Source organism: Ovis canadensis, chromosome 1, assembly GCF_042477335.2.
Source record: "Ovis canadensis isolate MfBH-ARS-UI-01 breed Bighorn chromosome 1, ARS-UI_OviCan_v2, whole genome shotgun sequence".
NCBI lineage: Eukaryota > Metazoa > Chordata > Mammalia > Artiodactyla > Bovidae > Ovis > Ovis canadensis.
Window position 1 is genome coordinate 254,986,136 of NC_091245.1, and position 72,089 is coordinate 255,058,224.

Genomic DNA, 72,089 nt, shown 5'->3' on the forward strand with positions numbered 1-72,089 from the left:
ACTTTACAACATCATAACTTGACTATATATGCCTTAAGGGATATAACCTAAGAACAACAGTAACACAAACAAAAAAAATAGGAAAAAATACTAGGAAAAAACACTAAAAATGGTTTTTAGTAAACAAATTGTTGTAATGCCAGTAATGCTAATATTGTTAATACGAGATAGTTGTATTATGGAATAAATAAAATGAATGATTTTTACTAGTATTTATCAAAACTGACATGTTAAGCATTGTGTACAGGAAACACAAATGCAAGATGACTGGAGTAACAACCCTACAGGCCTGAAGATTCTGAATTTGACTAGGAGGGCTGCATATAAACTTAATGATGGAGTCTATCTTTAAGAGAAATATGTACAGACTAACTCCAACTTTGAAAAAGCTTCAAAATTATGATCAACTCTGTAGCAATGAACACCACTAGCACCTAGATTATGGTTTCAAAAAGTCATTTCCCACTAAAAGGAATCAAGTCTCCTCAGAGAAATGGTTGATTCCAAGTCTGGAGCAGGAAATGGACAAGATGAGTTTAAAACATTTTGTCAAGACAGACAGCAAGGAAACTATCAAAATTTATCAGGACTATGGTAAAGGATCTCCAGAGTCAAACTGAAGAGACTACCGCAGTCCAAAATTGGATCAATAACTCTAACTCACTGTATCAATTGCTTATTCATATTTCATTTACATTTATAATAAAACAAAAATTCTTATGTAGGATGCTAGGAAGGCAACTGGTTATATTAAAAACTGTAAATAAACTTTTCTTTAAAGCAGATATTTAACCTAATTTGCTAAATAACCCAGGCTTCAAGGTAAGAAAATATTTGAAGGGAAGTTTCTTTTCATAGACATTCTAGCTTAAAAAAAAACAAGAAGAAATGGCACAATTAAACTGTCACAGTTGTGTAACTCCTCATGCATTGATGTATTTGTAGCATGTGATCATCAAAGCCATGAACCAGAAGTTATGATGAAAGAACATACCACTGCCTACAAAGCAGACTTGCCAAAAATAAATAAATAATAAAATTTTTAAAGGAAAATGAATTTCAATAACAGGAAAATCAAAAGTTAGAGGATGGGAATCTCTGTGGGACAAATGACTTCTTTTTTTTTAACATATTATAAAAGAAAAATATATCTTTGTTCTATCCTAAATAAAAACAACAATCTTTAAAATTTGGGGAGGTAGAAAAACAAGCATGGCTGCACTTCTACATGTTTTGGTGCTTCTTTGTGTTTTCATTCCATGTTGAGTGCTCAGAGATTGGGAATCTAAGTGAAAGAAAATAGCAACTATTTCCATGAGCTAATGGTATTTCACTTGTGATGGTGAGACAGACATTCATTCATCCAACAATTATTGTGTGGGTTAGTCACTCGGTGTGTCTAACTCTTTTGTGACCCCATAAACTGCAGCCCACCAGGCTTCTCTGTCCATGGGGTTTCCCAAGCAAGAAAACGAGTTGGTAGCCATTTCCTTCTCCAGGGGATCTTCCTGACCCAGGGATCAAATCCAGGTCTCCCACATTGTGGGGAGATTCTTTACCCTCTGAGCCACTAGGGAAGCCCCTGCATGTTATGCCTCAAGTATCAGGCTCACTAATATGGTGATACAGAGATGAGAGAGAGTCTTGCCCTCCAGGAGCTCATGGTCTTGGATGCAGGGGACAGGATAAATCGGCAAAGACCCCATAAGCACAGCACAGCTTGGATTCCTACAATGCAGACCACTGGAGGTGCAATAGCTGATTTTTGGCAACACAAAGATGATTACTTTTTATTTTAAATATCCATTAACACCCTCAACAATTTATTTATGCATTTATTTTAATATGTGAGAAAATATATAACAAGCATATTTGAACCATAAGTCCATGGATAATACTCTGCGTGATAAAGCTAAAGTGAGTGATTTAAAGAAAAATAGTAGTGGAAGTGTTAGGCAGATAAGCAAAAAAACTGTGATGGTTCTTTCTAGACATGTTTTGGTAGATAAATGATGCAGAAACATGAGCAGTTTGGGGAAATGGCTGAAAAGGAACACTTCGGAGGCCAAAATAGCCAAAGTAATCACTATACTATATTCTTTTCTATTAATCTAGTACATATTCTCTCCTGTGAGAACAATAATTATTTCATATTTTTATTACTTTTATCAATTAGTCACTGTCAACTTAAAACATAGTCACAACCTAAAAGGCAAGAGTTCTGTTTTATTCAGTGGGAATTTTTTAGACTTCAAGCCGGGGAGACAGTGTCTCAAGTAACCCTGAAAGAAGTGCTCCCAGGAGTGATGGGGAGGAGTCAGGTTATATAGAAGTTTGCAACAAATGGCAAATAGTCTGAACAACAAAAGACTAGTGCTAATTAAAGAAAACCAGATATCTCAAGGTAAGGAATTTAGCACTTTTCTATACGTGGGAAGATGCAAGAGTCCAGACTCACTGAAATCAAGCCTTTCATATGCATTTCAGCTATTTGGGGCCAGTATCCTGTGTTTTTCACATTTCCCCCTCCAGCTGCCCCTCCCCCCCCCACCCCCCACTTCCCAGCTCCCCAGTGCTCACTGTAGGGAGTGGCTGAAGCCTTCTGGCTTCCAGATAGCAGATACTGTTTTCCTTCCTGGGCATCCTCTTGGCTCAGAAATTCACATATGGAGCGCCAGAATGGCTGATGACTGTGGCTTTCTTGCTTATTGATATGGTAGGAAATACTCCATTTCTCATCACATAACATCAAAAACTTTATCAAGAAAGACAATTGGAGGGAACTCCCTGGTGGCTCAATGGTAGAATAATCTGCTTACCAATGCAAGAGGTGGGGGTTCAATCCCTGGATCAGGGAGATCCCCCGGAGAAGGAAATGGCAACCCACTCTAGTACCCTTTCCTGGGAAATCCTATGGACAGAGAGCCTGGTGGGCTATGGTCTATGGAGGTACAGAGTCAGACCCAACTTAGCAACTGAATAACCAGTGGTTAGGGCTCCATGCTTCCACTGCAGGGCAAGTGGGTTTGATCCCTGGTCAGGAAACTAAGAAAGAGCCCAAGGATGGCAGTAAACATCCTACAACACACAGGACAGCCTCCCATAACAATTATCCAGCCCTAAATGTCAGAGGTATTGAAACTGAGAAATCCTTCTATGCCCACTCACCTTAGGGAAACACATTCTGCAAGAATAAGTAAATGCTTTTTCACGTCAGTTTTACATTAATTGTTTTAATCATTTTCAGTCACTGGACACACAAATCAAGTATTCTAACAGATCCATTTTACATAAACACTGGAACATCTTATAGTAAATATCTCATCCATATTAACATTTTCTGGGTGTACCCCATAGCCTATGGGATCTTAGTTTCCTGACCAGGGATTGAACTTGGACCCTCAGCACTGAAAGTATGGATTCCTAACCACTAGACTGCCAAGGAATTCCATAGCATATTTTATCTTGGTGCTTCCCAGGTGGCTCAGTGTGTAAAGAACCTGCCTGCAATACAGGAGATGCAGGAGACACAGGTTTGATCCCAGAGTTGGGACAATCCCCTAGAGGAGGGCATGGAAAACCACTCTAGTATGCTTGACTGAAGAATCCCATGAACAGAGGAGACTGGGGGGCTACAGTCTATAGGGTTGCAAAGAGTCAGACACAACTGAAGAGACTCAGCACACACCTGTTTTATTTTTAGAGACAAAATTAAAATGTGGTATGCTGCTGCTAAGCCACTTCAGTCGTGTCTGACTCTGTGTGACCCCAGAGACGGCAGCCCACCAGGCTCCCCCGTCCCTGGGATTCTCCAGGCAAGAACACTGGAATGGGTTGCCATTTCGTTCTCCAATGCATGAAAGTGAAAAGTGAAAGTGAAGCCATTCAGTCGTGTATGACTCTTCACGACCCCATGGACTGCAGCCTACCAGGCTCCTCCGCCCATGGGATTTTCCAGGCAAGAGTATTGGAGTGGGGTGCCATTGCCTTCTCCAAAATGTGGTATAGAAGAGTGGTTAAGGAGATAACATCCACTCAGTTTGAATTCAATTTAAACACAATGTATCCCAGCCCTGCTCTTACTAACTGTAAGTGCATGTTATGTGTTTTTACCACAATTAAAAAAGAAATAGTTTACACTGCCTCCAGAGAAAGCACCATAGTAGCGTGCAATAATGAAGAAACCTGTATAATGGTATATGAGAAAACAGCAACTTCTTGCCAAATAAAAATATATCAGTAGTTACATAAAGTCCTGCTATGGACTGAACTGTGTCCTCCCCAAACCCTAGTTCATATATTAAAGCCCTAACCCTCAATGTGACTGTATTTGGAGATAGGACCCGAGAGGAGGTGATAAAAGATAAATGAGGTTATAAGGGTGAGATACTAATCCCATAGGAGTGGTGCCCTTATAAGAAGAGAAGGAGACACCAGAACCCTGTCTCTTTGCCATGTGAGGACATATCAAGAAGATGGCCATCTGTGAGCCAGGAAGAGAGTCCTTCCTAGGAACCAAATTGGCCAGCACTTTGATCTCAAACTCCCGGACTCCAACACTGTTAAAAATAAATTTCTGTTGTTTAAGTCACCCAGTCTGCAGTATTTTGGTATAGCAGCCCACGCAAACAAAGTCAATTACTATAAAATGTAGTTCATGACAGAGAAACTTGAAAAGAAAATTTGGATGACACTTTGGTGTGGCTAGAAAGAGGATGGTGAGATTTTGAGGGGAGAAGAATGAATAAAAAAGAAATTGGAGAGAGAAACCAAGATAGGAAATATATCAGAGATGAAGGACAGATAAGAAACACTGAAGGAAAAATATTAAATTGAAAAGAAAAAGTCAGATAAGAAAAATGTTGTACAGAAAGATGGGAAAATAAAATAAAATAAGGTCTTGAGAAAAATAACTCTTCCCCCTGTCAAGGTGCTATATAGCATGAAAAATTTAGAGGGTAGGAAAAACTCTGAAAAAGTTACCACAGTTGTAAAAGGAAGACCAACGTGGGAAAGCAGTCAGTATAGAGTGGTAAAGGAGAAGGACAAATGCTGTAGTGCCTGTAGAAGCCACAAGTTTTAATTATTGGAAATGTTTCCACTGTGGCTAGAAACTTTCCAAATATATATATAAGATCACTTATGATCTTCTAGGGGCTTCTTTACCTTTATTTCATTTTGTGTTTATTATTACCATATCTTCATAGATAAGTTGAAAATCCACCATCTGGCCAAAGCCTGATTGAACAGTAATGCATTTACCAGTAATTCAACCTTGTACCCTTCTTTCAAATCCCTTTGCAGTGAGGTTGAAACATACACACACATATACACACAGCTGCTTATGAACAGAATCGCCAAATTGTGTCTAGACAAAGAAATCGAAGCAGTGCATTAGAGCAATTTTCTTGAAATTGAGAGAACTATTTCACTTCTAGGATCACTATGGCTGTGTACAAAACCAAAAAGAAACAATAAGAACAAAGCCAGAAGATGTCATTTTCATGTATAAAAGAGATAGATTCAATCTGCAGCCTCCAAAATATGTCTAAAGTGAAAGTGTTAATCGTTCAGTCATGTCCGACTCTTTGTGACCCCATGGACTGCAGCCTGCCAGGCTCCTCTGTCTATGGAATTCTCTAGGCAAGAATACTGGAGTGGGTTGTGGGTTGCCATTCCTTTCTCCAGGGGATCTTCCCAACCCAGGGATCAAACCTGGGTCTCCTGCATTGCAGGCAGGTTCTTTACCATCTGAGCCATCAGGGAAGCCCTAAAATATGTCTAAGGGTTGCCCCAAAGTGTCATAAAAACAAGAGAAGTGTGAAGAGTAGCAGAAAGGTCCAGGGGCAGCAGATCTCAGAAAATGCCACCAAAAGTACATTTCCGGGAAGAGAGGGCTTAGGCTGAAGTGCAATATCTACATGCTTTGTTTGCAAGCAATCAGTACAGAAACAAAGGTGGGTGGAACAAGAGGGCAAAGTAGCCTCAATCCAATTTGTTTCAGTGACCTATTACAAGTCACACAGACAAACCATATCTTCAGGAAGCAGCTTGTCTCTATGGCAGTAAAGAAAGAAGAGGCTCACATGTGTTGAAAAAGGCAGAAATTGACTTTGGCCCTTCCTTACTCTCCACTTGCAAAACACAGCTAGCCCAGGACAATCTGACTTTTTCAATGGTAGCAATAAAAAAAAAAAAAAAAAGGAAATTGATAGAGCATTCAGAGAAAGATAGTAGAAGAATAAATATGGAAAAGAAAAGCAAAACTTTGCAACATGTGATGAATGCTCATGAGGAAATTGTTCTCCAGGGCAGAAGAAAACTGAAAATTTCAGTTTATCCACTACTCAGTTACAAACTCCCCTTCATGGATCACAGCCTTGTTGTGGCAAAGGGGCTTGTGTAACTCATTGAAGTATGAGCCATGCATGCAGGGTTACCCAAGATGGATGGGTCACAGTGCAGAGTTCTGATGAAACGTGGTCCCCTGGAGAAGGAAATGGCAACCCACTCCAGAATTCTTGCCAAGAGAACCCCATGAACAGTATAAAAAGGCAAAAAGATATGATACAAGAATATGAGCCCTCCAGGTAAGAAAATATCCAATATGCTACTGGGAAAGAACAGAGGGCAATTACTGATAACTCCAAAAAGAATGAAGCAGCTGGGCCAAAGCAGAAACTATGCTCAGTTGTGTCTGTTGGTGAAAGTCAAGTTCAGTGCTGTAAAGAACAGTACTGCATAGGAACCTGGAATGTTAGGTCCATGAATCAAGGTTAACTGGACATGACTAAGCAGAAGATGGCAAGAGTGAACATCGACATCATAGGAATCACTGAACTAAAATGGACGGAAATGGGTGAATTTATTTCAGATGACCATTATGTTTACTCCTGTGGGCAAGAATCCCTTAGAAAAAATGGAATAGCCCTCAGAGTCAACAAAAGACTCTAAAATACAATACTTGGGTGTAACTTCAAAAATGGAGGATGATCTTGGTTCATTTCCAAGGCAAACCATTCAACATCACAGTAATCCAAGTCTATGCCCCAACAATGCCAAAGAAGCTGAAGCTGACTGATTCTATGAAGACCTACAAAACCTTCTAGAACTAATGGCCAAAAAGGATGTCCTTTTCCTCAAAGAGGATTGGAATGCAAAACCAGGCAGTCAAGAGATACCCAGAATAACAGGCAAGTTTGGCCTTGGAGTACAAAATGAAACAGGGGGCTAATAGAATTTTGTCAAGAGAACATGCTGGTCATAGCAAATAGCCTTTTCCAACAACCCAAGATGACTACACACAGACATCAACAAATGGTCAATACCCAAATCAGATTGATTATGCTTTTTATAGCCAAAGATGGAGACGCTCAACACAATTAGCAAAAACAAAACCTGGAGCTGACTGAGGCTCAGATTATCAGCAACTTATTGCAAAATTCAGGCTTAAATTGAAGAAAGTAGGGGAACCAGTAGGCCATATGGGTATGACCTAGAGCAAATCCCTTATGATTATACAGTGGAGGTGATAGATAGATTCGAGGGATTATATCTGGTAGAAAGAGTTCCTGAAGAGTTATGGATGGAGATTTGTAATACTATACAGGGACAAGTGACCAAAACCATCCCAAAGAAAAATGCAAGAAGGCAAAGCATTTGTCTGAGGAGGCCTTAAAAATAGCTGAGGAAAGAAGAGAAACAAAAGGCAAGGGGGAAGGGAAGATATACTCAACTGAATGCAGAGTTCCAGAGAATAGCAAGGAAAGATAAGAAGGTCTTCGTAAATGAACAATGCAAAGAAATAGAGGAAAACAATTGAATGGGAAAGACTAGTGACCTCTTAAATAAAACTAGAGATGTCAAGGCAACATTTCATGCAATGATGGGCATGATAAAGGACAGAAATGGTAGGGGCCTAACAGAAGCAGAAGAGAGATTAAGAAGAAGTGGCAAAAATATGCAGAAGAACTAAACAAAAAAAGGTCTTAATGACCCGGATAACCAGGATGGTGTGGTCACTCAACCTAGAGCCAGATATCCTGGAGTGGGAACTTAGGAAGCAATACTACAAACAAAGCTAGTAGAAGTGACAGAATTTCAGCTGAGCTGTTTAAAGTCCTGGGCTTCCCTGATAGCTCAGTTTGTAAAGAATCTGCCTGCAATGCAGGAGACCTCAGTTCAATATCTGGGTTGGGAAGATCCACTGGAGAAGGGATAGGCTACTCACTCTAGTATTCTTGGGCTTCCCTTGTGCCTCAACTGGTAGAGAATCCACCTGCAATATGGAAGACCTGGATTTGATCCCTGGGTTAGGATGATCCCCTGGAGAAGGGAAACGCTAACCACTCCAGCATTCTGGCCTAGAGAATTCCATGGACTCTATAGCCCAGGGGTCACAAAGAGTCGGACCCAACTGAGTGACTTTCACTTTCATTTAAAGTCATAAAAAATGATGCTGTTAAAGTGTTGCACTCAAAATGCCCACAAATTTGGAAAAAACAGTAGTGGCCACAGGACTGGAAAAGGTCAGTTTTTATCCCAATTCCACAAAAAGGCAATGCCAAAGAATGTTCAAACTATGACACAATTGCACTCATTTCACATGCTAGCAAGGCTAAGCCCAAAATTCTTCAAGCTAGGTTTCAATAATACGTGAACTGAGAACTTCCAGATGTACAAGATGGGTTTAGAAAAGGAAGAACCAGAGATCAAATTGTCAATATTCACTGAATCATGGAGAAAGCAAGGGAATTTCAGAAAAACATTTACTTCTGGTTCATTACTAAGCAAAAGCTATTGACTGTGTGTATCACAACAAACTGAAAAATTCTTCAAGAGATGGGAGTACCATATCACCTTACCTGTGTCCTGAGAAACCTGTATGCAGGTCTAGAAGCAACAGTTAGAACTGGATGTGAACTGGTTCCAAATTGGGAAAGGAGTATGTCAGGCTGTATATTGTCACTCTATTTATTTAACTTATATGCAGAGTGAATCATGTGAAATGCCAGGCTGGATGACTCACAAGCTGGAATCAAGAGTGCCAGGATAAATATTAACCTCAGTTATGAAGATGATACCACTCTAATGGCAGAAATTGAAGAGGAACTAAAGAGCCTCTTGATGAGGGTGAAAGTAGAGAGTGAAAAACTCTCTCTGGCTTCAAACTCAACATTCATAAAACTAAGATTGTGACATCCAGTTCCATCACTTTATGGCATAGTAGGGGAAAAAGTAGAAGCAGTGACAGATTTTCTTTTCTTAGGCTCCAAAATCACTGCTGACAATGACTGCAGGCATGAAATTAAAAGATGTGTGCTTCTCGTGAGGAAAGTTATGACAAACGTAGAAAGCGTATTAAAAAACAAAGACATCATGTTGCTAAACAAGGTCCTAGAGTCAAAGCTATGTTTTTTCCAGTAATCATATACAGATACGAGAGTTGGACAATAAACAAGGCTGAGCACCAAAGAACTGATGCTTTTGAATTCTGCTGCTAGAGAAGATTCTTGAGAGTCCCTTGGACTGCATGGAGATCAAACCTGTCAATCCTAAAGGAAATCCACCCTGAAATTCATTGAAAAGTCTGATGCTGAAGCTGAAGGTCTAATACTTTGGCCACATGATACAAAGAGCTGACTTACTGGAAAAGACCATGATGCTGGAAAAGATTGAAGGCAAAAGAAGAAGGGGGCAGCAGAGGACAAGATGGTCAGATAGGATCACTGACTCAAAGGCATGACTGAGCAAACTCCAAGATGTAGTAGAGGACAGAAGAGCCTGTCATGCTGCAGTCTATAGGGCTGCAAAGAGTCAGACATGACTTAGTGACTGAACAACAACAATGGCTATAACAAACTACCTAAAACTTGGTGGCTTCAAACAACAACCATGGGCTTCCCTGATAGCTCAGTTGGTAAAGAATCCACCTGCAATGCAGGAGACCCTTGTTCAATTCCTGGGTTGGTAAGATCTGCTGGAGAAGGGATAGGCTACCCACACAAGTATTCTGGCCTAGAGAATTCCATGGACTATACAGTCCATGGGGTTACAAAGAGTCAAACACGACTGAGTGACTTTCACTTTCACTTTGAAATAACAACCACTTATTATAACATATTTTTCTGAGCCAGGAATTCAGGAAATACTCCACAGGGTGATTTTTCTGTTCCATATGGTTTCAACTGGGGTCAATAACCTCAGATATGCAGATGATACCACCCTTACGGCAGAAAGCAAAGTACAACTAAAGAGCTTCTTCATGAAAGTGAAAGAAGAGAGTGAAAACATTGCCTTAAAACTCAACACTCAGAAAACTAAGATCATGGCATCTGGTCCCATCATTTCATGGCAAATAGATGGGGAAACAATGGAAACAGTGAGGGACTTTATCTTGGGGGCCTCCAAAATCACTGCAGATGGCGACTGAAGCCATGAAATTAAAAGACATTTATTCCTTAGAAGAAAAGTTATGACCAACCTAGACAGCTTATTAAAAAGTAGAGAAATTGCTTTGCCAAGAAAGGTCCATCTTGTCAAAGCTATGGTTTTTCCAGTAGTCATGTATGGATCTGAGTATTGGACCATAAAGAAAGCTGAGAGCCAAAGAATTGATGTTTTTGAACTGTGGTGTTGGAGAAGACTCTTGAGAGTCTCTTGGACTGCAAGGAGATCCAACCAGTCTATCCTAAAGGAAATCAGTCCTAAATATTCAATGGAAGGACTGATGTTGAAGCTGAAACTCCAATACTTTTACCACCTGATGTGAAAAACTGACTCTTTGGAAAAGACCCTGATGCTAAGAAGGATTGGAACCAGGAGGAGAAGGGCACGACAGAGGATGAAATGGTTGGATGGCATCACCAACTCGAAGGACATGAGTTTGAGTAAACTCTGGGAGTTGGTGATGGACAGGGAAGACTGGCATGCTGCAGTCCATGGAGTTGCAAAGAGTCAGAAACGACTGACTGAAAACTGAACTGGGGTCACTTGGTAGTGTTCAACTTGTGACTTGGTTGGTCTGGAGGTTCAAGAAGGCTTCAATAACATGATGATGTCTGGGCTCAGCTAAACTACTTTCCCACCCAGGTAATCTCAAAGTTCGTTCATATACCCTCTCTAACATGGTGGTCTCGGCTGTCATACATGGTGCATTCAAGAGAAAAAAGTAGAAGTTACCCAGATTTTAGGCAAGGGGACATAGATCCTACCTCTGAGAGGACAGTCGAGGAATCTGTAGCCATTTTAATCCACCATTGTGATCAAGCATTTCACCACAAACTATAAATAAGTCAATAGCCTCCATGAAGGAATACTACAAGAAAAACATGACAGACATAACACCAAGAACATCTACATAGCCATTAATGTAATAAGCTTTACTCACTGATTTTAAAAACTCTTTAACTCTAGACTCTGTACAGGAAGCACTCTGGAAACAAAGTAATTCAAGAAGTTTGAAAACAAAGGAACAGATGAAGGTGTACAAGCCAAACAAACAAAACAAGACTTACAAGACTTGATCTTATTATCAGATAAGGTAGAATTCAGACTGCAATGTGATAAACATGCAAAAAGGGCACTTTATAATGCTAAAAGGATCAATTCACAATGAAGATAAAACATCATTTAATATCAAGGTAGCAGGAGGGCGGTCCTAAGATGGCGGAGGAATAGGATGGGGAGACCACTTTCTCCCCCACAAATTCATCAAAAGAACATTTAAATGCTGAGTAAATTCCACAAAACAACTTCTGAATGCTGGCAGAGGACATCAGGCACCCAGAAAAGCAGCCCATTGTCTTCGAAAGGAGGTACAGAAAAATATAAAAGACAAAAAAAGAGACAAAAGAGGTAGGGATGGAGCTGCGTCCTGGGAAGAGAGTCTTAAAAAGAGAGAAGTTTCCAAACACCAGGAAACACTCTCACCGCTGAGTCTATGGTGAGCCTTGGAAGCTCAGAGGGCAACACAACAGGGAAGGAAAATAAATAAATAATTAAAACCCACAAATTATGAGCCCAACAGTAACTCCCCCAGTGGAGAAGCAGCACAGATGCCTGCACCCACCACTAGCAAGTGGGGGCTGGGCAGGGAGGCACGGGCTTCATTGCTTAGAGTAGGATCTGGCCTGAATGCCCAAAGGTCAATCTGAGCAAACTAACTTGGGCTAACAAGCCAGACTGTGGGATAGCTAACATGCGAAAAGCCCTAAGACACTGCCAGGTCTGCGCACAGAACAAAGGACTGAACAGAACTAGCCAGCTGAAGACCATCCCCCTCCAGTGACAGGCAGCCAGAGCCAGAAGGTGGCCATCACAGCCCCAGAGAGACATTATCTATCAAACTGCAAGCAAGCTTCTTTGCTAACTAAGACTTCTTGGGTTCTGGACAGTCAGTATCCGCCTCAGAAGGTGCACTGGTTGTACACCCAGAAAACCAAGCGGCAGGGATGGGGGAGACGATAAGTCACAGCGACCGCGCTCACCAAACACCTCATCACCTGAGCTTCTCGGACCTGGAAAGGGCACAAAACACAGGCCCAACTGAGTCTGTGCCTCTGAGGACTACCCGAGTGCCTGAACCTGAGCGGCTTAGACCTGGGAGGTGCAAGCAGCCCAGAGCCCGCCTCGGACGGTTCCAGGTGGAGCAACCTAGAACCTGAGTAGTATGGGCAGGGAGGGCATGCGCACCATGAACAGGGGCAGGCCCAATGTGGCTGAGGCACTGCGAGCACATGCCAGTGTTGTTTGTTTGCAGCACCCCTCCCTCCCCACAGCACAACTGAAAAAGTGAGCCTAAAAAAGTGTCCACCACCGCCCCCTTTATGTCAGGGCGGAAATCAGACACTGACGAGACCAGCAAACAGAAGAAGCTAAAACAGAGGGAACTGTCTTGGAAGTGACAAATGCAATAGATTAAAACCCTGTCGTTAGTACCGACTACATAGGAAGGGACCTATAGATCTTGAGAAATATAAGCCAGACCAAGGAACTATCCAAAAATGAACTGACCCCACAATACCCACAACAAAACCAGAGAAAGTCCTAGATATATTTTTACTATTTTTATGATCATTCTTTTTTTTTTAAATTTTTCCAAATTTTTAAGTCTTCTATTACTCCTTTAATTTTCACTTTTATAACCTACTATTAACTTTGCAAAAAAAAAAGACTATTTTTTAAAGCAAACTTCATATATATATATTTTTTATAATTTTTGTGACTTATTTTTCATTCTTTTTTTTCTTCTTTTCTTTAATATTGTATTTTTGAAATTCCAAACTCTACTCTAGATTTTTAATCTTTGCTTTTCGGTATTTGTTATCAATTTTTTACCTTTAAGAACCCAGTCTTCAGTACCCATTTTTACTTGGGAGTGAGATTACTGGCTTGACTGCTCTCTCCCCCTTTGGACTCTCCTTTTTCTCCACCAGGTCACCTCTGTCTCCTCCCTACCCCCTCTCTTCTCTACCCAACTCTGTGAATCTGTGTTCCAGACGGTGGAGAACACTTAAGGAACTGATTACTGGCTGGATTTGTCTCTCTCCTTTTGATTCCCCCCTTTTATCCTCTTGGTCACTTCTGTCTCCTTCCTCCCTCTTCTCTTCTCTGTATAACTCCATGAACATCTCTGAGCGGTCCAGTTGTATAGTGCACATAAGGAAGTGATTACTGGCTAGCTTGCTCTCTCCTCTATTGATTCCACCTCATCTCATTCGAGTCACTTCTAACTCACTCCTCCCTCTTCTCTTCTCCATGTAACCCTGTGAACCTCTCTGGGTGTCCCTCAATGTGGAGAAACTTTTCATCTTTAACCTATATGTTTTATCAATGGTGCTGTATAGAAGGAGAAGTCTTGAAACTACTGTGAAAATAAGACTGAAAACCAGAAGCAGGAGGCTTAAGTCCAAATCCTGAGAACACCAGAGAACTCCTGACTCTAGGGAACAGTAATTGACAGGAGTTCATCAAAAGCCTCCATATCTACACTGAAACCAAGCACCACCCAAGGGCCAACAAACTCCAGAGCAAGACATACCACGCAAATTCTCCAGCAACACAGGAAAATAGCCCTGAGCTCCAATATACAGGCTGCCCAAAGTCACTCCAAAACCATTGACATCTCATAACTCATTCCCAGACACCTCATTGCACTCCAGAGAGAAGAAATCCAGCTCCACCCACCAGAACACCGACACAAGCTTCCCCAACCAAGAAACTTTGACAAGCCACCTGTACAACCCCACCCAAAGCAAGGAAACTCCACAATAAAGAGAACTTCACAAACTGCCAGAATACAGAAAGGCCACCCCAAACTCAGCAATATAAACAAGATGAAGAGACAGAGGAATACCCAGCAGGTAAAGGAACAGGATAAATGCCCACTGAACCAAACAAAAGAAGAAGAGATAGGGAATCTACCTGATAAAGAATTCCAGGAGTTTGATAGTGAAAAATGTTCCAAAATCTTCAAATCAAAATGGAATCACAGATAAATAGCCTGGAGACAAGGACTGAGAAGATGCAAGAAAGGTTTAACAAGGACCTAGAAGAAATGAAAAAGAGTCAATATATAATGAATAATGCAATAAATGAGATCAAAAACACTCTGGAGGCAACAAATAGTAGAATAACAGAGGCAGAAGATAGGACTAGTGAAGTAGATGATAGAATGGTATAAATAAATGAATCAGAGAGGAAAAAGGAAAAACAATTAAAAGAAATGAGGGCAATCTCAGAGACCTCCTGAACAGTGTTAAACGCCCCAACATTCGAATCATGGGAGTCCCAGAAGAAGAAGACAAAAAGAAAGACCATGAGAAAATACTTGAGGAGATAATAGTTGAAAACTTCCCTAAAATGGGGAGGGAAATAATCACCCAAGTCCAAGAAACCCAGAGAGTCCCAAACAGGATAAACCCAAGGCAAAACACCCCAAGACACATATTAATCAAATTAACAAAGATCAAACACAAAGAACAAATATTAAAAGCAACAAGGGAAAAGCAACAAATAACACACAAGGGGATTCACATAAGGATAACAGCTGATCTTTCAATAGAAATTCTTCACCCAGGCGGGAATGGAAAGACATATTTAAAGTGATGAAAGAAAATAACCTACAGCCCAGATTACTGTACCCAGCAAGGATCTCATTCAAATATGAAGGAGAAATCAAAAGCTTTACAGACAAGCAAAAGCTGAGAGAATTCAGCACCACCAAACCAGCTCTCCAACAAATGCTAAAGGATATTCTCTAGACAGGAAACACAAAAAGGGTGTATAAACTCGAACCCAAAACAATAAAGTAAATGGTAATGGGATCATACTTATCAATAATTACCTTAAACATAAAAGGGTTGAATGCCCTAACCAAAAGACAAAGACTGGCTGAATGGATACAAAAACAAGACCCCTATATATGCTGTCTACAAGAGGCCCACCTCAAAACAAGGGACACATACAGACTGAAAGCAAAAGGCTGGAAAAAGATATTCCACTCAAATAGAAACCAAAAGAAAGCAGGAGTAGCAATACTCATATCAGATAAAATAGACTTTAAAACAAAGGCTGTGAAGAGACAAAGAAGGACACTACATAATGATCAAAGGATCAATCCAAGAAGAAGATATAACAATTATAAATATACCTGCACCCAACATAGGAGCACCGCAATATGTAAGACAAATGCTAACGAGTATGAAAAGGGAAATTAACAATAACACAATAATAGTGGGAGACTTTAATACCCCACTCACACCTATGGATAGATCAACTAAACAGAAAATTAACAAGGAAACACAAACTGTAAATGATACAACAGACCAGTTAGACCTAATTGATATCTATAGGACATTTCACCCCAAAACAATGAATTTCATTTTTCTAAAGCACACACGGAACCTTCTCCAGGATAGATCACATCCTAGGCCATAAATCTAGCCTTGGTAAATTCAAAAAAATTGAAATCATTCCAAGCATCTTTTCTGACCACAATGCAGTAAGATTAGATCTCAATTACAGGAGAAACAGATTTTGGTTATTGTGTTTTCATTTTCATTCTTTTCTATGCATATTTTGATTTCTTTTTTGATTTCTTCTGTGATTTGTTGGTTATTCAGCAGCGTGTTGTTCATCCTCCATATGTTGGAATTTTTAATAGTTTTTCTCCTGTAATTGAGATCTAATCTTCACAGAGTCGGACATGACTGAAGCGACTTAGTAGTAGTAGTAGTAGTAGTAGTAGTAGTAGTAGTAGTAGTAGTAGTAGTAAGGGGAAAGTTCGTAGCAATACAGGCATACCTCAAGAAACAAGAAAAAAGTCAAGTAAATAACCTAACTCTACACCTAAAGCAACTAGAAAAGGAAGAAATGAAGAACCCCAGGGTTAGTAGAAGGAAAGAAATCTTAAAAATTAGGACAGAAATAAATGCAAAAGAAACAAAAGAGACCATAGCAAAAATCAACAAAGCCAAAAGCTGGTTCTTTGCAAGGATAAATAAAATTGACAAACCATTAGCCAGACTCATCAAGAAACAAAGGGAGAAAAATCAAATCAATATAATTAGAAATGAAAATGGAGTGATCACAATAGACAACACAGAAATACAAAGGATCATAAGAGACTACTATCAGCAGTTACATGCCAATAAAATGGACATCTTAGAAGAAATGGACAAATTCTTAGAAAAGTACAACTTTGCAAAACTGAACCAGGAAGAAATAGAAAATCTTAACAGACACATCACAAGCATGGAAATTGAGACTGTAATCAGAAATCTTCCAGCACACAAAAGCCCAGGTCCAGATGGCTTCACAGCTGAATTCTACCAAAAATTTAGATAAGAGCTAACAACTATCCTATCCAAACTCTTCCAGAAAATTGCAGAGGAAGGTAAACTTCCAAACTCATTCTATGAGGCCACCATCACCCTAATACCAAAACCTGACAAAGATGCCACCAAAAAAGAAAACTACAGGCCAATATCATTGATGAACATAGATGCAAAAATCCTTAACAAAATTCTAGCAATCAGAATCCAACAACACATTAAAAAGATCATACATCATGACCAAGTGGGCTTTGTCCCAGGGATGCAAGGATTCTTCAATATCTGCATATCAATCAATGTAATACAGCACATTAACACATTGAAAAATAAAAAGCCATATGATTATCTCAATAGATGCATAGAAAGGCTTTGACAAAATTCAACATCCATTTATGATAAAAACTCTCCAGAAAGCAGGAATAGAAGGAACATACCTCAACATAATAAAAGCTATATATGACAAACCCACAGCAAACATTATCCTCAATGGTGAAAAATTGAAAGCATTTCCCCTAAAGTCGGGAACAAGACAAGGGTGCCCACTCTCACCACTACTATTCAACATAGTTTTGGAAGTTTTGGACACAGCAATCAGAGCAGAAAAAGAAATAAAAGGAATCCAAATTGGAAAAGAAGAGGTAAAACACTCACTGTTTGCAGATGACATGATCCTCTACATAGAAAACCCTAAAGACTCCACCAGAAAATTACTAGAGCTAATCAATGAATATAGTAAAGTTGCTGGGTATAAAATCAACACATAGAAATCCCTTGCATTCCTATGCACTAATAATGAGAAAACAGAAATAGAAATTAAGGAAACAATTCCATTCACCATTGCAATCAAAAAAAATAAAATACTTAAGAATATAGCTACTTAAAGAAACTAAAGACCTATATATAGAAAACTATAAAACACTGGTGAAAGAAAACAAGGAGGACACCAATAGATGGAGAAATATACCATGTTCATGGATTGGAAGAATCAATATAGTTAAAATGAGTATACTACCCATAGCAATCTATAGATTCAATATAATTCCTATCAAGCTACCAATGGTATTTTTCACAGAGCTAGAACAAATAATTTCACAATTTGTATGGAAATACAAAAATAACCTCGAATACCCAAAGCAATCTTGAGAAAGAAGAATGGACCTGGAGGAATCAACCTGCCTGACTTCAGGCTCTATTACAAAGCCACAGTCATCAAGACAGTATGGTACTGGCACAAAGACAGAAATATAGATCAATGGAACAAAATAGAAAGCCCAGAGATAAATCCATGCACCTATGGACACCTTATCTTTGACAAAGGAGGCAAGAACATACAATGGATTAAAGACCATCTCTTTAACAAGTGGTGCTCGGAAAACTGGTCAATCACTTGTAAAAGAATGAAACTAGAACACTTTCTAACACCATACACAAAAATAAACTTAAAATGGATTAAAGATCTATATGTAAGACCAGAAACTATAAAACTCCTAGAGGAGAACATAGGCAAAACACTCTCCGACATAAATCACAGCAGGATCCTCTATGACCCACCTCCCAGAATACTGGAAATAAAAGCAAAAATAAACAAATGGGACCTAATTAAAATTAAAAGCTTCTGCACACAAAGGAAACTATTAGCAGGTGAAAAGACAGCCTTCAGAATGGGAGAAAATAATAGCAAATGAAGCAACTGACAAAGAGTTAATCTCAAAAATATACAAGCAACTCCTGCAGCTCAATTCCAGAAAAATAAACGACCCAATCAAAAAATGGGCCAAAGAACTAAATAGACATTTCTCCAAAGAAGACATACGGATGGCTAACAAACACATGAAAAGATGCTCAACATCACTCATTATCAGAGAAATGCAAATCAAAACCACAATGAGGTACCCTTTCACACCAGTCAGAATGACTGCAATCCAAAGTCTACAAGCAATAAATGCTGGAGAGGGTGTGGAGAAAAGGGAACCCTCTTACACTGTTGGTGGGTATGCAAACTAGCATAGCCACTATGGAGAACAGTGTGGAGATTCCTTAAAAAACTGGAAATAGAACTGCCTTATGACCCAGCAATCCCACTACTGGGCATACACACCAAGGAAACCAGAATTGAAAGAGACACATATACCCCAATGTTCATCGCAGCACTGGACATGGAAGCAACCTAGATGTCCATCAGCAGATGAATGGATAAGAAAGCGGTGGTACATATACACAATGGAGTATTACTCAGCCATTAAAAAGAATACATTTGAATCAATTCTAATGAGATGGATGAAACTGGAACCTATTTTACAGAGTGAAGTAAGTCAGAAAGAAAAACACCAGTACAATATACTAAGCATATATATGGAATTTAGAAAGATGGTAATGGTAACCCTGTATGTGAGACAGCAAAAGAGACAAGATGTATAGAACAGTCTGTTAGATTCTGTGGGAGAGGGAGAAGGTGGGATGATTTGGGAGAATGGCATTGAAACATGTATAATATCATATATGAAACGAATTGCCAGTCCAGGTTCGATGCATGATACTGGATGCTTGGGGCTGGTGCACTGGGATGACCCAGAGGGATGGTATGGCGAGGGAGTATCGGGGGGGCAGTTCAGGATGGGAAAATGTATATACCTATGGCGGATTCATGTTGATGTATGGCAAAACCAATATAATATTGTAAAGTAATTAACCTCCAATCAAAATAAATAAATTTATATTAAAAAAATTCAAGGCAGCAATAATTAGAAATATACTAGAAAGATTTAATTTAGCTTTCTCAGTTTAAGACATAGTAAGAAGATTAAAAGTACTGGAAAAAAATCACATCTACTTAACATAATTAATAAGATAAAAAATTGCTAGTCACTCAATCATGTCTGACTTTTTGTGGCCATGGACTATAGTCTTCCAGGGTCCCATGTCCATGGAATTTGCCAGGGAAAAATATTGGAGTAAGTACTGAAGCGACTTAGCAGCAGCAGTAGCAGCAAATAGCCCTTTTCTTCTCCAGGGGATCTTCCTGACCCAGGGATGGAACCCAGGTTCCCTGCATTGTAGGCAGATTCTTTAGCATCTCAGCTATCTGGGAAGCCCAATTAATATATAATTGATCTATACAGAAATCTTCACCTTGAAAGCAGGCCAAAACTTATTTTCAAGTAACCATGGAGTATAATTACATATGTGGATATGTATTCAGCAACAAAGGGAAGCTCAAAAAATTTCAAAAAATAGGAAATACACAGTAAATGTCCTTTGATCATTATACGGAAAACTAGAAACTAAAATACAATATGGAAAAAAAATTCTTTCCATGTGAATTTTTTTAATTCTCTGCTAATGAACTCTTGGGTCAAAAAAGAAATACAAATCCAAACTGAAGAATTTTTAGAAAACGATAATAAAAACATTTCAGAATCTATGGTAAACAGATCGAATTGTTAAGAGTAAAATGATAGCTTTTAACACATTAACATAAAGGATGAAAAATAAATTAGGGGTAGAGAAGTAAGAGGTACAAAATATTAGGCATAAAATAAGCTATAAGGATTCACTGTACAACACAGGGAATATAGCCAGTATTTCATAATAACTATACATAGGGTCCAAGGTAAGGAGCAGCGGCTGTGCTTTGCTAGAGCAGCCATGAAGAGATACCCCACGTCCAAGGTAAGAGAAACCCAAGTAAGATGGTAGGTGTTGGAGGGCATCAGAGGGCAGACACACTGACACCATCATCACAGAAAACTAGCCAATCTGGTTACACAGACCACAGCCTGTCTAACTCAATGAAACTAAGCCATGCCCTGTGGGGCCACCCAAGATGGATAGGTCACAGTGGAGAGGTCTGGCACAATGTGGTCCACTGGAGAAGGGAATGGCAAACCATTTCAGTATTCTTGCCTTGAGAACCCCCTGAACAGTACGAAAAGGCAAAAATGATAGGATACTGAAAGATGAACTCCCCAGGTTGGTAGGTGCCCAATATGCTACTGGAGATCAGTGGGGAAATAAATTCAGAAATAATGAAGGGATGCAGCAAAAGCAAAAACAATACCCAGTTGTGGATATGACTGGTGATAGAAGCGAGGTCTGATGCTATAAAGAGCAATATTGCATAGGAACCTGGAATGTTAGGTCCATGAAACAGGCAAATTGGAAGTGGTCAAACAGGAGACGGCGAGAGTGAATGTCGACATTCTAGGAATCAGTGAACTAGAATGGGTGATTTTAAATCAGATAACCATTATATCTACTACTGTGGGCAGGAATCCCTTAGAAGAAATGGTGTAGCCATCATGGTGAATAGAAGAGTCTGAAATGCAGTACTTGGATGCAATCTCAAAAATGACAGAATGATCTCTGTTCGTTTCCAAGGCAAACCATTCAATATCATGGTAATCCAAGTCTATGCCCTGACCAGTAACACTGAAGAGGCTGAAGTTGAACAGTTCTATGAAGACCTACAAGACCTTCTAGAACTAACAGCCAAAAAGATGTTCTTTTCATTATAGGGGACTGGAACACATGGAGTAACAGGCAAATTTGGCCTTGGAGTACGAAATGAAGCAGGGGAAAGGCTAATAGAGTTTTGCCAAGAGAACGCACTGGTCATAGCAAACCCTTTTCCAACAAAACAAGAGAAGACTCTACACAGGGACATCACCAGATGGTCAACATCGAAATCAAATTGATTATATTCTTTGCAGCCAAAGATGGAGAAGCTCTATACAGTCAGCAAAAACAAGACCGGGAGCTGACTGTGGCTCAGATCATGAACTCCTTATTGCCAAATTCAGACTGAAATTGAAGAAAGCAGGGAAAACCACTAGACCATTCAAGTATGACCTAAATCATATCCCTTATGATTATACAGTGGAAGTGAGAAATAGATTTAAGGGACTAGATCTGATAGACAGAGTGCATAATGAACTATGGATGAAGGTTTGTGGCATTGTACATGAGATAGTGATCAAGACCATCGCAAGAAAAAGAAATGCAAAACAGCAAAATGGCTGTCTGGGGAGGCCTTACAAATAGCTGTGAAAAGAAGAGAAGTGAAAAGAAAGGAGAAAACGAAAGATATTCCCATATGAATGCAGAATTCCAAAGAATAGCAAGGAGAGATAAGAAAGCCTTCCTCAGCAATCAATGCAAAGAAATAGAGGAAAACAACAGAATGGGAAAGACTAGAGATCTCTTCAAGAAAATTAGAGATACTAAGGGAACATTTCATGCAAAGATGGGCTCGATTAAGGACAGAAATGGTATGGACCTAACAGAAGCAGAAGACATTAAGAAAAGGTGGCAAGAATACACAGAAGAACTATACAAAAAAGATATTCATGACCAAGATAATCACAATGGTGCGATCACTCACCTAGAGCCAGACATTCTGGAATGTGAAGTCAAGTAGGCCTTAGAAAGTATCACTACGAACAAAGCTAGCGGAGGTGATGGAATTCCAATTGAGCTATTTCAAATCCTGAAAGATGATGCTGTGAAAGTGCTGCACTCAATATGCCAGCACATTTGGAAAACTCAGCAGTGGCCACAGGACTGGAAAAGGTCAGTTTTCATTCCAATCCCAAAGAAAGGCAATGCCAAAGAATGCTCAAACTACCACACAATTGCACTCATCTCACATGCTAGTAAAGTAATGCTCAAAATTCTCCAGAGAGGCTTCAGCAATATGTGAACAATGAACTTCCAGATGTTCAAGCTGGTTTTAGAAAAGACAGAGGAGCCAGAGATCAAATTGCCAACATCCGCTGGATCATGGAAAAAGCAAGAGAGTGTCAGAAAAACATCTATTTCTGCTTTATTGACTATGCCAAAGCCTTTGACTGTGTGGATCACAACAAACTGTGGAAAATTCTGAAAGAGATGGGACTATCAGGCCATCTGACCTGCCTCTTGAGAAACCTATATGCAGGTCAGGAAGCAACAGTTAGAAGTGGACATGGAACAACAGACCGGTTCCAAATAGGAAAAGGAGTACATCAAGGCTGTATATTGTCACCCTGCTTGTTTAACTTCTATGCAGAGTACATCATGAGAAACACTGGGCTGGAAGAAGGACAAGCTGGAATCAAGATTGCCGGGAGAAATATCAATAACCTCAGATATGCAGATGACACCACCCTTACAGCAGAAAGTGAAGAGGAACTAAAAAGCCTCTTGGTGAAAGTGAAAGAAGAGAGTGAAAAAGGTGGCTTAAAGCTCAACATTGAGAAAACTAAGATCATGGCAACTGGTCCCATCACTTCATGGGAAATAGATGGGGAAACAGTGGAAATGGTGTCAGACTTTATTTTTTTGGGCTCCAAAATCACTGCAGCTGGTGATTGCAGCCATGAAATTAAAAGACACTTACTCCTTGGAAGGAAAGTTATGACCAACCTAGATATTCAAAAACAGAGACATTACTTTGCCAACAAAGGTCCGTCTAGTCAAGGCTATGGTTTTTCCAGTGGTCATGTATGGATGTGAGAGTTGGACTGTGAAGAAGGCTGAGCGCTGAAGAATTGATGCTTTTGAACTGTGGTGTTGGAGAAGACTCTTGAGAGTCCCTTGGACTGTAAGGAGATCCAACCAGTCCTTGTTGGATCTAAAGGAGATCCGTCCTGGGTGTTCTTTGGAAGGAATGATGCTAAAACCGAAACGCCAATACTTTGGCCACCTCATGCAGAGAGTTGAAAAGACTCTGATGCTGGGAGGGATTGGGGGCAGGAGGAGAAGGGGACGACAGGGGATGAGATGGCTGGATGGCATCACTGACTCAAAGGATATGAGTTTGAGTGAACTTCGGGAATTGGTAATGGACAGGGAGGCCTGACATGCAATTCATGGAGTTGCAAAGAGTCGGATACAACTGAGTAACTGAAATGAACTGACCTGACCTGAATTTTTGACTAACTGCTAGCCATCTGGAAAAAAATTGTTTTATTTATACCTTACATTGTATATTATGATAAATGCCAAATGTATCAAAGATTTAAATGTAAAAATGAAATCAAAATGGTAATAGAAGAAAATATAGAATTTCTTTATTCCCTTGGGTTAAGGATGACTTTCTAATTGAAGGTCAAAATCCAGAAATTACTTTAAAAAATGATTAAAATTGACTCCATAAAAACACAAAGAAACTTTTGCATCTTAAAAAATCATAAAATCAAAGACAAATGGCAATGGGAAACATACTTACAAAAGTATTTTAGTAAAAAGTTAAAATATAAATACAAAATATACTCTCAGAAATCAATGAGAAAAAGACCATTAACATAAGAATGGGCAAAGGATAAAAACAGATAATTCTCAGAGAAGGAATTCAAGTGCCTCTTAATCATACATTAAAAAACTAAAATGCTTAATCTGAATAATAACAAGAAATATATATATATATGTGAAAACTACACTAAAAATTCTGACCTAGAAAATAAATTTTATAAGAGGGAGATGTAAACTTAGATAGACTTGGAAAGATTCTAAAAGGAAATGTGTGTTAATCTTAAAAGCTTAAATATCCATATTTTTGTAAAATTTTACTTTTGTATCTCATCACACTTTCTTTTCCTGGATGGAAATTTCTCTTTGGGATGATTCTGAACCAACCATGAAAGGAAAGAAGAAATAAATGAAAGAGAGGATAAATAAATAAATAAGAGAGGAAAGCCTTAATATTATTGTGTAATGATTGCAGAAATAAATGAAAAGAAGGAAATACATATGTATATAGTTTGGCCACCTAATGCAAAGAACTGACTCACTGAAAAGACTCTGATGCTGGGAAAGATTAAGGGCAGGAGAAGGGGAGGACAGAGGATGAGATGGTCGGATGGCATCACTGACTCAGTGGACATGAGTTTGAGCAACCTCCAGGAGTTGGTGATGGACAGAGAAGCCTGGTGTGCCACAGTCCATGGGGTCACAAAGAATTGGACATGACTGAGCGACTGAACTGAACTGGACTGATAGTGGGATGTCAGAATATACCTCATGATTCTAGAAAATTTATAAGAATGTGATAGAAAGGTATTGCCTGGGGCTAAACTGCCAGTGTGAAGCACAGAATAAAGAGGCTCAGCTAGCTTTAGAGTGGAGACAGGTAGGAAGCAGGGCCTCAAGACCAGGCTGTGGCCAAGATGCGGCATTTCAGTCTGGGACAACTTGGTTGCTGTGTTGAAGGAGGGGAAAAATTAAAGTAGCTTCAGATAGTAAGAGGGGCCAGGAGGCAGAATGCCAGGTGCTACTGCACTTCTAAGTCAGGGTCCAATCCTCAAAGGGTACCATTAGCCCTAATAATATAAAATTACTTAAAATATATATTCTATTTCTTTAATAATAAAACTTAACATGTGAATCAATATATATTCTAACAAGAGGGAAAAGAGAAAATCTCACCAGTCAAAACAAATCACAGATTTTAATTGCATTGCTTCACACCATACTGACAGAGAAAAGGCAGGCCGTTGCTGTCAAATTACGCCAGGAACTGCCTGATTTCTGTCATAAAAGACAGATTATTTTTTAAATGTGCGATTCAATTACTCAAAGTTCAATATACCTACTAAGCACTCAATAAATGTTGGTTGACAATCATGATTTTCTGTGTTTCAGGTTTGGAATGTGGAGCTATTTTAAAATAACCTTTAAAGTACAGGATTTTTGTTTCCTTGTGATCTTTTCTCTTTTTTTCCTTCTTTATTTAATTTTAATTTAGTCATGGTTCTTTGATTTTAAGCTGAGTGATTTTGTAGGTTTTTCCCCAAGCTCCATTAACAGTTTCAGAAAATTGCACTTTTATTTATTTACCTGTATGAGTATTTCATATATATATATATATATATATATATATATATATATACACCATCCAAAAGGTTGACAAAATCTCCAAAGATATACCACAGACCATTGAATCAGGATTTTAAATGAAAATAAAATCATTTTAGCAGCATATGATCTTACATACATAATTACAGATCTACATTTATCCTACAATATGTTAATGGGCAACTGATTAGGTTGTAGATATCCTAGGAGTCTTCAGTATTACTTATGTATGAATCTGCATGAATTACAACTTAGTTACTCCTCACTTTCAGCATAATGTTCTTCTATGAGGAGTTCTTATATAGGTGAAGCACATTTGGCCATTTCCTACTGTTGGTGTCTTCTGGATTTATTCCTTGTCACTCTACAATTAGGTTGCAGTAAAATCAGTGTTATATTTGCAGTGTCTAAATGATGCCACATACTTTAACTGAATCAGAGATATAAATGACTCTGAACCAGCTGAAAACAGAGTCTGGTCAAAGAAAGGAAGGATCGGATTAGCTTTGAAATTCCTCACATGCTATCTCTGACCTGTCCTATGTCAACATTTTTTTTTTAATTTATTTATTTATTTATTTATTTATTTATTTTAAATTTTAATATCTTTAATTCTTACATGCATTCCCAAACATGAACCCCCCTCCCACCTCCCTCCCCATAACATCTCTCTGGGTCATCCCCATGCACCAGCCCCAAGCATGCGGCATCCTGCGTCAGACATAGACTGGCGATTCAATTCTTACATGATAGTATACATGTTAGAACTTTCTCTGATTCCTGAAAGATAAGCAACTCCATGAAGACATGGTGGGTGATCTGCAGCAGATCACAGTAATATAGAGAGAACACTTGAAATATACTCAAGGGGTATATTAAAACTTTAACAGTTTTCTGTGTTATGTATGTAATAGTAATATCAAAAAAGTTTCATGTAGTAAATACTTATGTATGATGTCCCCAGTATTTGAGCTTTTATAAGCATTATCTTCAATCCTTGCAATACTGAGGTCTAGACAATTGACAGACAGGGAAACAGAGATTCAGAGAGTTAGATCATTATTTCTCCCAGAATGTCATTGCTCTAAGGAGTAGCAGTGATGGAAATACAGACACTTCCTATCCCAAAGCCTGGGAGAGGGGCACTTAAATCATGTTGTATGAACACAGAAGGTGAAAATATATTGAGTTCCAAAATTGGGGAGATGATTATTTCTTTGAAACAGCTCTGATATCCTTTGTCTCCCATCACCCCTCTCAGAACCACACTTAGCCTAATCTAGTTCCCTTTTATCTCACTAATGAATAGTGGTGTTGTGAGAAAGCGAGGCATGTAAGACACCTACATACCTGCATTAAATATAATCTCTATTATTTTGGACAAAGTAGTTGCCCCCTTAGAGCCTCATTTGCAAAGTGTGGATAAAAGCAAAATGATCAGGAAGATGAATGAAATCACAGTTGTGCATTGTAGTCCATCTTCAATAACAGCTTCCACCTTTCCTTCATCTCTCCAACAGTTGTCTTGCTGGTTTCTTGGGCTCTGGCTAATCTTCTGCTTCTAGTCTCCACTCAACTTGCATCATCATACAACTAGGTTCTGTAATGGTAAGAATCCTTGTCCAGGAGTTGTAAATTGGAGTGAAACCTTTACTGAATTATCTGATATGCTCTTTCACTTCCCTGACTATCCACCAGGGACAGAAAGCAGCAGCAAATAAAGCTGCTGGCTACTATCAGTTAGTATCATAAAGCTACCCTGGCTACTATCAGCTATCAAGAGACCAAGAGGACCAGGGATGAGGCAAGGATGAGGGCAGTGGCAGGAACTGGGGAATGGAGATGCAAGAAGATATAGCTTCCTCTACCATTCAGAACTGTCTAGGTTGCAAGAGGCAGAAAATCCAAATCAACTGAAAAACACAAACTAATGAAAGGGGAATTTACTAAAACATTAACTAAAAGGCTAGGTATGGCTGGATAGGATCTCAAGACATCTGTATTATTTGGATCTGGCTTCTCTCTCCCAAGCTAGCTGTCTGTTGGCACAGATTTCAAACAGGTTAATCCTCATTGGTATAAAGTAGCCATAGTAGTTCTATATGTATCTTTTCAGTTCAATGGAAGTAGAACACCTATCTCTGCCCTCCCATTCTCAGAATTCTCATTACAACAGGTTTTATATTATAGTGAGATTGAGGCTCTGATTGGGTCATATGCCCATCCTTGAATCAACTTCTGTGGCCTGGGAAATGGGATGCTCTCATTGCTGTAGGTCAAGATCACATGCACAGTCCTGCAACCAATTGTTGAGGCCAGGGCAACATTATATGTTAATCACCTTGGGGGAGAGATTTCCACCAAAAATCAGAGATATTAGATGTTGTCCCCAATGGTACCCACAGGTTAAAGGCTAGAGACGATTTCATGGTACCTGGCCAATTCCTAGGGAGGGGGTTCAGGATGGGGAGGTGGGGAAACATGCATACCTGTGGCTGATTCATGTTGATATATGGCAAAAATCATCACAATATTGTAAAGTAATATCCTCCAATTAAAATAAATTAATTAAAAAATAAAATAAAATATTCTATATTCAAAAAAATTAAAAAGGCCAAAAGTCCTGAGAGTTCCCTGGAGGTCCAGTAGTTAAGACTCTATGTTCCCAGTGCAGGAGTCACATGTTTGATCCCTGGTCGGGGAACTAAGATCCTGCATGCCACACAGCATAGCCATTAATAAATAAATAAACAGAAAAATTAAGTTTTTTAAGAAAATCCTTTCTTTAAGAGAACCATACACTAAGAAAATAGTATCTGCACAACTGACCTGAGTTGGGTAAGTGTTTGTGTATTAAAAGGACCTAAGAGAAGGTCAGTGGGCCAGAGCAGAGTTAGTAAGTTTTGGAGAATGACTTGAAATGCTGTTGGAGAGACAAAAGCAACATGATTATGAAAAGCCTTGTAGGTTATTAAGGAGTGTTGGTTTTAAGTACAATGGTAAGTCACTGGAGAGTAAAATCATTAATCCAGGAATACATGTTTTTAAGAAGTTATTCCAGTGACTTCATAAAATTAGAGCAAAAAGGAGGAGCTTATTTCACTCAAAATTATGTCTATTAAGCTATCTAATTTCAGTTATCCTAATGTGTGACTCTAGGTACATTGCTTTTCTTAGAACAAGAGAATATACTTGTCTTTAAGTCATTATATTCATATTCATTTCTAAAATACATATTTCTTAATTAAAATGAACATGGAAATACTTTAACATATCAATTATAATGTCTATGAATTATTTCCAATTATATTTGAGTGCAGCAAATATCATACTACCTAGTGATCCCAAAATAAAGCATATTAAACCTGAAAAGAAAGTTCTTCCTAGGATATCATCTCTGCTAACTAACTTCAACAGCCAGAGAAGGTATCCTGTCTGCCAGAATCTATGTCCAAGTGGTGTCTACATGGAGATGACCTGGAGAAAGGTCCATAGGGATGTAGCTTTCCAAGTCAGCTGAAGTGCTCGTGGTCCCCAAAGCCTATGCAAGGCTTCTGCACAACCATTGGCAGAAATATGGTAGCAGGCAGATCTGTGCAACCCAGACATCAAGAGACATCACACAAGAGCCCTTCCTCACCAACTATTTCAGGTTGGTGGAGCCTCAGGGTAGTGAAAATGAGCCAGTACTAATGGTTTTCCTAATCAGAAACAGTGACCAAGATAAGATCCTAATTTTCTATTCCCTAGACTTTGCCGACCAAGGTCCGTCTAGTCAAGGCTATGGTTTTTCCAGTACTCATGTATGGATGTGAGAGTTGGACTGTGAAGAAGGCTGAGCACTGAAGAATTGATGCTTTTGAACTGTGGTGTTGGAGAAGACTCTTGAGAGTCCCTTGGACTGCAAGGAGATCCAACCAGTCCATTCTGAAGGAGATCAGCCCTGGGATTTCTTTGGAAGGAATGATGCTGAAGCTGAAACTCCAATACTTTGGCCACCTCATGCAAAGAGTTGACTCATTGGAAAAGACTCTGATGCTGGGAGGGATTTGGGGCAGGAGGAGAAGGGGACGACAGGGGATGATATGGTTGGATGGCATCACTAACTCGATGGACATGAGTCTGGGTGAACTCCGGGAGTTGATGATGGACAGGGAGGCCTGGCGTGCTGCGATTCATGGGGTCGCAAAGAGTTGGACATGACTGAGCGACCTGAACTGAACTGAGACTTTGCAGTGCTATATCATACATTCAAGAAGTAATAATTTCACAGAACTTAGAACCACAGAAAACTGGGGCTAAATGACCCCTCTTTTACCTAATGAAGAAGCAAAGGTCAAGAGAGGGGCAGATTCTTGATCAGGATCACATAGAAAGTCGAATCACTGATTCAAAACCAAAACCAATTTTAAGTTAAATTCCATGTTCCCAGTCTCCTGGGATAAGAAATATATATTTATTTATATATTTTCATGATGTTTTTACAGTCATAATTCCATGTATCTTTATTATTTTAGAATATTAATATACCAATCCAGGACCACTTGAAGCTAATTTTTCAACTTGAGGTTTCCTGGACCATGTAGGAAGTATAAATTTGAATCCCAAAACTACTTCAACACTTGGTGGCTTAAAACAACAGTTATCTCTTTGCTGGTATTTGAATGCTAGGGGAGACTTTTCCTCCCCTAGAGGCTTGCCTTGCCTAGGCTAAGGCAAAATTAACAAGTTTCCTGGCAATAGACTCAGAGTGGGTAGTCTAAAATGGCCTCAGTCATGTAACTGGCAGATGGTACTGGTTCTATGTCTCCAGGCGACTAACCTGAGTTCCACACATGTGAGTGGGCTCTAAAAACTCAAGAGGGAGGGGCAACCACCACTGGATATGTATGTGCTTTTTCAAGCCCCTGCTTGTACCATGTTGGCTAATGTCCCAATTGATCAAAACAACTCATATCACAAAGCCTAGCGTCAATGTGGGAAGGGACTTCAGAAAAACTCAGATACAGGCACACCTCAGTGATTTGCTGAGGACCATTACTATAACAGCGGGCTTCCCAGGTGGCATAGTAGTATGGTATCTGCTTGCCAATGCAGGAGACACAGGAGATGCAGATTCGATCCCTGAATCAGGAAGATACCCTGGAGGAGGAAATGGCAACCCTCTCCCATATTCTTGCCTGGAAAATTCCATGGTCAGAGGAGTCTGGTGGGTTATAGTCCATGGGGTTGCAAAGAATTGGACACGACTGAGCAACTGAGTATGCATGCCTACATGCAGGCATGTAACATCTAGGCATGCATGTTGCATTACTGTAACAGCTGACCTCAGGACCTAAGAGCTGAGCCAAGGAATAGTGGACAGCTTTGCTTTGTGGAAGGAGCAAAGGCTTTCCTAACAGGTTTCCTGGATCCACCTGTGTGAGATCTTACATAAATGACTAACCCTCTCAGAGCCTCAGTTTCATCTTGGGGAAATAATAACTACTTCATGGGAACTGCTGTAAAGTTTAAAAAACGTATATGAGATCACTGAGAAACATGCAATTGGCCCCATCAAAACTTTTTCATCTTAACCCTGCCTCTGCATCAAGATTTTACCTTGTTGCATTCTCTCTCCTTTGCTGCCTTGAAAAAATTTCATTAAAAAGCGTTCTGACTTAAAAATCATATGTACCCAATGGAAGAATAAAAAAGCTATGTATAGAACTCTATAGAGCTGGAAATAGGGGCTCCTCTTCCACCATGTAGCCCATCTTCTTCATTCTGTGCTATTCTCCTAATTGAGGCTTCAGACTTGAACTGCGTCACACTGATGACTCTCAAATCTGAATGCCCAGTTCTATTTTCTCCCATTCAGACTCTTTCACCCACGACCTGAGCTGAGGTTCCCAGCTTTTAACATATGCCAGAATCACCTGAAAGGGCATGTTAAACCCTGATTGCAGGGCCCCAGTGTTATGACTAAGCAGATTTGATGAGGCCCAAGAATTTGAATGTCTACCACATTCCCAGATATGACACTGATGCTGCTGGTCTGAGAACCAAATATTGGAACCACCGACCTTTTAATAGCTCTTCAGTTCAACTTGTATAAAAACCAACCATTCCTCTTTCAAGACCTTCCCTTCCTGAATTTCATGTAATAGGAAATGGCATTGATCCTGTTAATCAAACTAGAAACCAGTTGTAATTAAGGATTCTAAACTGTTGAATAACCTCAGATATGCAGATGACACCACCCTTAAGGCAGAAAGTGAAGAACTAAAGAGCCTTTTGATGAAAGTGAAAGAGGAGAGTGAAAAAGATGGCATAAAGCTCAACACTCAGAAAACAAAGATCATGGCATCTGGTCCCATCACTTAATGGCAAATAGATAGGGAAACAGTGGAAACAGTGGCAAACTTTATTTTGGGGGGCTCCAAAATCACTGCAGACAATGACTGCAGCCAGGAAATTAAAAGATATTTACTCCTTGGAAGGAAAGTTATGACCAACCTAGACAGAATATTAAAAAGCAGAGACATTACTTGGCCAACAAAGGTCCATCTAGTCAAGGCTATGGTTTTTCCAGTGGTCATGTATGGATGTGAGAGTTGGACTGTGAAGAAGGCTGAGTGCCGAAGAATTGATGCTTTTGAACTGTGGTGTTGGAGAAGACACTTGAGAGTCCCTTGGACCGCAAGGAGATCCAACCAGTCCATCCTAATGGAGATCAGTCCTGGGTGATCATTGGAAGGACTGATGTTGAAGCTGAAACTCCAATACTTTGGCCACCTGATGTGAAGAGCTGACTCTTTTGAAAAGACGCTGATAGTGGGAAAGATTGAAGGCAGGAGGAGAAGGGGACACCAGAGGATGAGATGGTTGGATGGCATCACCGACTCGATGGACATGAGTTTGGGTGAACTCTGGGAGTTGGTGATGGACAGGGAGGCCTGGCATGCTGCGGTTCATGGGGTCACAAAGAGTTGGACATGACTGAGCTATTGAACTGAATTGAACTGAACTGAAACTGTTGAAATATAGGATCGAGTTTTTCTGGTTACTATTTCTTCCTTCCTGTTTCCCCAAATGGCTCCAGTCCTCATCAGTTTCATTATCAAATAAACAGAGCTGCTGCTGCTGCTGCTGCTAAATCATGTCAGTCGCGTCCACCTCTGTGCAACCCCATAGATGGCAGCACACCAGGCTTCCTGTCCCTAGGATTCTCCAGGCAAGAATACTGGAATGGGTTGCCATTTCCTTCTCCAGTGCATGAACGTGAAAAGTGAAAGTGAAGTTGCTCAGTTGTGTTTGATTCTTTGTGACCACATGGACTGCAGCCCACCAGGCTCCTCCATCCATGGGATTTCCCAGGCAAGAGTATTAGAGAATAAACTGAGCTACCTGATAATAAACTCAAATACCTTTTGCTTTAAAATACTTTGTCTCAGACTTCCCTGGTAGTCCAATGTTTAAGTATTTGCCTGCAATGCAGAGGACAAGGGTTCGATCCCTGGGCCAGGAAGATTCCGCATGCCACAGGGCAACTAAGTCCATGCACTACAACTACTGAGCCTGTGCTCTGCAACAAGAGAAACCATCACAATGAGAAACCCCTGCACTGCAACTAGAGAGTAGCCTCTGCTACTAGAAAAAGCCCGTACACTGCAATGAAGACCCAGGGCAACCAAAAATAAATTAAAAATAATAAAACTCAAAATAAAATAAAGTATTTTGTCTCATTAGCCTCCCATGTTTGTCATGGAAGATTATATAACTTTGTTATTCAATTGGCCTGTTGGTAAGGTAGAGTTTTGCCACTGGAATCAACTGTGTATGTGTGTGTGTTCAGTCATGCCCAACTCTCTGAGGCCCCATGGACTATAGTCTGCCACACTCCTCTGCCCATGGAATTTTCCAGGCAAAAATACTGGCATAGGGTATCATTTCCTACTCCAGGTGACCTTCCAAATCCAGAGATCGAACTCAAGTCTCTTGCATCTTCTGCACTGGCAGGCAGATTCTTTACTACTAGCGCCATCTGGGAAAGCCAGAGTTTTGCCATTGGAATCAAGATGTCTAATAAATCTGCATCCTCTGGTACTTGCGGATGAAGTATAATAGGATGTTAATATCTCACAAGAAAAAGAAGGAGCTCTTCCAGATTTAAAGGTGAAAGTCACACTATGGAAACAAATTCTCCTGTCATCCCTCACACTGTTACTCCATCTTTAACCATATTACAGGGGTTGCTATATTGTAGAAAACCATCTACACCTTGTACAACTTGGTTCAAATTTACTTTTGCAAAGGTTGAAGACATACATACCAAAGTGCCCATAGTGTTCAGCCAAGAAAAAGTATACAGATCTCTCAGATTTCATGAGCCAGATTTTTCTATAAGTTTTCCAGCTATGGAAAAGGGAGTCCTGAATCTTTCTCAACTGACCTATTTTACAAGTCTCTCCTTAACTAATCTCCTGTTTCTCCTTTGTCCCCTACAAGCTATCATCCACTCTGTTCATCAGAGTGTTACGTCTAAAACCCAGATCTGATCATGTCACTCCCATACTTTAGAAGATGTACAGGTGGCTAATAAACACATGAAAAGATGCTCAACATCATTCATTATTCACTTCAGTTCAGTTCAGTCACTCAGTCGTGTCCGACCCTTTGCGACCCCATGAATCATAGAACGCCAGGCCTCCCTGTCCATCACCAACTCCCAGAGTTCACTCAAACTCACGTCCATCAAGTAGGTGATGCCATCCAGCCATCTCATCCCCTATTGTCCCCTTCTCCTCCTGCCCTCAATCCCTGCCAGCATCAGAGTCTTTTCCAATGAGTCAACTCTTCGCATGAGGTGGCCAAAGTACTGGAGTTTCAGCTTTAGCATCAGTCCTTCCAATAAACATCCAGGACTGATCTCCTTTGGAATGGATTGGTTGGATCTCCTTGCAGTCCATGGGACTCTCAAGAGTCTTCTCCAACACCACAGTTCAAAAGCATCAATTCTTCGGCACTCAGCTTTCTTCAGAGCCCAACTCTCACATCCATACATGACTACTGGAAAAACCATAGTCTTGACTAGATGGACCTTTGTTGGCAAAGTAATATCTCTGCTTTTGAATATGCTATCTAGGTTGGTCATAACTTTCCTTCCAAGGAATAAGCGTCTTTTGATTTCATGACTGCAATCACCATCTGCAGTGATTTTGGAGCCCCCCAAAATAAAGTCTGACATTGTTTCTCCTGTTTCCCCATCTATTTCCCATGAAGTGATGGGAAGATGCCATGATCTTAATTTTCTGAATTTCACTCATTATTAGTTTTTTGAATTTCACTCATTATTAGAGAAATGCAAATCAAAACCACAATGAGGTATCATCTCACACCAGTCAGAATGGCCATCATCAAAAAGTTTACAAACAAAAAATGGTGAAGAGGATGTGGAGAAGAGGACACCCTTTTACACTGTTGGTGGAAATGCAAACTGAAACAGCCACTATGGAGAACAGTGTGGCGATTCTTTAAAAAACTGGGAATAGAATTGCCATATGACCCAGCAACCCCACTGCGGGGCATACACACTGAGAAAACCAGAACTGAAAGAGATGCATGTAGTCCAGTGTTCATTGCAGCTGCAGCTGCTAAGTTGCTTCAGTCGTGTTCAACTCTGCGACCCCATAGATGGCAGTCCACCAGGCTCCCACATCCCTGGGATTCTCAAGGCAAGAACACTGGAGTGGGTTGCCATTTCCTTCTCCAATGCATGAAAGTGAAAAGTGAAAGTGAAGTCGCTCAGTCGTGTCTGACTCTTAGTGACCCCATGGACTGCAGCCTACCAGGCTCCTCTGTCCATGGGATTTTCCAGGCAAGAGTACTGGAGTGGGGTGCCATTTCTTTCTCCGGTTCATTGCAGCACTATTTACAATAACTAGGACATGGAAACAACCTAGATGTCCTTTAGCAGATGAACGAATGAGGACATTGTGGTACATATACACAATGGAATATTACTCACCTACAAAAAGGAATGCATTTGAGTCAGTCCTAATGAGGTGGATGAAACTGAAGTCTGTTATACAGAATGAAGTCAAAAAGAGAAAGACAAATACTGTATATTAACATATATATGCAGAATTTAGAAAGATGGTACCAACAATCCTACATGCAGGGCAGCAAAGGAAACGCAGATATGAAGAACAGAATTTTGGACTCAGTGGGAGAAGGCAAGGGTAGGATGATTTGAGAGAATAGCATTAAAACATGTACATTACCATGTTTTACGGTAATGTATAATTACAATGTTTTACGGGACTGTTTTATGGTAAAACATGACCATGTTTACTGGTCATATAAAATAGATGACCAGTGCAAGTTCAATGAATGAAGCAGGGCACACAAAGACAGTGCTTGGGGACAACCCAGAGAGATAAGGTGGGGAGGGAAGAGGGAGAGGGTTCAGGATGTGGGGGACACATATATACCTGTGGCCAATTCATGTTGATGTATGACAAAAATCATCACCATATTGTAAAGTAATTATTCTCCAATTAAAATAAATTAATTTTTTAAAAAAGAATTTATAAGGCTCTCCATTGCCTACGGGAAAGCACAACGGGCAGTTTTTTTTGCTATTTTTAAATGTAAAGGAAGCTGGGGCCAGACTATGAAGGCCCCTTAATGCCATTCAAAGAATTCTGGCTTTCATCTTGCAGGCAATAGGAAGCCATAGAAGGTTTAAAACAAAGGAAGAACACATAAGGTTTTTGTGTTATTTTTATCTGATATTATATAGAAGGCAGACTTGGAGAAAATGAGGTAGCAGAAGACTGGAGACAAAGAAACTAGTTCAGAAGCTATTTTAAGAGTGAAGTAAAGGATGAGGAGGAGAAATGGAGTAGTATCTAATCTACAAGAAATATGTGTTTTGGTTTTGGTGGTGGGCCTGGTGAAATGAATGATCCAGGTTACCAATTTTGAAACAGTCCCAGCTGTTAATGATGAAGATGTAATAGCCTGGGTCTTCTTTGCTCTCCTGACGGAGGTGAGATCACCCCAGGTTCCTCACTCTATTAGCATTTCATAAACTGTTGAAGAACTTGGGCCATGAGCTAAAGCTGAGCTTCCTAAGTCTCCCAACATCCAGGATTAAATCAAATGCATCGCAGTGATCAGCATGGCCTTTGGGCTTGTCACACTTAACAGCATTTCCTACCTCTGCATCCTGAGAATTAGATCTTCCCCATGGAGGCAATCGTATGCATTTAACACTTGGATGATAAATTCTTTCTTTTTTGGTTTTTAAACTTAAGAGAGCTGAGTAAGGCAGCAATTCCAGATTGTGTGAGAAAATGTAATACTGATTGGTCTTGTAGGCTCTGACTCATTTTCTCCAGCTCCTGACTCCCAGGGCAAAGTTCTCTCCATCATGTTATGGGTGAGATGGTGAACACCCAAAATGGGTACAGCTGGGGCAGAAGAAGCTGAAGTAAAAAGTCCCATAGGGCAAGATTTTTGTTTCCTAGCATTTAAGTTTTTGATACAATTTTATAATACAAATAAATTAGATTTACTTGCAGAAGCCAAATTAAAAGAGAACAACAAAAAAAAAAACTTCAGCAGAGGCTACAGAGGCCTCACCTATAGTACATGGCTATTAAATATAAATAATCTAGATCAGGGATAGTAAATACATAATAAATAATTTGAAATATAATCTGAATAAAGCCCATCATCCCATGAGGTTTATCCTTTGAACTACATAAACTATTTTAAACTTTACCAGGTGTCTCAAAAACTGTCAAAGAAGGATATGCAATTTACTTAAAGTAGAAAATGTTAACATTTCTCTCCCCAGGACTGCCTCTTTCAGTGTTCTTCACCTAGAACATAACTTGTCTTCAAAAATTTCTCTTTCCCATTCTGGACACTCAACTCTCAAAAATGCTTGTTGATATTATGTGACCAATCTCTCTCTCTCTCCTCTCCCTCTTTAATTATCATTTCTTACAGCTTATTATGCATTTCCTCTAGCTTCTCTGGTTTCTTTTATTTAAAGTGTTTTTCTGCTTTATTTTTTACCCAAATGCCATACAAAAAAATCAAAGGGCAGAAGGGAAGATTGCAAGAATAAATATAGTGATCATTTTTGTCCCTGTTGTATATTCATATTTTTATACCCGTTGTAGGAGAAACCAAGAATAATATGAAATATATCACTAACTTTGAATATCATCAGAATTAGGCAGTGATTAGGAACATGAGCTTCAGGATCAGAAGAACTTGTGTTAAAGATTCTCAGACTTCCATGGTGGTCCTTTGGCTAAGATTCCATGCTCCCAATGCAGGGCATCTGGGTTTGATCTCTGGTCAGGGAACTAGATCCCACAAGGAGCAACTAAGTGTTACCATGCTGCAACTAAGACCCAGTGCAGGGAAATAATAAATAAATTTTTTTTAAAAAAAAACCCTCTGGCTCTGCCATTTACTCCTTCCCTTGGTTTTTCTATCTCCATATGCAAAAGGACATGTATTAGGAATGCTGGATAATTCATGTAAAATGTTCAATATAGTTCCTGGGAACTTTTATTATAATTATTGAATAAGGTATATTGTGAATATTTTATTATAATTATTCATATAAATTATGAGTGTTTTCATTCAATTATTCATTCTTATCTTGAGGGAAAATAGTCTGGAGGAATTTAGCCCAGGACAATCCTTCCTATTGGCACAAGACATTAAACAATCCAGAAAACAAGTTACTTTCCATCCTCAACCCTAGAGAAGTAAATGCTATTTTCCCCATATGTCATAAAGCATTCCTGCCTTCTCATGTGGTCACATGCTCAGTAAAATTTCTGGCAACTCAACACACATCAATGGATTTATTAATGGACTGTTTAAACAATGAATATCTCAGGGACACCAGATGCAAACCAAATAGCTATGAGCCTGAAAGTCTGCCTGTGATAAAATGAAGTATGTGCACTTCTTCAGTCACTCCTGGACCTACTCTATCAACCAACAGTTGTTTGTATGTTAGCAACCCACATGAGTTCTCTTTCCTCATCAGTTGGCAGAGTAGGTGGTTCATTGGCTCATTCATTCATTGGACATTTTTTGAGCTTCCATTGTGTGCCAAGCATTGTGTTGAGAGCAGGACACACAGAGGAAAGAATAAGAATATAATACCAGGGAGGTTTTCTTCAGCAGGGCAGAAGTATCACAGACTAGTGAGCCTCAAACAACAGAATGTACATACAACTCCACTGAGAATCTTGTTAAATTGCAAGTTTTGATTCAGTACCTCTGGGATAGGCTGGAGTTTTCATTTCTAATAAGCTCCCAGGTAATATTCACACCATTCACCTTGAAGTTCACTACTCAAAGTGTTATCCTCAGACCAGGAAAATGGGTAGGTTGTCAATTTAAGGACTCCTGCTAATCCAGTTGAATTAGCTCCCTCCTGTGGTGTTTTGTTAAGATTCCCAAGCACACAAGCTGCTCAGTCGCTTCAGTCGTGTCCGACTGTGCAACCCCATAGACGGCAGCCCACCAGGCTCCCCTATCCCTGGGATTCTCTAGGCAAGAATACTGGAGTGGGTTGCCATTTCCTTCTCCAATGCATGAAAGTGAAAAGTGAGAGTGAAGTCACTCAGTCGTGTCCGACTCTTAGCGACCCCATGGACTGCAGCCTACCAGGCTCCTCCATCCATGGGATTTTCCAGGCAAGAGTACTGGAGTGGGGTGCCACTGCCTTCTGCATAGCTATGTCCATTTGGTTAGGCAGCAGGATCAGAGGGAAGAATGTGAGATGCTTATGTGAAAATGGCTATCATTTTAAGGAGGGAAGAACCCAACGATATCAGATTTGTTTGATTTTTCTGAAAGCTGAAAGCTCAGAAATAGCGAATTCCCAATTTTAAATGTTTCCGTCACTTCCCAGGCTGCCCTGCTGAGGAAGGCTAGAGGTGGAGGAGGACAGTGGGAAGAGGGTGCGTGCCATACCATAGCCAACTGGATGCAGAACCAGACTTCACCCCTTTCTAAGTCACTCAGCTCTAATGAGGAAACCTTGTGTTTCAATCTCTAAATCTCAAAAATGGGAATGCTTCTCATGCCCACATTGGAGGCTTGCTATCTTTCATGAGATGATTTGCAGAAAGCACCTAGCACAGTGTCTAGGTGACCATTCAATGCTATGTGTCATTTTGTTTTTAATAAAACTGGGAGCCATGATAAATATTCTTTATCAGTGCTTTGTCAAGACATGCTAGAGAAAGATAAATCTAAATTAGAGCCCATACTCCGACTCATGTGGTTTTAAATCAGACCCATAATGTGTGAGCATAGGTGTTCTGTAGTTTGGTTTCTCTGCTAACATGAGAAAAAAAAAAATGATCAAAAGGAAGAGAGAGAAAACAATCACTATTTGAAAGTGAATGAAGGGCATCCCCCTCCTCCCTAGCCCTTTTTTTTTTTTTCTTACTTTGACATCTCAGTGTGTTTTTTTTTTTCTTTTAGCTGTGAGTTCTGGGATAGGTGATAACTGCCAGTAATAGGATAAGCATTGATTTCTTTAGCAAGAACAGAGATGTGGCAGTTTCAGCCATTTCCTGAACTGCCAGCTTTGAAATATCAAAAAAAAAAAAAAAAGAGAGAGAGGGGGGGAGTAAGAGAAGAAGAAGAAAGAAAGAAAAGAAAGAAATGAAAAGAAAGAAATCTTTGTCGGGGAGTGGGGGGTGGGGGTGGATACACCTTTTAGAGAAAAGGGAGTGTGTGTGAATCAGACCATGCATGTCTGTGTGTGAGTGTGTGGACACACGTGTGCACACAGAGGGATTCAGGATCGCTTGGATACATGTAGTTCATGCCAATGTTTTGTTGTTCGGTGATAAAGGATCAAAAGCTCTGTTTCTATTCTGCTTCAAAAAAAGGTTTTAACATTCATTTGGCTTTCTTTTTCTTTCACTTGTGAACACATTTACCAGCTGATCTTTCATAGCTATCCTTGAATTCTGACTTTTGTAACCTTGAAATTCAAACAAAGGAAAGAAGTGTCTCAGAGAAAGACTGTACAGGGGACCCTGCCAGACTCATACCCCCTGGGATTCCATTTCTCTGAAACTAAGTTCACATGAAGCTAAAATACAGGATCAAGTTCTCCAAATCTCAACCTATGTGTCTCCTTAAAAATAGCTGATGGACCTCCTGCAGAAGGGGACCCACATCTTGACATCCCAGCCAGGGAGCTGGGAGTCTGCCCTCTTTCCCAAAGGTATTGAACACAAATCCAAGCAGGACTGAGGCACTACTCACCACTTTCTGATGCTAGAACTAAAGAGAAAGAAACATGGGACAAAGGGGACTTCATTCACAGCCTCTGAGTTACTTTGAAAGCAAAACTAGTGTAAAGCAAGGATGTGAGGTCAAGATACCAGGTCAATCACGTAAGTCAGAACTTGAGGCTCAACAATTTAGAAATAGAGAATTTTCTAGAAGAAAGAAGTAGAGGAAGGGGTAGTGACAGGTGGTTCTCTTTGATGTCTCCTTAAGTTCAGTTCAGTTCAGTTCAGTCACTCAGTCGTGTCCAACTCTGCGACCGCATGAATCGCAGCATGCCAGGCCTCCCTGTCCAACACCAACTCCCGGAGTTCACCCAGACTCGTGTCCATTGAGTCAGTGATGCCATCCAGCCATCTCATCCTCTGTCGTCCCCTTCTTCTCCTGCCCCCAATCCCTCCCAGCATCAAAGTCTTTTCAATGAGTCAACTCTTTGCATGAGGTGGCCAAAGTACTGGAGTTTCAGCCTTAGCATTGTTCCTTCCAAAGAAATCCCAGGGCTGATCTCCTTTAGAATGGACTGGTTGGATCTCCTTGCAGTCCAAGGGACTCTCAGGAGTCTTCTCCAACACCACAGTTCAAAAGCATCCTTAAGTTAGATATATCTAAATCAATACAGGCGGTTTGGGGATGAAAATCATTTTAAGGAGCAAACCCATTAAGCCAGTTAATTAAGGATTTTGCTTAGCCAATTATTTTGTCGATTATGATATCATTTGTGATGATTATCATTATTTGTGGCTATTAACTGAAAGAGAATTATGTACTAGAGATAAGTCCCCTGTATGTACTTGTTAACATTTTAATCTTCATAAGAAACTAACACCCATCTTACATCTTACAGACCAGAAAATTTTAGCTCAGATAAGTTAAGTGACTTGCCCAACAACATACAGCAATGAATTAATAAAGCCTGTATTTAACCCCAAACATGGATGATTCCCATGTCCAGGGTCTCTTTCATTACATCATTGTCCAAGTATAATTTAACCACCTTACCTTTAAGGGTGTAACATTTTCATTAGCCGAGACACCGTTTAATGGGAGCCATTCCTCCCTATTCATTTATTCATTCACTCATCATGCAGTTGGCATCATTTGGGCACCCGATATATGTCATCTACAGAGATAGAAGGAAATTCAAGGATGAATCAGTCAAGGTTCCCGACACAAAGTGCTTAGAGCCAGGTGGAGCAAACTGACCCAAGCATAGTGCAGAGGAGAAAAGAAGCTGGACAGTACCATCACAAAGATGGGGTTCCATTTGAACCTGGAGGTTGAGTAAGAATTTATAAAATATACACATCAGAGTAAGTAATTTCTAAGCTGCATTTTATCAGCAGCTTCAAAACTCCCAAAGGCAAAAAAATCCTATTGAACTATATATGCACAACATGTTAGCAACAAGTTGAAAAGATCAAATATTAACTTAAACTGTTCAGCTCAAACTGTCAAGTAATAATTTAACTTGCCATTTATTCTCATTGAAATAAGGTTTGACAGTATATACACATTTTAAAATAGCATTTATGCTTTTCTTTCTCATTTGTAATGCTATTCTTTAGGAGAAAAAACTGGAAAATTAATATGTTAATATACATTAATAGATATGTATGTGTTTATTTTTTTATGTGTACACATATATGAAAATGTAGATCACTCATAATCCTGCTACTCAAAGTTATCCAGGATTAACATCTTGGAATACATTTCCTTCAAGTGTATTTCTATACAGCTATCTATTTGGTTCACAGAATTAGATTTATAATATGTATCATGTATTTTAATATTTTTACCCACATTACTATCTTTACAATGATTATTTAACACTTTCCTGTGTGATTAAACTTTCTCTGACAGTATAATTTCTAATGGTTCCCTAGCATTCACCCTTATATGTCCCATTCCATCCCTACTCTATAGAACATGTAGATACTTTCCTTTTTGTTGTTATGTTATACATTGTACTGCAAAGAATATCCTGGTGTATAGATTTTTGTGTGCATCTATAATTGTTTCCTAAAGATAAATTCCCAGAGGCATTATTACCTCATGAAAAGTTTAAAACCATTTTAAAGTTTTTGGTGTGTGTTTCTAAATACTTATTCAGAAACATAGAATCAATTTGCCCTCCCAGAAGCAGTGTAAGTGTGCCCATCTGCTGAATTTTCACCAATATTGGATATTTCCATTTAAACCACTTTAAAAGTATTTCCCAATTGAGTAGGCAGAAAATTGTATCTTGTTTTTATTTGCTTATCACTGAATACTGATGAGCTTAGCCATTTTTCATATATTTATTATCCACTTATATTTCTTTTTCTGTCATTTATTCATGTCCTTTGCCCATTTTTCAGTTTCTAGGTTTATCTTTTTCTTATTGATTGGTAGGCGTTCCTTATGGATTAGGGAAATTAACCCTTTGTTTGTCAAAGATGCTGACACAGCCTTAAACACTAGTTCAAACACAACATATTTTCCAGTCTTTAAAGTTCAACTCAGATTTCCGCAAATCTAAATAAGCCAGCCATTCTCTGTGCCCTGGCTTCCAAACACACAAAGCCTATTCTTCCTCTGGCTGTCTGAGCCTATACCTGCAGCTCTGGAGCATATTATGATTTGTATCTTAATTTGCTAAGTGTTTCCTTTGCGCTGAGCTTGTCTCCATCCTAACCCTCCCAAACTAGATACTTCATTGAAAATAATATGCCATCTAAATCTTCTCTACCTTTTTGCTATCTTCATTTTCTACCAAATAGCCAATTATTTCTCTGTCTTCACACAGTTCCTTCTCTAGTCTAGATACAAGAGACCATAATTTCCAAGCACTTCTCTAGGAACATGAGTCTGATTTTTGTCTAACCTTCAATTTTAAAGTAATGGCTTTTAAGAATAGCATCAAGGCCATAAAAATGTAAACATGGTCAATATGAATGGAACCTAACACTTATTTCTTCATTAGCATAAATTGCACCACCTGTGACTGTTTAGTAACAATAACAAAAGAGCTTTTCTCTCTTGTAGAGAATAGACAGGAAGCTCTGAGATACAGTGCATCCTGGAGATGGTGACATCTCATGAACTCTCTCTGACCCCTTTGTTAGAAAGGCAAATAGAAGGAATGGGAGATGATTCTATTTCTTTCTGGCCTAAATGCTCTGGATTATGGTTATCAAATAAAATACAGATCATTCTGTTAAATTTGAATTTCAGATAAAGAATGAATACTTTTAAATAGAAGTACGTTCTACACTTCTGAAATGCAAATTTAACTGAATATAAGGTATTTTGGGGGCTTCCTTGGTGGTTCAATGTTAAAGAATACATCTGCAATGCAGGAGACACAGGTTCAATCCCTGGGTTGGGAATATCTCCTGGAGAAGGAAATGGCAACCCACTCCAGTACTCTTGCCTGGGAAATCCCATGGACAGAAGAGCCTGGGGGGTTACAGCCCATGGGTTCACAAGAGTTGGATGTGATAACAACAAGGGAATCTGATTTGCTAAATCTGTCAACCTGACTGAATAAAAACCCTCTGGGCACTGGGAATTCAAAGAGAAGGTTTAAGTAGAGAATTTGACTGAGTAAGCAGAGACAAAGCCATTTGGAATTTGTATATTGTATCTATTTGGCAACACTAGATTTGAAACAATCTCCCTTTATTAAAGGAAGAAACTTTAAAAAAGAAAAAAGAAACAAAAGCAGCATCCTGAAAATCCCAAGTAAGAGAAAACTATGAAAATGATTTCCTGTAGGACCTAGAACACACTCCTAGAAAACTGTTCAGTATTCTTAATTGGATACAGGAAGATTGAACCTCTATAGAACAGGAATAGAAACCTATAAGGTACAAGTTAATCAGGAAGAGATCAAAAGGGAGATAAATAAGGTGAGGAATTAATGAAAAGAGACCAAAAAAAATTAACATCTTTAAAATTTCCTTTAACTCAATAAAAGATAGAACTAGTTTTAAAATATGAAGTTTTTCATGTAGAAGAAAAACTTAGGAAGCTCTCTTAGAACATAGAGGAAAAAGACAAAAAAAGAGAGAGAGAGAAAATCATTGCTTTGAAGCCAGAGAAATAGGATAAACAATGTTAGAACATTGGACAAGAACATCAGGACAAGATAGTATAAAAATAGGGTTGAAGGTGCTGGTTTGGGGTAAGATGAAGTAAGCATGCTTCTTGCTCTTGCACTGAGTGCAGCTTTAAAATCCTAACAGAAAATTCTGAAAATTATATAGGCGCATGCAGACCAGAATTCAGAGTATCTCTGAAACAGTGATTACCCACAAATCTTCCTCAATCTGATCTCAATGTAGTCCCAAACCCAGAAGCTGGCACCCAGGTACAAGGAATGCTCCAGCAACAGCTTCCAATTTCTGGCTCCAGAATAGGGCAATGGAACTCCTAATGCTCATATAGACTATGGAAATCCTATCTTCTTTTTCTTTGCTCCATTCTTGAGCGCCCCAGCCTCCAAGCAGACCCACAGTGGTAGCAGCAATAAAGCACAGGAGACAAAACTGTGAAGGGAGGGTAACTTTCTTCTACTAACAGAGTTGTATTCCTAAAAGGGTGAGGCAAATTACCCATATCTCTCTCCCCCTCTCTCCCTCTGTCTTCTTCCTGCTCTTCTCGCTTGATTTTGGACATAGTAGCTGAGGTAGTTAGAAGGCTACTAAACTAAAACCCCAGCTTTCAGGATTGAAAGATTTAAATAATAGATAGCAATCCTTTCCAAAATGATTGATTGACTTAACAATTCCACTCAGAATATCCATAGTCTCTGTAGGTAGAGACAAATTAATTCCAAAAGTGTTTATAGAAAGGCAAAGGAATTAGCAGAGGTAAAACAATATTTTAAAGAATAATAAATCTTTAGGACTCATACTAGTCAATTTTAAGATTTGTTACAAATCTATAGAACTCAAGACAATACAAACTGGCAAAGGGATAGACACATAGATCAATGGAACATAATAAATAGTCCAGATATACACACAAACAAATATGGTTAATTGCTTTAATTCCACCTAACCAATTTCAAAAATAAAGGCCTATAAGGGTTGAACTGTTTACATGTAACTTAACCAAATCCCAGAACAACATTCAAGAACCTGGCACCCAACAAGGAAAAACACATGATGTCTATCATGAGATAAAAAATTACTGTGCATGTAAGGAAGCAGGAAAAGACAACCCAAATGAAGAAAAATGTCAGTCAATGTACACTGACTCAGATCAGTCACAGATACTAGAATTAGCAATTAGAAATTATCCCAAATGAATAAATAGAAAATAATCATAATAACAACAACAACAAGCAGGACATTAGTGCTCTAAATAACAAATTCAAGAGCCTGTTTATATGTCATTGGCCTCCCTAATGGTGGGGTGTGGAAAAGAAAAAAATGTTTAAATATATAATGACCGAAATTTTCCAGATTCAATGAAAGCCATAAGTCCACAGATTCAAAAGCACAGAAACATGAAGAAATGTACACTGTTGCCTCAAAATTGATTTGCTAATGGTAATAAAGATAATCCATTTTTTTAAAAGCTCTGTACTGAGGAGTATAGATAAGAATTACAGTAGCTTTCTTTTCAGAAAGCAAGAAGATAATAGATCAATCTTTAAAGTACTTAAGAAAAAAATTAGGATTTTGAGATGAACAGATACAAAGTACTATGTATAAAATAGATAAACAAGTACCTATTGTATAGTACAGGGAACTGTTAATATAGTCAATATCTTAAAATAATGTATAGTAGAAGAGAATCTGCAAAATACATATATAGAGAATAAGTATATACATATATAAGTTGCTTTGCTCTACACCTGAAATGAACACAACATTGTAAATCAACTACACTTCAATTAAAAAGAAAGAAAGAAAATCAACCTGGAATTTTACCAGCAAAAATATCTTTCAGAAACAAAGTGTATTTGAAGAGGGAAATTTTGATTTTTTGAGAAAAAGCTGAAAAAATTGATCACCAACAGATCTACATTACCAAATAATAGTAATCAGTTAAAAGAGATTCTTTACATTGAAGGGAAATGATGTAACTTGTGAATATGGATCTAAACAAAGAAATAAAGAGAATATGTCCATTCAAATACTTGTATATCAAAGTTCATAGTAGCTTTATTTTTAATAGCTAAAAATTAGAAACAATCCAGATATCCATTGATAGGTAAATGGATAAAGAAATTCAAGATATCCATACTATTAATTCAATTCAATATAAATTTAAGATAAATACTATTAAGTTGGTGCAAACATAATAGCGGTTTTGGACCATGAATTTTAAATCATTATAACTAGACTTAAACCTTTATTAATCAAACTAGGAACCATTACAACCCACACGTTTTTATCAAGGAGAAATAAGTTTATTCCTGTAGCATAAAAATCTATGTTTTGGACTCAAACTCTTGGAAAGCATTTTTGGCCTTCTGCTGGTTGTGGAAGCATTTTCTCTGCAAAAAATTATTGAGATACTTGACGTGGTTATCCGTTGGCAAGAGGTCAGGTGAATATGGGAGACGTGGCCAAACTTTGTAGCCAGATTAGTTTCACTTTTGAAGCACTGGCTGTGCCATGTGCAGGCAGGCATTGTGGTGGAGACCTTGGGCCCTTTCTGCTGACCAATGCCAGCTGCAGGTGTTGCACTTTTCAGTGCCTCTCACGGATTTGCTGAGCATACTTCTCAGATGTAACAGTTCCACCAGGATTCAGAAATCCATAGTGGATCAGACGGGCAGCAGACCATCAAACAGTGACCATGACCTTTTATTGGTACAAGTTTAGCTCTGGGAAGTGCTTTGGAGCTTCTTCTCAGTCCAACCACTGAGCTAGTTGTATACAATCCATTTTTAGTCACACGTCACAATCCAGTTGAGAAATGGTTGGTTGTTGTTACATAGAATAAGAGAAGATGACACTTCAATATGACAATTTTTTTTTATTTCTGGTCAGCTCATGAGGCACCCACATATGGAGCTTTATCAGCTTTCCAATTTGCTTCAAATGCTGAACAACCATAGATTGGTCGATGTTGAGTTCTTCAGCAACTTCTCGTGTAGTTTTAAGAGGATCAGCTTCAATGATGGCTCTTAGCTGTTGTCAACTCTAGTGGCCGGCCACCATGCTCCTCATCTTCTAGGCTCTTGTCTCCTTTACAAAACTTCGTGAACCACCACTGCACTGTACGTTCATTAGCAGCTCCTGGGCCAAGTGCATTGTTGATGTTGCAAGTTGTCTGCTGCTTTACAACCCATTTTGAATTCAAATAAGAAAATTTCTCAAATTTGCTTTTTGTCTAATATCATTTTCATAGTCTAAAATAAATATAAAATAAACTGCAAGTAATGCTATTAGTAAAAAAATAAATGAATAAAGCAAGAGATCCACTTGCTTTGAAAGCAATAGAAGTGATATATAACAGAATCACATTTATTTAGAATGTATTCCAATACCAAACAGCAAATTTTAACAATGGAAAACCGTGATTACCTTTGCACCAACACAATACTTTGGCAATAAAATGAATTATATTAATAATATTGATACATGCAGCAATGTTGATGAATCTCAAGATCATGCTAAATGAAAGAAGCAAGATAATAAAAGAGTAAATACTATATATTACATTTATACAAACATCTAGATAAAATAGTTAAATCTATAGGGACAGAAAGATCAGTGGTTTACTGGAGATGGGAGGGATGAGATGGAAGGGGAGAAATAGAGGAATTACAAAGAGGCAATAAAACTTATGGGAGCAATGGATACATTCATTATTTTAATTGTGATGATGGTTTCATGGGTATATATATATGTCTAATTTATGAAATTGTAAACTTCAAATATGTGCAGTTTATTACACATAAATTAAAACTTCAGTAAATATCCACTGGATCATTGAAAAAGCAAGAGAGTTCCAAAAACATCTAATTTTGCTTCATTGACTACACCAAAGCCTTTGACTGTGTGGATCACAATAATGTGGAAAATTCCTCAAGAGATGGGAATACCGGAACACCTGACCTGCCTCCTGAGAAATCTGTATGTAGGTCAAGAAGCAACAGTCAGAACTGGACATGGAACAGACTGGTTCCAAATTGGGAAAGGAGTACATCAAGGCTGTATATTGTCACCCTGCTTATTTAACTTCTATGCAGAGTACATCATGCAAAATGCCAGGCTGGATGAAGCACAAGCTGAAATCAAGATTGTCGGAAGGAATATCAATAACCTCAGATATGCAGATGACACCACCCTTATGGCAGAAAGTGAAGAAGAACTAAAGACCCTCTTAATGAAACTGAAAGAGGAGAGTGAAAAAGTTGGCTTAAAATTCATAAAATAAAGTAAAAATAAAAATTAAAAAAAAAACCCTCAATATTCAGAAAACGAAGATCATGGCATCCAGTCCCATCACTTCATGGCAAACAGATGGGGAAAAAATGCTTTTGAACTGTGGTGTTGGAGAAGACTCTTGAGAGTCCCTTGGACTGCAAGGAGATCCAACCAGTCCATTCTAAAGGAGATCAGTCCTGGCTATTCTTTGGAAGGACAGATGCTAAAGCTGAAACTCCAATACTTTGGCCACCTCATGCGAAGAGTTGACTCATTGGAAAAGACTCCGATGCTAGGAGGGATTGGGGGCAAGAGAAGGGGACAACAAAGGATGAGATGGCTGGATAGCATCACTGACTCAATGGACATGAGTTTGAGTGAACTCTGGGAGTTGGTGTTGGACAGGGAGGCCTGGCATGCTGCAATTCATGGGGTCCCAAAGAGTCGGACACAACTGAGCGACTGAACTGAACTGAAATGAAGATCATGGCATCCAGTCCCATCACTTCATGGCGAACAGATGGGGAAACAGTGAAAACAGTGAAAGACTTTATTTTGGGGGTCACCAAAATCACTGCAGATGGTGACTACAGCCATGAAATTCAAAGATGCTTACTCCTTGGAAGAAAAGCTATGACCAACCTAGACAGCATATTAAAAAGCAGAGACATTACTTTATCAACAAAGGTCCATGTAGTCAAAGCTATGGTTTTTCCAGTAGTCATGTATGGATGTGAGAGTTGGACTATAAAGAAAGTTGAGTGCAAAACAACTGATGCTTTTAAACTGTGGTGTTAGAGAAGACTCTTGAGAGTCGCTTGGATTGCAACGAGAAGATCCAACCAGTCCATCCTAAAGGAAATTAGTCCTGAATATTCATTGGAAGAACTGATGCTGAAGCTGAAACTTCAATACTTTGGCCACCTGATGCAAAAGTCTTTTCATTAGAAAAGTCCCTGATGCTGGGAAAGATTGAAGGTGGAAGGAGAAGGGGATGACAGAGGATGAGATGGTTGGACGGCATCACTGACACGATGGACATGAGTTTGAGTAGGCTCCCAGAACAGGTGATGGACAGAGAAGCCTGGCATGCTGCAGTCCAGGGGGTTGTAAGCAGTCCAACACAACTGAGCAACTGAACTAAGTAAAGTTATTTTTACATAGAGAGAGGTCTGAAATTTCCTGTAATGGTACTTTCTTAGTCTCTCAGAGTTAAGACTGACATTGAGATAATCAGAGTTGGCATTAGAGACGTAAAATATCACCATGAGACTTGACTATTTTCCAACAATTTCCCTATAATTGACCCTTTTATTGCTCTTCTCCTCATGTCCCAATTCAACCCATCAGCAAACTCTGTTGGTTTCACTTCCACTACATGCCTTGAATTAATTCCCTTTACTATGTGCTCACAATACTACCCCAATTCAAATACCGTCATCTCTTGCCTGATGAATGCCCTTTGTCTGTGAAATGAGGTACATGTTTTCCCCTGATTTGTCACTTGTCTTTAAACTTGTTTATGTTTTGATGTTCTCTTTCTTTTCATACATAAGTGTTTTATTTTCCTGTATTCAAATTTATTACTGTCTTCCTTTGTGATTTCTGGACTTTGAGTCATATTTGGAAATATGACTCAAACTATTGATTTCAAATAAAGAAACTCACGAGCCTGAACAGGATCTAGAAAGGGCCTTGCATCTCTATTACCACCCCTAGTGCATGCTGTGAATCATCCTCAAGCTTGGAGTTTACACAGAGCTTTAGTCTTAGACTTCTTAATGCACATAGCTGCTCCAAAGGAATACACCTATCTTCCAATACCTCAGCTTTCAAGCTAAACTTTAGAAAGCAATATTCAAATCCAGTAGACCCTATAATGTATGATACTCTTTGTACAGGTGGTCAAACCTTAGGCTGCCACAATAAAACTTTGAATTTCAGAAGTACTTTAAATAGTAAGTGCATAGGCATTTGTCTACAATATAGAGGGAAAAATACTAGTATTAAATACATCAATTAAAACCACTTCCAAATCCATGAACAAAATAATTGATAGTCAATTTTACAAAGAAAAGGCTACTATAACTTGATTCAAACTGTTTAGATAATTGGAAAGATGTGAATATAAACTAAATATTTGATAATATGAAGGAATTTTTGTTAATTTTGGGATATAGTGGTAACATGGCTATATTTTCTTTTTAAATAGTTCTTAACTGTTGGAGATATATACTGAAATAATTATGGATAAAACACTATAATGTCTGAATTTGCTTTCAAATATCCAGAGATATTTTTAATGATAGGGATATATATAAAGTATATTGGTTATGAGTTAATATTTATTGAAAATGGGTAATGGGCTCATGAGGATTTATTATATCATTATCTATACTTTTGGATATGTTTGAAACTCTCTATATCATATTTCAGAGACAATATGTTAATTATATTGTGGTTGTTTTTTTTTTTTGAATAAGATTTGGGAGTGCATCCATGAGGCAAACGGACTCAGCACCTCTTCCAACCTCTTCTCCCTTGACTATATAGAGGCTGAAACGTGTTAGTGCTCATTTTCTCAGCATTCTTTGCAGCTAGGAGTGCCTTGAGTCACAACTTGGAACAATGAAGTGAAGCCAGTGTCTGATAGGATTTCTCAGAAAACTTTGCTTTTTATACTATGTGCCTGGCTTTCACCTCTCTTTTTCCCTCTTTGAATGGGGTCTAGGTTCTGACTATGAAGCCATACTGCAACCATGAGAGAGCCAAGCTGAAATATAAAAACTAAGCCTGCTTCCACTGAAACACTAAACCAAAACCTTCAGCCACCTAACTCTAGACATCTGAGACATCTATTTACACTAGATGTAAATATGTTTCTTAAAAAGTCCCCTGTATTTATATCACTATAAGTCAGATTTTTCTATTACTTGCAACTGAACACCTCCCTAACTGATCCAATCTGTTGTATAGAATTTCTTATATAATAAAATTACTGATCTCCACTATGAAGCAACGCTAGTATTTGTTGCTAGCTGAAAAGCTTTGTTAATTTGAATTGGATACAAAAATGCCATTTTAAAAATTCTATTCACATTCTTTAAGCTCAGTTGGATTATCTCACCAAAGTATCTGAAAACTTACTTTAAACTATTGTAAGCATTACAAAGCGAAATAATTTATTGTTTAATTAAGAGTCATTCATTAATGACATATTCTTTTCCCAGCCCTAACTTCATCATTGTCAATCATACTTTTATTTAAGCCCCTGACTTCAGGGTGTCATGAGCTCCAGTCTTCCTCAGTAAAATGGCAAATGTGCCTGCATTTTGGGCCCTAAGGAGTGGCCAGACACAGGACACAGTCCACAGCTCTTCTTCCCTCAAGGCCAGCCAACCTTTGTCATTAAAGTTTCATCACATTTTAAAAGTCCCGCAAACGAGGCAAGATGAAGGTTTTCACAATTGTTCCAAGTCCTACCAGTTTCAGTGTATGTTTAAACATAATCTTAACTCCAGGTCAATTCCAAATATCACACAATATTCATGGGAGTGAAGAGTTATCACCAATTCCTTGGTATTTATTTTCATTTAAAGGCTAAACATCCGTGTTTCAGGTAAGATGGCTGGCCTTAATTAAAGACAACAGTGATATGAGAGATGAACTCCTATCAGAGTATCTAAGGCACTAGCAGGCACTTATCAAATGTTCACTAATTAGTTTACTAAATGCATTAATTAGCCAGTTAATAGATACTTAGGGTTCACAACAGATTGTATTTCACATCAGGAAGTCCAACTTTGCTGACACTGCTGAACAAATAAAACCTGATTTCAAAATACAAAATACTAGGAAATGTGTATGATTATCCTTCATGAGATTAGCAATACATTATTTTCCAGTAATACCTAGAAATGACTTTACTCATTCGTTCATTCGATCATTTCCACACAATGGTAGCTACTTCTTATATTAATAATAGGGCATGTCGCACCTCTATTTAACCATCTCTTAGCAGAGCACACTGTCTCCGGTAATAATGAGGACACCCATCAACACAAATGAGATGAATAAACTATGTCCTATTATTTCCAGGCAACAAACTCGAGGTGAATTGTCTGGACTAGAATCCTAACTCCAACATATTCACCTGTATAACCTTAGGCAAATTTCTTAATCTCTCTCTGCCGTGATTTCTTCATCCATAAGATAGGGCTGATGATAACAGCACCCACCTTACAGGAATGTAGCGAGGACTGCAAGAGATTATATAGTGAGCTGACAGGTATTACATGCCCATAGTGTTATGCACTATTACCTGACTCTGGTATTGCACCATGATCAAAGCTTTCTGTCCATCTAATCTGTTACAGTCAATCCACAGAACATCACAAGAGCAATTATTAGTCACCACAGTTCACAATTATGTCCAGGTCCTCTGGTTCTACTGGGAGTCAGCCGTGACACCACAACCTGTTGTCACAGCCCTCCCAGGGGCCCCACACATGATTCATCCACACCAACAATTGTACATGTGCATCACACACAAGCCAGCTGGTGCAGAACAAAGGCAAATATGCAACAAGTTGATCTGGATTCACTCCAGTCCGGTACATGTTTAGGGAGAAATCACTTTCCCTCACAGAGTCTCTGTTTTTCCATTTGTAAAGTTGAAATAATACCTACCTTATTGTAAAGGATTAAATAGCCAAAGTAAGAACACCTTTCAAATGCAAAGTGTGTTGCATGCTGGGTATTATTATTCATTTTGGTATCGCTAGCTTCATTAATTCAAAAAATATTTGGTTCATTTCTGATTATTGCAGGCAGTGTAATAAGCATGAAAATAAATAACATATAGTAGCCAGAACTGAATGCATATTTGTTTAATACATTATTTGTTGATTTATCAACTAGTATTGCTGAAAATATTTGGACTAGAGAACTTAGATCCAATTTGAAAGGGATAGAAGTCGTCATATTTCATTGTACCACAATGGACATGTGACTTCCTCTCCCCTGTGCACTTCCAGTGATCATGGACATCTATGACAAACTTGAATATGTTCTATTGGAATCATTAGTTGACTTCCTATAAAGCAGGCTTCCCTGGTGGCTCAGTTGGTAAAGACTCTGCCTGCAATGCAGGAGACTCGGGTTTGACCCCTGGGTCAGAAAGATCCCCTGAAGAAGGCAATGGCAACCCACTCCAGTATTCTTACCTGGAGAATTCCATGAATAGAGGAGCCTAGAGGGCTACAGTCCATAGGATTGTAAAGAGTTGGACATGGCAAGTGACTAACACATACAACACTCTAAAATGAGACCTTCTTGAGGGTAGACCTATAAGTTTTGGGGTTTTTAATTAGGATCTTCAGTATTTGGCTCAGAATATTGCATAAAGTAGGTAGTTAGCAAAATGATTGTTTTTTTTCTTTTTGGACAATAGCATCTGAGTGTGATGGAGAACCAATGTCACCATTCAGTTAAATCCTCTCAACCAGAAAGCCTCTGAACACATTCTCTTTTGTACTAACACTTGGGTGTGCACCACCTCTGTGTATACAGAATACACCTGTCTATACCTGGGCTAATGCCCCAGCCCCTGCTGGGAAGATCACATTTCAGGATATTCGGTAACCATTTAGTAAATGACAACTTCTGATGGCCTAAGCTTCCAGAAAGAGTTAATGCACCTCAAAGAAATAATCAGTATAACTTTCCAACCAGTAAAATCAAGCTCCTTATATTCTATTTAATTTCCTAGGAGTTTTTATATACTTATATATGTTCAGCAAACACAGCTCCTCACACAAATACCAGCACTATATTTTTTTTACAACATAAGGTTTTCTAGGATTGAGTAGTCTTAAACAACAGTATTTTATTATTTTAAGCACACCCACTGTGGAAACATTCTCAGAGCTCACTGCTTCTGCTATTGGAACATTTGTTTTTTATTCTGAATATTTCAGCACATCTATTTACCTGGCACTATATTTAGTACCACAGTGCCAAGATGGCATATATAAAGATTCAATTGCAATTCCCATCTGATGTCCCTTCCCTCTCCTTTTTACCCCTTTTTTTATGTCCACACTCTGAATTCAGCACAAAGTTGGTGTGTTTAATTTAAAAAGAAGTAAAACGCTCCAGGAGACGCCTCAGACCACTGCAAATCACCTACTTTATAGAGGCAGTAAAATTGTGTATCGGATTAGAAGTGATGCTGATCTGAAATTTATGATAACTTTTAATGGCATTATAATTTTTTTCCCTGTGCGCTCCATAACTGCGTCGTTTCAATGCACAGTGCAGTGAGATGAAATTTGTAAGAGAAGAACATTACCCAGGCAAGCCCAGGGGGAAAAAAAGCCAGTGGAATAATGCAACAGCCCCACACAGGCGGATGGAAGCTATTCTTTCCATGCACGACGTAGAGGCACAAACTTCAAAAAGACCCTTCGAAATTAAAGGCAACCCAGGATACAGAATTTGCTAATAAAACTAGGAAATATGGTAGAGGCATCCTCTTAAAAAACCTGGTGCAGGTGGTTTCTTCATACTCCCTCACCACTTCTAGGTCTCTACACAACTCTCTGCTGATGGACACACTTGGGTGTCCTGAACTATTTTTCTAGAACAAACAGCTCTTCCCCAGGCTGGTCCAGTTTCCTCTGGGACAGCTCAACTCCTTACTGGTTCCAAAAGAGTATAATAAGGCATTCTTGATATCACAGGCTGAAAAGTCTTGTAAAGTCCTGAGAAGCAGTCAAGAAAATGATGACAAAGAAAAGAAGGAACTTAATAACAAAGAGAGAGAAAAAGATGTGGAAGAACTTCAAAAAATTTCAATAGTAATGTTCACGTTACATTCTAATTTGAGATATGGGAAAAACAAACTCTCCAGGAAACTCCACCAAAGTCAAAAGCAAAGACTTCCTCTCAATGCCAAATCCCCTCTTCAACTCTTTTCTTCACGGGTAATTCAGCCTCTGCTTGACTACTTCCAAGGACAAGAGGCTCATTACCAATAGAGGCAGTGTATGAACTCATTTAAAAATTCAGTGAACAATGTATTAGGCATAGTGCCAATCACCAAGTGTTGGAATATTGTTGGAATATTTTTGAAAGCTTTTTTTTTAAAAAAAAATAATAACATGTATTAGTCTTTTTTATTAGAAAAACTATATAGGTTCAGTATAGGAAATTAAATCTCCAAACTACAAAGCATACTCTATGCGGTATTCTTGCCAAAAATGTTTATCACAAATCTCATGATGACCACGAAATCTGAAAACTATTCCAACTGGCCTAGACTAGATCAAAACAAACAAACAAAAACCCGTGGGGGACTGTTCTTGTTTAAAGCATACTAAAGAGACATGACATCAAATGCAAAACATGGAACTTGATTAGATCTTGGATCAAAGTCAAAAGGTTACAAAGGGCATTTAGATGACTACTGAGGAATCTGAGTATAGATTAATTCTTAGATGATATTATTCAATCAATATTAAAATTTTGGTTGTGATAATGCTATTATGACTTTGTAGGGAAATGAACTTATTCTTATGATACATATTCTGAAATATTCAGGGATGAAATATCATGATGTCTGCAAATTACCTCCAAACAGTAGAGCAAAGATGGATAAGCCAACATGGTAAAATGTTGATAACTGGTGAATCTGGGTGAAGGGTTAACAGAGTCTCAGTACCTTTCAACTTTTTGATTTTTCAAAATAAGAAGTGGGTTGAGGGGGGAATCTAAAAATAATGCCAGTTATCTCTGGATTGGTTGTTTACATTTTTCCTCTTTATCTTTTTCTGTATTGTGCAAATATCCCTGCAAGGACAGAAAGTCCTTGCTTTAGATTGGATAAAAATGTGTCTATTGGTGCAAGTTGCTCCAGCGAGGCAGTAGGATGATGCCCCAGAAAGACTCAGGTTTTCATCAGGTTTTCCATGGCTTGCTTCTTCATTTGCAAAATCAGCCCACCCTGTGTGGCTTCAGTGAGGCTCAAGGTGAAAAACAAATCAGAGTAAACTCTCTTATGAAAAGGTTATTCTTTTTAAGGCTATAGAACCAACTTGCCCCACTATCCATTTCTTGAACTTTGTGCTTTACAAACATATATTTTTTTAAGCCAAAAAAATTTATCCTCTTGCCTTGAGCGTTTTGTTCTGAATAAGAACTGAGTTCAAAGGAGTAGATCCTCTCATGCTGTCTCTACTTTCTCTGTGATTAAATAGCAGATCAAGCCAAGAACTTATCTGGCATTCTGATTTTAGTGCAGTTGGTGAAGCCCCCCACCCTGCACTCACCAGCTCAGGAGGCGTATTTCAAGCCTTGTCCTGTAGCACCTGGTCTTGGCTCTCTTTGGCCAACCTGCAGCTTCTGCTGGTGAAAGCAGCATCCTGCTCCCACTTCTGAGAAATTCACCTGGAAGTTTCTCCCAGTTAACCCTGGATTTCCTGGAGAAGTAGGCTTTCTTTTGGAATTGCGAGGCTCCTCCCCTTCCTTTTCTTCTACCACACTGGCACAGCGAACCAGGCCAATCAAGCTGCAGGTCTCAGCTTTGGTTGGTGAATGCCTTTCCCTCTCCATGTTAAAGTTCTTTAAAAAAAAAAATTATCTATTTGTTTCTGACTGTTCTGCTGTGTGGGATTTTCTCTAGTTGCAGCATGGGCTTCTCGTTGCAGTGGTTCTCCTGTTGCAGAGCATGGGCTCTAGTGCGCTCAGACTTCAATAGTTTCCACATGAGGGTTCAGTAGCTGCAGCTCCTAGGCTCTAAAATGCGGACTCAATAGTTATAGCCCTAAATTACTCCACAGCATGTGGGATCTTCCAGGATCAGGGATCAAACCCATGTCTCCTACATTGCCAGGAGAATTCTTTACCACTGAGCCACCAGGGAAGCTCCCGTTCTGAGTGTGCTTGCCTTCTTGCCCTCACCTGAGGGAGGCTGTGTTAGTCCTGATCCATTTCTCAGAGAATTAGAATTAAAGAAAATTAGGTGTGTCATTGAGAAGAAACACAGAGGCCGGCTAGTCAGTCCAACCTCTTCATTTTACAGACAATGAAGTGAAACTGAGGTCCAGAGAGGGAAGTCAGTTATCCAAGTCCACATAACTAATTCATTGCAAAACCTGAGTTAAAACCCTATATCTGATTCCCCATCTTGTACTCCTTCAATTGAACTAGGATCCTTTTTCTTCAAGGATCATACACATGGACCTTCTGAGTGTCCAGATTCCCAAGCTTGTTTAGATGTTTCTTTCTCCTACTCAGGCTGAAAGGCTCAATAGTGAGCGTGCGGCTCTTTAATCAAACACAGCCTCAGAGTGTGCCTTTGTCCTTATCCATCAGTTCTTAAATGAGGTGGGAAAACAAATCCTTCTCTTCAAGACAGCCCATAATCTACTCTTCATTGACTACTGCCTCCTTTCTTTTAATAGGTAAACAGAGAAATAGAAAATTCTCCTCTACTCCCGAGTCTTTCAGGTTCCTATCCAGAACTGTGAATCCTTTTGAGTACTGTAATTTCTCTAATTTTTACCCCCAAACATCCTTCCCTCTTTTCTGTTTCTACCTAGTGCTAAGGACTCCAAACACTCCCACATGGAGCTGCCCTCTGCCTCCTCTGAGTCTGAACTGTGACCTTTCTATATCCCCATTTTAGCATCAATCACCAGTTTCTTTCTGTTGCAACCGCAATCTCTTTGAAGGCAAAGTTGCTACCTTATTTCCTTTTGTGTCCCCAACTCCTGACACAGGGTGAGGGCCTTAAGTAATAGTTTGGAATGAAGACATGCAAATCAGCAGAAAAAGGAGGTCATGCGGATTTTCAAAGTCTTGCAGTCCATTTTGTCATATTCTGGATTTATGAGTCTAGAAGGCAGCCCATCTCTGACCGGTATTTGGTTGCTGTACACAGCACTGTTCTCACCTCTTTCCCAGCCTGCAAGACATGCCTCTTTCCTGGGGGACTATCTAGATGCCTGTCACCTCCATGCCTGCCTGGTGTTCCACGTGCCTCTGGAGGTACCTTATTAGAGGGGCCAATTTCATCCTTTATGTGGAAGGTCTCATGCTTGTATAGCTCTACTGATGCAGAAATACCCCTTTCTCCACAGAGCCATGTGTCACCAACATTGATGTTGATTTCCCTTCATCTTTATGCAGTCTTTTTCTTTCTAACTTTCTTTCTCAACCTTTCCTCCCTAGGAAACCATTATTTATCCCTTTATTACTCCATCATAGAGAAACATTCCTGAGTGGTGAAGCCAGTGTGGACATCTGCTGTGGACTTCTCACGGCAGATGTAATTGGTGATCAAAATGGTGATCAAAATGCACTGAGACTGGCTTCTTCCACATGCCAACAGTGTGACCTTCCATAGGTTTCTAAAACTCTCTGTGCCTCAGTTCCTTCAAGAACACTGGAGTGGGTTGCCATTTCCTTCTCCAATGCATGAAAGTGAAAAGTGAAAGTGAAGTCGCTCAGTCGTGTCCGACTCTTAGCAACCCCATGGACTGCAGCCCACCAGACTCCTCCATCCATGGGATTTTCCAGGCAAGAGTACTGGAGTAGGGTGCCATTGCCTTCTCTGGTGATAACTTATACAGGAACCCAAAAGCAGTGCACAAACATTTCTGGGCCCTCCTGATGCCCACAACCATTTCTGTGCTGCCTTCATGTCTTAAGGTTTTATATAAATCTTAGATAGTTTCAGGGAAAAACATATTTTAGACCATGACACTTTTTTTGAAGTCTTCTTGTCTCATCCTTTTTCATTTGGCTGCTTTCATCTTCTAACCTACTGGCAGAGCCCTTGCCCAACACAAAGCGTCCCTCTGAATCTGCCCAAGAGGTAAAGCGAGGTCACACAAGGAGAAAGGGGATCCACACTGGAAAAGATGATTCAAAAGAGAGTGTTCATGTTGCAATCAGGAAGCCCACCACATTCAGCCCCTGCTACCCCTCCCCAACCCCCAGAGGCCCTGGGCCCAAGCAGAACTGACCTTCCAGATAGCTCAGCATTTTTCCAAGTGACTTGTAACCCCAAATGCTCAAAACCTCAATGTCCAGCCTCTTCTGGTCTCCTCTGGAGACTTAACGTTAATGATGAGCTAGTACCTTGGATTTACTCTAAATCACTCTTCTTAACCTAATTACATGCCAAGGGGGAAATTCCAATGTATTTGATCAAGTCTTGGTAGTGTTTTCCTTGTCTAATTCCATTAGTCTCATTGATATGAAGGGTTCTAAAGTAATTAAAGCAAGTGCTATCCCCCAAGGACTCTGGCATGAATAACCTTTTCCCACTCTTCTCAGAACCTGGTTAACCTAAGTGAATGGCACTGACAGGGATGGGCAGAGGACCCTTCATAGCAGAATCATCCTTTGGTGTCTGCCAGTTGGGATCAGACTGAACTTCAGTGAACAGTGTTCAGAAACTAGTGTCTCAGCTGAGAATGTGGAGGGAGGGGTACCGCGTTCTTGGTGAGATTGTTCTTCACATCTCTTTCTCCCAGATGTTTAATTCACATGCTGTGTACATTTTATTCAGTCTTATTACCATCTTTATCCATCTAGAACTTCAGTGACCCGTGAAATGCCTTCAAAGTCATTGGCCCACTTTTGAAACCTCGGGTAGCCCATTAGAAATGTCAGTGCACACTCAACAAGCAGCCAGATCCAAATACACTGAGGCCTCACCTCATTAAAATGTTTCCAAGACACAGGGTCAAACTTATCTTGCCACAGACCCCCTTCCCCTTGCCAATCGCTGAGAAACCATTTTCTTTCTAATTAATTTCATCTAGATGAAACCTGCACAAATGTCAGTGCAACAAATTAAGGCTTATTGATTATTGGCTTTTTAAAAATAGTTAATGGTTCTGTCCAAAGATGGAATATTTTAGGGACATCAGCAAGACACTTTAGCTTAGGCTGATTTTGGTTTCTGAACAATGAAAATAATGTTGTAAGCATTTTCCATAGCCTCATTGCTTATTTTTCATCTGAAACTTTATTCTTTTTTTCTTTTATATAATCACAAAATACAAATAGCTAGAAAACTGCACCTTGGAATTTGATGGAAGAACAGTGCTAGCTGTTTTATATTTCAGGCATTTATATTTCATATATGTTGCTCTGGGGGTTCAACTTCTCTCCCCTTTTATCTCCCTTCAGACATTGGCAGAATGTTGAGTTTGTTCACCATGACTGTGAATAGCAAAAGAACAAAGTTAAAAATGAATAAAACTCAAATTACTTATCAGAAACCTTGTTTGTTTGTTTAAGGTTGATGCATGGGAAAGGGTGAATGCCTTGAACTAGCCCATGGGTTTCTGGCCTTCTGTCAACCACTCACCAAGCCCTTCTGAATCTTACTGTGTACTAGGGCAAAGGTCAGAGGGGAATGCTACCCTCCCCTTAACTGCTACTCTCAAGATGATATGACCTAGTTCAGAGCATCTACATGCACACACACACAAAAAAAACCTGTGATCTACAAGGCTGTCTGTACTACACATACAGCAGAATCAAACACAGTACTCCATCTGTTTTACAGACTTTCTGTCAGGTTACCTGGGATCCGTGTTCACTAGTGGAAAAACGGCAACAAAAAAAAATAATAATAGAATTGCATCAAAAATATTAATAACATTGGCAGCAGGAACTAAAATCAAGCTTCCAGTTCTAAAGTATTTAAACTAGGTCATTTCTTAACATTCTTTCCAGAACTATTATTTGACCAATTAAAATATATCCAAGGCCTACAAGTAAGGTTTTCTTAAAAAGGGAAAGTCAAGTTCATAATCTACATAGGCAAATTGCTTCAGTGAAGAGATTTGTGACATACCTTTTATTTTCTTCTGTGCTACTCAAATGTTTCCATGTGTCAGGAAATATCTGAATACAATTGCTTTCTATATTCATTCTGAAAATGTATTTAGTCTTCATCTGTTAGAACAGAACCATGAAAGGTACATGAGCTCATCTAGTCCAACTCATCACTTTATGAAAAATAATTGAGGCCCAGAGAAGTTGTTACTCGTGTGAAGTCATGTAACTTGAAGGGGTATGTGTATGTGTTTTTACACTAGGATATGTATATGTGAAAGGATTTTCATCTTGCTATTCTATATCACTATTTGCTGTCATGTTGTCCAGTACTATATGTCAATTAAAGGTAAGCATGGATGTTTTGAAAAAGGTGTCTAGCTAGGTGATATCAATGGCCAGAGAACCAGCAGGTTCAGCATAGGAAAAGCACTAAGGACGACTCACCATATTCAGCCTGGATCTAAGAAGACCAGAATGGGCTAGACTATAGGGAGAAACATCCCTAAGCCTGAAACAGTGAGATCTCAGCTGAGGCATAACAAAGGGGAAGCAAACCACAGGACACATTATCTTAAGGGCCAGATAAAAGCGTAAGACCTAATAAGCCCTTAGGCCTCTCTAGTGGTCCAATGGCTAAGACTTCAGATTCCCAATGCAGGGAGTCTAGTTTTGATCCCTGGTCAGAGAACTATATACCACATGCCGAAACTAAAGATTTCTCATGCCACAATGAAGATTGAAGATCCCACATGCCACAACTAAGACTCAGCACAGCCAAATAAATTAATTAATTAAAATAAATATTTTTATAAAACACCTAGTGCACCCCATATAGAGGTCCTTCATCTTAAAAGGAGATTTTAGAAACAAAGACATGGAGATAGAAGTAAAGAATCTGATGGCTACATCATTGCAACAGGGGATTGGACCAGTTGACCTTGAAGTCCCAGGCAGCTCTTGAGGACTTTGATTGTATGATTTATTTTTCCGTTTATATTTATGTTCTGTCAACAACCCCATAAGCTCTGAGATTGCTTTAATGAATAAATGATAAGTTTAAAAATGATAATGGTGTCATCAGGAGCAGAAACCAGTGCTAGTTTATGGCTGGATCTTAATCTATGCTGCAGAATTGGACACAAAGAACAGATTCTCTTATTCCGATTTGTCATGACAGGTAGACATAAGGACTTTAGTTTTTCAACTCAGGCAGAGAAGACTTCCTTAGTTGTGCTGGGGCAGAACAGCCAGATCTCTTGTTCACACTCCTATTTGTCTTCATTCAAAGACTGTCTGCATCATACAAATTGTATGTCTTGGGAATTCCCTAGTTGGTCCAGTAGTTAAGACTTCTGCACTTCTACTGCAGAGGGCATGGGTCCAATCCCTGGCGGGGGAACTAAGGTCCCACATGTCACACAGCAAGGCCAAGAGAAAAAAAATTGCATGTCATTTTAGAAAGTGTATAGTAGGTACAGAATTGAAATTATTGGCACAGGGAAGGAAACTGATGTCAAATATCTTAACAAAACATTCACTATACTCTCTCTAAAACATTTAAGACCAGCATCAGGTTGGAATTCACCTGTTGTAGGTGAGCAGTGACAAAAAGACAATAGGTTTACCATAAACAAAATGTCCACTTCATTTTCAGGGAGTATGCTCAAATGTGATTCGATGCTCAGCTGTACCAAAATGCTGACTAATCAAAATGAACCCTATTTTTTAAGAAAAGGTATTTGCCATCAGTTCCCTTCCCAAACCAACAATCTTCTGCACCTCACATACTCTTGCTAAAGACATGCCCAACACAATTAATCAGCAGCACTAACAAGATATGATCCATAAGAATAATGATAAAGAAATGTGGTTTTGGTGTTTAGCTCTCTAAAGTGTGCCTAATAGGCATGTACAGGCATGTAAGCAGGAAAGGAGGATTCACTGATTAAGCTCAATCCCACCAGATCTTTGTTGAAAATGAGGAGAGAACTAACACAAATTTGTGAGAGAATTTAAGATGAAGGTGAGGGACTGGTTGTATTTTGTAAACTCCTCAAGGGGATGTATTATTACGATGTAAATTTAAATTTTTGAATAGGCCAATGGCTATATTTTGTCCCCAGCATAACATGAGAATTTAGCTATATATGTTGAATAGAACCAAAAGTCCCCTCATTGGGAACAAGTCAAACGGGAATGTGTATTTCACAAGTGCTTTTGCTCTTCTTGTGTAGTCTGCCCACAATCACTGGGAGGGAGATCCATGAGGCTGACAGCTGACAACATATACTGATGGGAGTTGAGAATAGGACCTGTATGAAGAAAAGTCAAAGGGTGGTGAAGTTGGGCAAAACTTACTGCTCCTCATAAGATGAAAATTTAAGCCAACATTAGGTATTATCTGAATCCATGTCCTTCCCGTTTGTAAGGAAGGACATCTGAAAGATGGCATGAGCCTTAAATGACCAACAACCTGGCTCCCAAAGCTGTGTGACAGTCCTTCCTGCTAATTACAAGGGTCACTGGCAGCTGCACAAGAAGACAGAGTGATAGGAGCGACTGCCCGCAGCCACCAGTTCCTGAAGGAGGGACCTTCCCCTTTGACTGCTCACAGTCATTGTTAGCCTCCACACTGTCGGTTAGCCAATCATGACAGACTTCTCTTCATTTTTGTTTTGTGGGTATATGAGGATTGTTTGTTTCTTGTTGCTCTGCCTTTTCATGAATTATTATTAAGGGTATCAGTTAGGATGCTTTTGGTGTCACAAGGAACAGAAATCTCAACACAACGTGACTTAAACAAGAAGAAAACATATTGGCCCAATAACTGAAAAAATCCGGGTTCAAATATGTTTTGATTCTATGAATACTTCTCTCTCTCTCTCCTGCCCCTCCCGCAAGCTCTATAATGGGTCCCATTTTCAAAATGTTTTCTTCCCTGTGGAGACATGGTGTTTACTCCAGTTTCAGCCTTACCTCCTCTTGCGGCTGCTGCTGCTGCTGCGTCGCTTCAGTCGTGTCCGACTCTGTGCGACCCCAGAGACGGCAGCCCACCAGGCCTCCCCCGTCCCTGGGATTCTCCAGGCAAGAACACTGGAGTGGGTTGCCATTTCCTTCTCCAATGCATGAAAGTGAAAGTGAAGTCGCTCAGTCGTGTCCAACTCTTAGCGACCGCATGGACTGCAGCCTACCAGGCTCCTCCGTCCACGGGATTTGCCAGGCAAGAGTACTGGAGTGGGTTGCCACTGCCTTCTCCAACCTCCTCTTGGGTTCACCTCAAATGAGGAAAACAGCAGGCCCAATAAAAGTCTCATTGAGTCTCACTGACTCTGATTGGGTCGTGTGCCCACCGCTGAACCAATCACGAGGCCGGGGAAAGACAACGCCCTGATCGGCTGAGGCAGAGCCTAGGTCCATTGAATACCTGGAGTGGGATTGGTGCCAATAGTATACTAGCTGCCTTTGGTAGAGAGACAGGGTGATTTCCCATAGAAAAATCCAGACAGTGTGACCAGGAGAAGGGTAAATGGATATTGATCTGCTAAATAATGGATGTCCATTATATCAAGTCCTACCTACCAGATTCTAGCATGAACTGGGGACAAAAACCACCTCTTCCATTTCTCTGAGTCACTCACAATAACTAGTTTATAAATAACAGGTAATAGTTACAACTAAGCATGTAATAGTTGATTCACTGATTCATTTAGTCAAATTGAAAAAAAAAAAACCTAACAATAAACATCACTCCGGCTTTTCTTCAAACCCTTCTGCTTCTATAGACAATGTCTATACTTCATTCAAAAAAGCTAGACTTTCCAACTCTGTTTTCATTCATAAAACTATCTTTTATTTGATAAGTGAACTTGTTGTTTAGTTGTTAAATTATGTCCAACTCTTCTATGACGCCATGGACTACCAGGTTCCTCTGCCCATGGGATTTTCCAGGCAAAAATACTGGAGTGGGTTGCCATTTCCTGCACTATAAAATATTATTAATGATACTGACCCTCAGCAGCACCATATGAGAGCTTTTACTTGTGATATCTCAAGTAAACCTCATGACAACCCTGTGAGGAAAAGGTTATTTTTATCCTTATTTTACAGATACAGAAAATGAGGCTCAGAAAAGTCAAATGGTCTGACCAAAATAACTCCATCAGTAAGTGGCAGAGCTAGGATTTGAACCCAAGTCAGTCTACTGTTTCAACTTGGTCAACTAGATCATGCTGTAAAGCCCCATTCAGTTGCCAACACCTTACAGAACCACTCCAGCTGGAATCAGTCAACCCTTTCAAAAAATTAGAAGCTTCTCTTATAACACTTATTTTGTCAGACTGAAAAAAAAATATTTTTTAAGTAAATGTTTGGGTCTTAAATAAGCATCATTTAAATACTAATGGATAAGGTTTATTTTATAGGTTTTTCATTGTAGTTGATTTACAATGCTGTGCTAATTTCTGCTGTATAGAAAAGTGACTCAGTTATACACATATATATACTCTTTTTATATTCTTTTCCATTATGGTTTAATTCCAAGATATTGACAATAGTTCCCTGTGGTATACACTAGGACTTTGCTCTTTATCCATTCTATATATAACAGTTTGCATCTACTAACACTAAACTCCCAGTCCATCCCTCCCTTCTTCGGATAAGGTTTATTTTAAATTATATGACCAGACTGAAAATTGGTATTGCTTCACAAAAATATTGGTTGACAAGTTTAATTCCACTTATTTATTCACTCAGTCAATATTTATTTCTTGCCTACCATGGGTTCATTGCTAGGGGTAGAGTGATAACCAAGTCAGACATAGTTCCTAACTTCTTGGGACTTTGATAATATATTTTTTATTATTTATGAAAATGTTTATAAATACATACTTTGAATCTCTATAAATCAACAAGTAATTATTGACTGAGCTGATATAAATACCTTGTCTAGATGCATGAGATACACTGCTGAATAAAATAGACAAAGATCCCTTCCTTCAGGGAGTTTATAGTTTAGCAGGTGCAACGGATAGTAAACATAATAAATAGGTACTTTATAAATGATATATAATAAATAAGTGCTTTGGAAGGAAGAAAAAGTAAAGCAAGATAAAAAAGATGCTGGAGCTTTTGAGGAAAACTAAGATAATGTGTCTGGAGTGGAGTGTCTGGAGGGGAAATAAGGTGAGAGAATAGAGCAACTTGTGTAGCCAAGCAAGTGATTATATTGCTGTTAGCGTAACTGACACCATCTTGGGGCCCTACAATTCCTTTCTTCTTCTGCTGACCCTACCGAGGACTGTACTGTGCAGTGAATCACTTCTCTGTTGTCAAGGTCTTTGTGGTTGATAGACATTGCTTAATAATCATTAGGATCAGATAGCTTCTATGCTCTATTAGTCCCCAAACAAAGATGAAAACTTTCCTGATGTTTTCCCGGTGCCTGAGAGACTGTTTACCCACTGCGTGTCCCGTCTCCAAGGACTTACCCCCAAGCCCTAGGTTAACTTTTAAATTGTCCCCATGGTCCTCTTGCAGTACAAAGTTTAGTTATGAATGCTTCCAGATCATTGTATGCCCAGTCTCCATCCCACCCCGTGAGTGTGTTACCCTATATATAATAAAGTGATCCATTGACTGTATGGAGTTGCCTGACTCATTCTTCAGTCTCAAGATGCTTTCTAAATTCAGTGAGCACTTTTTAATTCCCTCCATCCTCCAAAAGGCTTTACTTTGGCTCTTACTCTAAGCAAAAAGGAGAGCTACAGAGGGCTTTGAGCAGAAGGATGATATGATGTCTCTGTCATATATTATACGACTCCTTAGAACAGTCTGGACAGAGTCAGGGTCAAGAGTAGAAGCAAGCAGCCAGTTAGGAAAAATACCACAAAATCCAAATTAGAGAAGGTAGCAGCTTGAACCAGTAGGCTAGCAATATGGATAATAAGAAAGGTTCAGATTCTGGATTTATTTTGTTTCATATTGAGGATACGAGTAGTCTTAACTTCTATGTTTGTGGTGAGGACAAATGAAATGAAAAAGGAAAAGAGTTTACAACAGTGGCTAGTACTAAAATTGCTTAATAAACAACAGTAATTATTATGACTATTATCCACAGATACCCATTAGTCACTGGGTAGTTCTCTATAGTCCTGGAAGTGGGGAAAAAAGAAAAAAAAAAGCTTGTATATTAATAGAAGGGCTTCCCTGGCGGCTCAGATGTTAAAGAATCTGCCTGCAATGTGGGAGACCCAAGTTCAGCCCCTGGGTTGGAAAGATCCTTTGGAGAAGACAATGGCTACCCACTCCAGTATTCTTGCCTGAAGACGCCCATGGACAAAGGAGCCTTGACCGCTATGCATCCATGGGTTCACAAAGAGTCAGATATGATTGTGAGACTAACATGCTAATAAAAAGTCTTGAAAATGGGATTCAGATTTGGTCCCAAAGAGGGGAAGTCCCTCTCTTCTTCCTTTTTCCCCACAATGCCTTTGCTTCAAGGCCAAGGGCAGCCAGGACCACTCAGCATTCATCAAGTGCATCCTGCCTGATCTCTCCACCCTCATCTCCCCTTGCTTTGCTTCACAAAACCAAGGCTCTGGAATAAGTGATCATGTATGGGAGTACCTGATATCCTGTGCTTGAGTGACAAATACCTTTTCATATGCCTTTATCCTGGGGAGGGGGCATGTTCATCTCGGGGGAGAATCTGGTAGGGTCCTCGTAGCCCCTTGGGTCAATGCTAAGGGCCCATCTGTCTTGTCACAGGAGTTCTGAGAAACTCCTAGAGAAAGAAACATCAGGAAGAGCTCAGTTTGCAGTCACTGGAATGAGCATCCTCACCACTTACAGAAAAGGAGGTGGCACGGGAGAGTGCAGTCAAGTGGAATGGTTGGAGTATACTTTAGAGAAATTTCGCCAAAAGGGGAAGTAGAGATGATGGTCTCTCTCCTTTTTTAATTCCCTACAAAAAAAAAAAAAAATTCTCTAGAACTTAAAACTATTTTAATCAGCTGAAAAACATACGTGGGCTTTACAGCTCCAAGACAGCTTGCACAGGCCCCGATAAATTCCTATCGCTCATTTGCATACGCTAACAGCTACACTTTAATCAGCCTCCTAATCCCTGATGGTATTAATGAATTTTTTTATGCTTTTTTTTTTCAGTATCATGTTTGCTAATTCAAAAATGATCAGCGGCTTCTGTGTGCCTTTTTTTATGCAGGAAATAATGGGTGAGCTGGGTACTCCTGTTATCCTGCTCTCACAAATAATTAAGACTACAAAGGGTACAAATCAGTTTGAATGCGGTGCACAAAGGCATGGGCTCAGCAAAGGCCTCTCTGTGTTTCTGTTTCTTCCTCCCCCACCTCCTACTTTCTCCCTTTTTATTTGCTTCTTTTCTTTAACAAGAGGTGGTTTCCAAAGACACCTGGCCAGGCAAGGAACTGACCCACCCAAAATCTTAATTCCCTGCCTCCCTCACCCTCATCACCACCACTGGGACCTGCAAAATGATGGGAGTTTCCATCTCAGAGGGTTTGGATGCCTCTCCAGCCTGGTTTTTGAAGCACAAACTGCTGTGGAAAGAGAAAAAGAGAACTTTCTGATTTGTTTCTCTTTCATATTTCACACTGTCCTTCCTGTTCACTTCCCCAGGAAGAGTAAGTAAGAGCCTGCCAGGCCTGGTGCTGCCAGGATCAGAGAAATGAGGAAAGGCTCTCCTCCTGGCCCAGGCCTTGCTCCAGTTTGGCTCACAGTAGCCCAGGCCAGCCAGTGACACGAGTGCTGGGGACAGATTCCAGTGGCTCATGCAGCTATAGCACCTCTAAAATTAGGGCCAAGATTAGACACTTTAGACCTATTGGAAAAAAAGAGAGAAGCTTGGTGATTAGACCTTAGGAGGAATGGGAAAGGCCAGCATAGACAATGGAAATTCACAAATAAGCCAAACTGTTTTAGCCAGCATGACTATCCAACAGAGGACAGAGTTCCCTGATTTGCATCTCATCGCTCCAGCCTGCCTACTCATAGTCACTAGTGCTGTGCAGGTGAGTATCCAAAGCCACTAGTCAGAGAAAGGAGAGGCCAGCCCTGGAGAGTGAACTCCCAAACAGTGAACAAGTAGCAAGAAAATACAGATACAATCCAGTGCAAGCACTTTTACAAGTGAATTAGATGGTAAATTTACCTCATATTTTAATATTTTTTAAATGCTAGATGTAAAAATTAAATATCCACAAGCATCTCAAGTTATAGAGTTATTTTTTAAAGGTTGGGGAGGAATCAAGCTATTCATATATTTAGGGACATATGAATATTCTATATGTATGTACTATGACTTGTTTTAATTTCGTTATTCTGGAGAATACTGGGAGAATGATGAGACAACTAAATTCACAAAATTCTTAGCGCTGCAACAAGGATAAAGCTTTGCATGAATATGTAATGATTATCAAATCAACGACCTCCCATTCTCTTATCACCTGGCAACCTATCACTAACCTGTGGTCACTGGAAAATGGCTTAGCCTTCCAGACAACTGGAAATTACAGGCAACTTTTTGACTTCTTCTCTGTCTTCATCTAGTTAAGTTCTTTTCTGTATTCCTAGTAAAACATTCTTTGGTACACAATAGGCACATTGAATTACTTTGGTGCCCTGACTCTAAAACATAATCATTGGGAATCAATTACTGACATTAAGTTTATCTAATGGCATAATATCTTTTTAAAAACAGTACATAACAGTGTTAGTCACCCAGTCATATCCAACTCTGTGATCCCATGGTCTGTAGCTCACCAGGCTTCTCTGTCCATGGAATTCTCCAGGCAAGAATACTGAAGTGGGTAGCCATTCCCTTCTCTAGGGATCTTCCCAGCCCAGGGATCGAACCCAGGTATCCTGCATTCTTTACTGTCAGAGCCACCAGGGAAGCCCAATATCTTCTTTAATTGTATGCAAAAGGCTGAATATAATTTGACTTTAGAGTTACCAGAAACCTGAGAATACATTCTAGGTTTGGGAATGATATTCTACTTTGTAACTCATGAGGATTCAGATACTTTTTTTTCAACTTCATTCCACTTACCTCACTCTCTCTTACTGTGACCCATTTTTAATCCTTTGCAATCCCCATCAAGGAGCGTCCCTGGTGGGTCAGTGGTAAAGAATCCACCTGCCAATGCAGGAGACACAGGTTCAATCTTTGGGTCAGGGAATTCCCTTGGAAAAAGGAATGGCAACACACACCAGTATTCTTGCTTGGGAAATCCCATGGACAGAGAAGCCTGGTGGGCTATAGTCTACGGGGTCTCAAAGAGTTGAACACCCATCAAGCCACCCATCCATCAATTTCTCAACAGATCTGTGCTGAGTGTCCTTTGTGCCAGTTACCTTTGGTATCTCAACCAGCAGATTAGTGGAGAGATGGGAACACCAGTGATTCTTCTTGTTGGACACTCTCGAGGAAAATTCAAGATATCTGGGAAGCATTGTTTAACATTTGGTATTTTCCCTCTCTATAGACTGTGTTTACTTATACCATCGTTCCCTTCAACAGCAATGCTTGACCCTGGTTGCTCATTAGAATCACCTGAAAAAGGGACTTCCCTGGCATTCCAGTGATTAATACTTCACCTTCCAATGCCAGGGGTGCAGGTTCCATCTATGGTTGGGGAGCTAAGATTCCACATGCCTTTCAGCCAAAAAAATCAAAACTTAAAATAGAAACAATATTGTAATAATTTCAATAAAAACTTCAAAAATGGCACCTATCAAAAAAATCACCTGAAAAACTTTTAAAACCATAGGTCTGCCATGTCCACATTGTACCCTCAGAAATTCTGATTTGCTT